Below are 72,089 nucleotides of genomic sequence, written 5' to 3'. Positions count from 1 at the left end.
TCATGCAGAGCATTTAAATGTTGTGTTATCGGTGTTGAAAGAGAGGAAGTTGTTTGCTAAACTCTCTAAATGCGAATTTTGGTTGAGTGAAGTAAGTTTTCTTGGACATGTGATTTCGAGCGGTGGGATTTCTGTGGATCCTACAAAGATCGAAGTTGTATCTCAGTGGGAAGCTCCTAAGTCTGTTGCTGAGATTGAAGAGAAAACGAATACATAGGGATTACAAGCTCTTACAACTTGGGCATAATATTCGAGATTACGACTGGATATTTCATCCAGGATAATCTTTTTCTTCAGACTTTATTGAGAAAAATACGTTTGAATACTTACAAGTGTTTTGGAGGGAAGACGAATACATAGGGCTTACAAGCTCTTACAACTTGGGCCTAATATTCAGGATTACGACTGAATATTCCATCCAGGGTAATCTTTTTCTTCAGATTTTATTGAGAAAAGATTTAAAAGAAAAGGTTAATATGAACGTTTGAGATTAAATGATCGAAGTATGGAAGTTTGAAATCAAAGGAAGTTGAATGGATACCCTCACAAAGACTTGACATAAAAGGACTCATAATAAGTCGATTATAAATAAATAAATAAATATATAAATAAATAAATAAGTTTCCCCTTTTTTTATGTATTTAAAAATCAAAATCAAAATAAACGAAAATAGAATAAAACATCAATATTTTTTAGATTAAATAGGGGATACGAAAAAAATTAATATAAATCAAATAGTTACGAAAAGAAAAGAAAATAAAGAATGACTATTCTAAAAAGTAAATTAATGAAGCCAAAAACTACCCAGACCAAGAATTGAACTAAGGACCTGGTGGGAAATAAAAGAAATATCAACCACCTCCCACCAGGCCAGGAGCAGTTAATTGTAAGATAAGTTCACCCAACGATATAAAATATGATTCAAATGGAATTTCTAAATAAAATAATAATAATTGGGTCCTGGATAGAAAAAAAAGGCCCAAAGGGGAGTCTCGGCTGGGCTTCAGACCCGGGTCAGAAGATTCGGGTCGAACCTCAACTGACCCGGCCGACCAAGATAATAAAATAAAAAAAGTTGTCACTTGGGACGAAACCCTAGCCTCCTTAACGCTTCTTCTTCTTCTGTCAAAGGAGACAAAAACCAAACACCATGGCCAAACCCATCTCTCTGTCCAATGATGAACCCTCTCCTGCCGTGACCGTTCAAACAAACTCGGTTCTACCCTAAGGATTTTGAAACGGCCACACTCTCACAATTTCGAAATGGCCAAACACTCACGATTTCGAAACGAATGGCCAAAACCTCCACGGCGTCCGACCCTAGCTCAACGGGATCAAGCTCCACCTTCCTCCAAACTTGGCCTTCCATTCATTTGTGGGTTATCCTTTTGCTCTCCATGTCAAAACCAAACTTGCATAAACACAAGTTTAAACCATCAACAACCCACGATAGAAACTTAACATCACAATACATTATAGCATGTGCAAACCATATGGCATACAACATTGCATCACAACAAAACAACAAGAAAATCAGCAGATAGCATATCAGAAGTGCAATGTATCAATACACACACAAACAATAGTTCAAAGCCATAACCTGTAAAAACATTCAACAAACTAGCCTCTTCACTTCCAACAGAAGCTTGTAACAGAAGATTCTCAACAACCTTTCAAGAACACAAACAAAATTTCAAAACAAACTCTCAAAAAAACTTCCAACCTTCTCTTCATTTTCACTCTAACACACCAACTGATAACCACCTTCTATCCCCCTCTCGCTACCAAAAAAAACTCAAGACTCCTCACATTTTTCATGACAAAACTCAAACCTCACTCCCTCTAACTGCACCCTTCAAGCACCCTCCATAAAACCTATAAGTCTTCAATCCACAAAACCCTTGAAAAAAAACTCATCACTGAACACCACCTTAGAACTTCAAACTTCCTCTAACAACCTTCAACAGAAATTCACCAAAAAAACTCTCTCAACCATAAAAAAAGCTCGAAGAAATAGAAGAAAGAAGAGAGGTGAAAATCAGAGAAAAACTTCACAACTTCAAGGAGATAACAGGAAACAGAAGCATAATAATAGAACAGAAAAATCAGGGGAAAATCAAGATTTGGAAAAGGATTCATCTTCAACACTTGGGACTCACCGGAGAGCTTCGAGAAATCAAGTCCAATGACCTTCATCATTCACCAGCTTCCAATTCAACTCACCACGCGTCAATAACATCTTCACTCTTCCTCTCGAATCAACAGCGAATACACAAACGAATTGAACAACAACGACGCAATGCTCATCATCATATTCAACAACAATCATCTCCATTCTTCGAAACAGAGACGCGAATTTTCTTCATTATCGACGCGTGATTCTTACACGAAGGGATTCAAGTTGCTCGCGAGGGGGATTCCGGGGCCGACGGTGAGAGCATTCAATTTTGGACATGAACGCGTTTTTTCTCTTTCTTGTTATGAACGTGAAGAGTGTTTCTTGGTACATTGCTGATATTAGGGGATTAACATAGTGGTTTTTCTCATGTGTGAGACTTGGTCTTGGGTTAAAAAATGGGCCTTCTTGGCCCAACAAAGTGTTTCTCTCCACACTCCCAATTCAACCCCCATGGCCCATAATTTGTTCTTGTTAACCTCCACTAATAACCTTTTGATCCTTATTTAATTTATGTTAATTTTGATTGTTTGATTAACTTCTGATTTTCTTCTCATTGTTAAAATTAAGACTTCTTAGATTTTGGTTATGTTAATTCATAGTTTTAGAAATATTAGGGTGATTAGGGTTAATTAAGAATTAATGTAAATTTGTTAGTTTGATTTAGGTTTAATCATGTTGATTAGATCTTTTGATTTTTGACTTTTCAGAAGTTAATTCAAATTGTAGTTTAATCATGTCATGAGTAGTATGATTTTCCATTAGGTTTGATTAACCCTATTTTTTCATTTTATTCATGATTGATTAATATGCTTAATTGTTGATTTTTATCATGATTCTCTATTAGGTTAATTCCTCATTCAATTTGTGATTACCATGTTCATGAGATTCAATCTTGATTTAGATTGTCAATTTCCCTTTTATTAATTTGATCCATAATTCATGTTTTGGTCGATTCTTGATCATTAGATTTAATGTCCGCTTAAATTGTCCATTTAATCGATTCTTTGGTTTGTGATCATCTCATGGATATCGAAAATGCCATTTCAATTTATATGATATATGGCTTGTGTATGTCATTCCATTTTCCATGATCATGTGATTAATCCACCTTTTAATTGTTCATGATTCATTTCCACATGAATTAACAAAGTGTCATTAAACATATTTCCATTTTGATGCATTGATTTCATTTACTTTATTTCATATTAACTCCATGTGTTTGTGTGATTACATGACTTTGAGACTTCAAGTTTGATCGAATTCACATTCCTATTATGACTATTGCTTATCATTAGCCTTGTATTGTTTGAGGACACCATGTCACTTGATTGTTTTAGGCATGATGCTTGGATCATAACTTGTATGTTTCTGTTACTTTACCTTTTGTATTGTATGGTTTCATCCCCCATTGTGGATCATATGTCCCCCCATCCCATCCAAGTGTAATAGTTTATGTTTACATTCTTTTATAGATTTCCATGCATGCTAACTAAAAAGATAAAACCAAATGATAAAAAACAAAACTTTTCAAAAGACAAAAAGTACACTTGATCCAACGTTAAGTGTTTTCCAAATAAACTCACTTCATAGCAACACAAGTGTTTGATCCAACGTCAAGTATCTCATTCCATTATCATTCTCCATTCTCTTATCAATCTATCTCATTCCATTTCTGCCTTCATTCTTCACACACACTTTTTTCACAATAAATTCCAAACACTTGATCCAATATCAAATGCCTTTTTCAAAATCATTTCTCTATAAACTGGAATGAGATAATGGGGTGTACATACTTGTACACAACATCCAAGTACTTGGGTTGTCAGTCGTACCTAGCTTGTGGCCCGATGCTTGACTTCCTCCTCAAAACATCTAACAATAAAACAAGTTCAATCTGGTGCATTAAGAGAGAAAAAGGGTGGTTATGATGCCATTGTGCTCTCAACTCCCGAGTATTCTGATTGTTGGTTGTACTTAGCCAAAGGTTAAATATTTGTCTCCCTCTAATAACCAATTATTAAACTTGCCAAATCCTTTCACAAATCAAATCTATTTTGGATGAAAAATAGTGGTTAGGATGCCACTGTCCTCTCAACTCCCAAGTATTTGGATTGTTAATCGTACCTAGCCAATGGCTTGATACTTGTCTTCATACTAAAATCAACCCTAAAAAATCAAATCATTTTTATGCCTTAGGGAATCCTTCAAAACCTTTTCAGAAAGGGCGTGTTACTTTCATTCTACCGTGAACAAAGCTTAAACCTCAATGCGTGAGCAAGTAATGTTTAACTACTAGAATATGATCCAATCGCATCCATTCTATCGTGAACAATCAAACACTTAATGCTCCCATTCTTAAGCATACAGGCAAGTTGATTATAGAATGCGGATATCAACACTATTCATAAAAACAACCATACAAATACTCTATTTTGTGAGCGGAACTACAGAGCTCTGACTTCCTTATTGCATAAATGAGGATACGTAGGCACAAGGGTTTGAAACCTTGGTGACCACACTAATTTAAAGCTTATTTTCTCTTCCCATCTTATTCTTATTATTCTCATTTCCCGATAGATAATAACATTTAAAAAACAAAATTCATACACATTGATACAGGCTAGTGGTTCCCATCGAGTACGATGGATGTGAAGGGTGCTAATACATTTCCCTTGCATAACCGACTTCCGGTGGAAAATAGCTATAAAACCCTAAATTCGATTATGCAAGGGGAAGGTATTATCACCGCTCACACTCATTGTACTCAACGAGAACCATTTTGATTGTTATTTGCGCGAATGAGTGTTATTATCTAAAGGTTACTTATGATTGATTTTAATAAAGGGGGGAAATAATTTATTAGTTAATGTGCTTGCCGAGGATTCGAACCCTCGTGCCTACGTGTTCTCATAATGCAATGAGAAAATCAGAGCTACATAGTTTGTGGTAGAAAATACATATTTGTTGGTTGATTTTAGGGAACAATTATAATCATATCCTAGAAGTGTGTAGACGTTAGTTGATTCTGATCTTTGTTCAGATGCTCTAAGCTTTTAGTCTGACTGCTAAGGAAAAAATTATAATAATTATTTAATAAAAAGAAATAAAAATGTTTTGAAAAAGCTTTGTCTGATAAAAAGAAAAGAAAGAGTTTCTTGAATTGAATTAAAAGGAAAAAGTTGTTTGAATTACAAAAGGGTTGTGAAATAAGGAAAATGTTGTTTAAGTTAAAAGAGTGTTATGGTGAAAGAATCGCTTAGACTAAGGTTGTGTTGTTTGAACCCATAGGACATGTGTGTCTGAACCAAAGAGTACAACATTTAACCAATAGATAATGATTAGCCAATGAAAAGTTGTATGGTTTTGCCTAGATCCGGGAGATCAAGTCCTATAAGAAAGGGTGTTGCCTAAGCACGGGGATTATAGGGAATAGATGATTTGTCTAAGCATGGAGCTTACAGGGAATGCATGAGTTGCCTAAGCATAAAGCTTACATGGCATGCATGTGTTTCCTAAGCATGGAGCTTACCGGGCATGAATGATTTGCCTAAGCATGGAGCTTACAGGGCAATGCATGAGGATTTCCAGAGTATGGAGCTCCACAGGGTAATGCATGGGGGTCTCTAGAGCATGGAGATCCACAAAGAAATGCATGAGAGTTGCTAGAGTATGGAGCTCTACAGGGAAATGCATGTGGGTTTCCAGAGCATGGAGCTCCACAGGGTAATGCATAAAAAAGGGTTTTAACCATAAAAGGTGATTTACCCAAAGAGCAGGGTTTGGTTCAGAGATGGGTGCTTAACCATGAGAAGGTTATTAACCCATGAAGTGTATGGATATCCAAAGAGAATTGTGTTTGGTCCAAAGAGAAAGTATTGTGAGTATTGAAGTATTGAGGTGTTGAGGTGTTGAGGTGTTGATGTGGGGAAGAAAGCTGGAAAGTTGTTTGATTTAAATTGCACTAAAGTCTATGAACGGAGGTAAATGCTTTGAATAGCTTGAGCATGCATCTTATATTCAAAGATACTCAGAACACGGATGGGAAAAATCCCTCCTATTCTTCACTATTGCTTAAGGCTCATGACACACATTTCTCATCATAACTGACAAGTGTCTAAAGGAATAGCAGAGTCTATTTGTTGTTTTACAAAGGGGTAAGGTGATGTACTTGAATGATGAAGCTCAATAGTTATCAAGGTCTTGATGTCCAGAATGAGTCTTGCATGTAGAGTATTGAACTCGAGATATCCAGTGTAATGAAAATAGAAAAGTCTAACCCTAGAGACTGATGATCACTTGACTGGACAATGTAAGCATACAATAGTTAGGACAAGTCTAAGACAAGGTCCAATATCAAGTGTAATCAATTGATCAAGCATGAACTTGATCAACTAATTAAGTGGCAAAGATCATGTTAAAGCCATTTTAATCACATGGATTTATTCAAAACCTAAAAACATTAAAAAAAAAGGAATTAACATGAATACCTTAATTTCTAATGAATTTAAAATGAAAATTCATTCTAAGAACAAAATATAATTAATTCCTAATTAAAATATAATACTAACATGTATTAAGCTATTTTAATTTAAAAGTGTATTAGTAGGTACTTTGTGTATTTCTTATGAATTAAAAGAATTAAAAAAAAGAAACACTTTAAAAACTAAAGAACAAGTCTGCAAGGTGTATTGGACAGAATGAGGGGGGGGGGGGGGGGGCATGAATGAATTGGTGTTGGGCCCAATCATAAAGCCCAATGTTGTTGTTGTGAGTCCATAAGGGTGAGTGCTAAGTAAAATGGATAGTGTATGTAGCAAGGCCTTGGGCTTGGGCGCCTTGAGGCCTAGGTGAGGAAATGCAAGGCCGAGAGGAGTCAGAGAGCAATGTTTATTTGTGCAAATGGGTGTTATTATCTAAAGGTTACTTGCAATTGATTTTAATAAATGTGGAAATAATTTATTAATTAATGTGCTTGCCAAGGATTCGAACCCTCGTGCCTACGTATTATCATAGTGCAATAAGAAAATCAGAGCTTCATTGTTCATGGTGGAAAATACAAATTTGTTGGTTGATTTTAGGGAACAATTATAATCTATCTTAGAAGTATATGGATGTTAGCTAATTTTGATCCTTGTTTAGATGCCCTAAGCTTTTAGTCTGACTGCTAAGGAACATATTATAACAATTCTTTAATGAAAAGAAAGAAAATTATTTTAAAAAAGCTTTTTGTGATAAAAAGAAAAAAAAAGTTGCTTGAATTGAATTAAAAGGAAAGAGTTGTTTGAATTGAATTAAAAACAAAGATTTGCTTGAATTACAAAAGGGTTGTGAAATAAGGAAAATGTTATTTGAATTGAAAGAGTGTTGTGTGAAAGCATTTTTTGGACTAAGGTTGTGTTATTTGAACCCATAAGACATGTGTGTCTGAAAAGAGTACGGCGTTTAACTAATAGATCTGGGAGATCAAGACCTACAAGAAAGGGTGTTCCCTAAGCACAGAGATTACAGGGCATGAATGATTTGCCTAAGCATATAACTTACAGGGCAAGCATGAGTTGCCTAAGTATAAAGTTTACATGGCATGCATGAGTTGCCTAAACATGGAGCTTACATGACATAAATGAGTTTCCTAAGCATGAAGCTTATAAGGCATGAATAATTTTCCTAAGAATGAAGCTTACAGTGCAATGCATGAGGGTTTCCAAAGCATGAAGCTGCACATGGTAGTGCATGAGGGTTGCAAGATCTCCTTCTTCAGATTCTGAGTCATCCAGGTAGCGATCAACCATTTCTTGACTTTAGAGAAGTTCTTCTTGGGCCTTCTGTCCTTCTTTAGTTTAGGATAGTCATTCTGGTAGTGGCCTGGCTCCTAGCACTCGAAACATATATCTTTTTTTCCAGAAGTTTACTTCTTTTGACCAGATGAGGATTTGAAGCGACCAACAGTCCTTCTGACTCCTCTGAATTTCCCTTGAACAATTTGCCTGTGTTTTCAGAGTCTGTTAAGTCTTCTTGAAATTAGAGACAACTCATCATTATCTTCTGAGTATTTATCAGATCCTTCTGATTCTTCCTCAGCTTGATATGCTTCAGTCTTCTCAGGCTTAGATTTTAGAGCTACATATGACCTCTCTTTTGAGGTTCATCTTCTTCTAGCTCAATCTCATGACTTCTTAAAGAACTAACAAGTTCTTCAAGACTGGTGCTGTTGAGATCCTTAGCCATCTTTTTTGCAGTTACCATAGGTCTCCATTTTTTTGGAATACTTATGATAGTTTTCTTGACATGATCCGCTATAGAATACCATTTGTACAGAACCTTAAGTCCTTCAACAAGCATTTGAAACCTTGAGAGCATGGTTTCAACATTTTCATCATCTTCCATTTTGAAAGCCTCATATTTCTAGATTAAGGCCAGATCCTTTGTCTCTTTTACTTGAGTGTTTCCCTCATGAGTCATTCTCAGAGAGTTAAAAATGGATTTGGTAGAATCTCTGTTTGTTATCTTCTCATACTCCGTATAAGAGGTATCATTAAGCAATATGGTTCTGGCCTTACAATGATTTTTGAATTCTTTCTTTTGTTGATCAAACATAACACTTCTTGACAAAATATTTCCTTCAACATTTACTGGGTCATCATGGCCATCAACTACGAGATCCCAGTGATCAACATCGTAACCAAGAAAGAAACTTTCTATTATGTCTTTCCAGTAGTCAAATTTTTCACCATAAAAAATATATGGTTTTGCATTGTAATGATCTCTATCATTATTATTAACAATGTTAGCAGCAGATATTGTTTCTCACACAACTGGATCGGTACTGAACACTGTGAGGTGTTGATAAAACTTTTTTATCACAATTATAACCGAAGCTCCGATGCCAATTGAAGGTGTGAAAAACACAAGAAATGGGGGTTTGAATTGGATTTTACAAGAAAAAGCTTTTTCCAAAACAAAAACACCATTGACAAGTTAAACAATAAAGAGATAAAAACATAAAGATTTTATCCTGGCTCGCTTGAAACTCAAAGCTAATCTAGTCCACCCGCCAAGGTGATTTTCCTTATACACAAGGACTTAATCCACTATAATCAACAAATTACAATAAACATAAAGAATAACCTTATTTGTCTTCTCAAGGATCCAACTAAACCTTAGTCTCCTCAAGGACTCACAAATAGCAACTTTATTTGTCTTCTCAAGGATAACCTCCTTAAGAATTCAAACAAATAGTTTGAAGAATATTTAATGTGTTACAAGATGCTTCTACAAAAGAATATTTACACAAATGAATAATAAATACTTAAAGAACACTATATACAAAAGATGATAGCTTTTCACAAAGAAAAATAGCTTGTCAGAATACTTGTGTAGATCAACATTTTCTTCAAGTCTCCAATGTATGCTTATATAGGTAAGCATGTGACTGTTGGAGGGAAAATGGGGAAAGCTCCTTGAGCAGTTGTCCACTGTTGGATGAGAAAGGAATGATACCACGTATTGTCCTTTCGCCCACATATTCAATGATATGTGTGATGAATAGTACATTCCTTGCCCATAAAATCAGGTAGTGGAAAGGTTGTTCGATTCGAACTATGTACTATTTGATCATATTCCCATTTGATCTTATATTCAGATTCATTGGCTTCTGATAAAATATGACTAAAGCATGAAGTGAAGAAGTAAAGAGCTGGATTCAAAAACTTCAAAACCTTGGGTCAGAACCTTGGCAGCGTCAGTAGTCTGACTTGAGTTCTTCAGTATCTTCAGAATCTTCAGAGTCTTCAGAATCTTCAGAGTTTTCAGAATCTTCAGAGTCTTCAGAATCCTCAGTCAGAACCTTGATAACTTCAATCGTCTGTCTCGAGATCTTCAGAATCTTCAGCTACATAACACAACTTCAGAAGTTTGCCATTCTTCAAAAGTTTGTTGATCAAAGTCACATCCAGAAGCAAAAACTGAGAGAATATTGCAACAGCAATATATAGTCTCTTCAGAAGCTTTTGATGGGTAAAATAACACAGAAGTAGAAAGAACATTGCAGCAATAATATTGACGTCTTTCAGAACTTCTAATTGCAGTGCAAAAGCGAATTTGGAACGTAAAGTTCAAAAAATAATGATATTGCACATCAGATGATCAGAATCAGAACTGGTTGTTAAAGCTACACAATTAGAAACCATTAGGGTATTGGTTTTTCCTTCGTTAGGATACATATCGAGCCTTAGAGTCGACGTTCAAATTGTGATAAGACACCCTCAAATCGATGTTGGGCATCTCATGAGGTGAGATGGCGAAAAGATCAATGTTTTCCCTCAAGCATTTGAGAAGTCATTTCCTCGCCTATGGTGGGAGATCGACACCTGTCTTCACTAACGGGGAAGGATATTTGTCGAGTTTGAAATTTTCAAATTCTCCGTCTATAAATAGTTTTTAAAGCCTTTATTATAAATCTAATGAGTGAAGAAAGTTAATCGTCTTGCAGAATCTCATCTTCTCGAACATCGAGGTTGGCTATGCTGACTTCTTCCAAGATAATCTCTGGTGTCACTAAGGTAGTGTTGAGGCTTTTGAGTATCAGTTTCTAGATATGACCTACTCTGATTTGGTCGAAAACGGTGATGACTAGCTTTCCTAAATCATTATGACATTTCATCTTTAGGTGGACCACAAAGGCTATTGCATCTAACGTTGCTAGGATTGTCCTCCCAAGGTTGCCTTGGTAGCTCCCATCATAAAATCCCTTATAAGTGTGCCACCTCCAAACTTCTTCTTAAAATTTGCATACAAATGTCTAAGGCATAACCTATGCTCAATTCTCTCAAACATTTCTTCAAACACAACCACCAATCCCAGTAAAAAAATAAACAAATTCAAACAAATTAAAATTGACAAACACATTGAAATTCAAACATAATCAAACACATTACTTATGTACATACCTTTTGCTGATCTGAAATGAAAACATATCTTCTATCTTATCCAATATCTTCCATTAATAACTGTAAAAACCACCTCCAACTTTCCTTTATTTCTGTTTCAATAAGACCAAAAACCAATGGGAAATATTGATCAATTGGGTCCCTACCCACAACTATTAGAAGTTGTCCACCATATTTTGTCTTTAGACGACAACCATCAACTCCAACAAATGGTCTACAACCATGTGAAGGAGAAGAGCGATCCAAAATGCAACAGAATTTTAAAAAAATTCTCCTTTAGTGATCCTTACGAATGGGCATGATCAGTGATAGAATCGTTACCTCTTGTGGCGATTGAAACCTTTGATGCAGATCTACGGAGCGATCACGAGCGTTGAATGGTGACAATGCCTCTACTCAGTCCACACGAACGAATTCCTTCAATCTCAGTGCTAACTACTACGAATGAAGGCTTTGAGTGAGAGAGAGAGAGAGAGAGAAACAAAATTGCAACTGCACAAATGCTTATGCACAAGGGTTCTATTTATAGAACCACTTGTGTGGGATGCAAGCTAAAAATCTCACTTAAGTGTATGTGGCCCATATCTTATAATATGCCAAAATCACTTAAGCGCGTGGTACCTTACCATATTTCGTATTCTACTTAAGTACATTGTACCTTACGATGTTCTACAATTCACTTAAGTGCACCGTACCTGTCGCATCGAAGAAAAACAACCGGCAGGAAAAGACACAGAGCCGCCACCGTGCATTATTTATCCCAAAGGAGGGAAAGGAAACGCTCGAAGTAAACCTGGAAAGGAAGGAAATGGTCTTACGACCAGAGATTGCAAGGTACGGGAGTCGGTTAAGCAAAGAGAAGGTATTAGCACCCCTCACGTCCATCGTACTCGACGGGATCCATGCTCAAAAGAATAGGAAAAGGTTGCTAATAAACTACTCAGAGGAATGCACACACTGGAATAATAAATAGGTGGAAGAAGACGGAGGAAGGGGACTCGGCAGGATATCGCATCCTGGGCCTACATAGTTTGTCAGAAACAAACATCAGAGTCGACGTAGTTCGGGGAAATGGGGGACATGCTCGCTAGGACATCGCATCCTATGCCTACGTATCTTCTCTATCCAGAGGAAGAATCAGAGCACTCGTAGCTCGGCTAACGCACGCCGAAACAAAACACCGAAAAGAGACGCTGAGACGTCAAAGGAAACACACAAACGGAAACAGAATGCCAATAGATGGTCTTACATCCGACTCCAAACAACAAATACAAACAAGGAAAAGGAATGCCAATAGATGGTCTTACATCCGACTCCAAACACACACAAAGAGGAAACAGAATGCCAATAGATGGTCTTACATCCGACTCCAAACACACACAAACAATCGCTAACCAGCGAATCACCAAAGAAAAAGGTTCTCCGTGCGAACCGAAACAAAGAGAGACGCTGAGACGTCAAAAGAAACCAAAAGGTTGAACAAACAGGCTAATAGGGAGTCTGGAACTCGAGCCTAATAGCTGTCATGCAAACACACATAAAAAGAAAAAAGGTTGCCCGGAAAGATCTCGCTCGATCTCCTGCCTACGTATCTCATCTGGTATGAGAATCAGGGTGACGTAGTTCCCCTTAACAGGGGAGAAACTCTCTCCTAACCAGAGACCAGGGAAACAACAAACTAAAAGGGAGACTGACTCGAGCCTAATAGTTGTCATGCAATCCACAATAGCCCTAGGTTGAGGTATCTAAACAGAACCCAACTCGCATAGGCAGCAAGTCAAACAAACAGCAAATAAACATGCCAAAAGCAAACACACAAGCAATCATCACACTCTATATACAAACAAGAGGTTCAGACACGGTTGGGCTTTAGTCAAGAGGTCATATCAACCTCGACAAACAAGCCAAAACTGTAGGGGTTCTGAAGCTCTTAACCACTGACATTGACCGTTAGGGTGAGCAGATGAAAGGTAATGAGGGTTAGACCTCATAGCTCTTAACCCTGGCCTGGGTGAGCTTAAATCAAAGAAAGCATGGGGGTCCAGAAAGAGGGACCCTATTCCACTTGACTGACATTGTACAAGATCTTGGGTTAGGTTCAAGAGCATCAGCACGTAGTGCGAGCATAATGAACGACTCAACGACTAACAAGGGACTGATTGCTAGTCCCTTCTATTTGTCAATTTCCTCTTCACTTAGGAGGACTTAACAAGTAACATGCCTCGACAAGGAGGTCTTTAGCACAAATATAAACAATCACAGTCATTGCCTCTTAAGGAGGACTTCAGCCAAAACGCCTGCCAAAAAAGTGGCAGGACTTCCAGACTACATGGAATTAGAAGGCTAAGCTACCTCAGTGGTGTATCAACCACACTCCAAAGCAAAGCTCAAGCAAGAGCTAAAAGCGGCTAATGTACCTGTACAAAAGCTAACCAGTCAGTATTGTATTCAGACAAATCAAACAGACAACAACAGTGAGACATTTCCAATATGTACACAATGCAAGTCATGAATGCAATCACTCAAGAGAGTCCATCACACCAATGGACCTACAACACAACAAGAGTTAGTGATTAAAGCAAAGGGCCTCTCAAGTAATGAGATCAAACCAAACATTAGTGCTAAGTGCTCAATACCTGAAATACAAAACACAAATGGTGAGTACAAACCACTAGTACAAAGACTAGGGTCAAAGGCAAAGCAAACAACCAAAACAGAAGTCAATACTTCACATGAAACACATTCAATCAAACAAGAACATGGCCTCAAAAGGACCAAAGCCAATTCAAAAGGCAAAGCCATCAAATGATCAAGATAAGGCAAAGGCAATCACAATGCACACAATTGGACATCCAAATGAGAAAATCCACATTAAAACAGAAATGAATCCAATGATCATGAAATTTTTTATGTGAATTCAACATGTTATGGACAAGCATCATACCAAAATTCAAGTCCAGAAGAGATCACATGACATATGAATGAAAATACATAAATGCAACATCAAATGTGTGACACAAATTGTCACACCATATGTTCATGTGTCTAAAACAATGGTATCAAATGATAAAAATGCCAAACAAAAGCCAAAAAATCATGTCATATGTTATGGTCAGGCATGCCAAATTTCAAGTCACATGGATTAAACATGAGCATTTTACAAGCAAAGGAATGCAACATATCATTTGAGCATCATGTTCAATCAACCAATCACAATTAAAAATCCAGCAGCACAAAAATCAGGAAATTAACATCAAAAAAATAAGGGTTAAATACACTTTTCCCCCCTGTGATGTTAGCGAGTTTAGGGTTACCCCCCTGTAAAAATATTTTTTGTAAACCCCCCCTTATGTCATGTAGATTCCTTCATAGAACCCCCTAATATCCAGGTGGCATGGAATCTAATAAGAGGTCCTACACCTGACATATTTTTAATTTTGTTAAAGTGATTATGTGTCATTTTACACTTTTTAATTTCAAATACCCCCTTAGAAAATTAGGGTTCTGAACATAGCAGGGAAGACAAAGACGAAATTTCCAGGGGAAGACGAAGACGAAGAAGAAGAATGCAGGGAACGAAGCAAACGAGAAAGACGACCGCAGTGAAGACGAAGATGAAGACAACCTCAGCGAATACGAAGAAGCGATCCAGCTCAGTGAAGTGTCCAAAGTCCGAGGTTAGTAAAAATTTGAAGTTCATCAATGTCGTAGGGTAAAATTTTGAAATCAACAATCTTTGACATGTGGGTATAATATATTGACAGGATTCACAACACTTTAGTGTTACACTCCACCATGGGGGTGAATTTTACAGGGTTTTTGAAGAAGAAATTATATACAGAGGGGGTACGGATACGACAGTTAATGGGATACATGTTTCAAATTGGAACATGGATAACATTGAGAAGTTGTTGAGTAGGTTAGGGTATAAGGCTGATTGTGTTAGGGTATGGACAAAAGTTTTAGAAATTCAAGATGGTTTTTTTCTGATTAGGAAAGATGATGATGCTGTTGATGATTTTGCTCTATACTTTAGTGCAACTGATATGCCTGTTCCAACTATTATGAGTCAAACAGGATCTAGTGTGGCTTCCTCAATCACAAAACAATCCAGAAAAAGGGTTGAAAAAAAACCTATCATCAAAAGAAGGCAAAGTGAGAGGATCAAGTTGAGTTGGTTTAAAAGACCCATAACAGGTGAAGGAATATCTAGTGACAAACCAATTACCCTACCAGAAAATGAAGACATACCCACTTCAAAATGAGGGACTGATTATTATGTTTCTGCTATGTATTTTGTAATCCTTTTGGAAAACTCTTTTGTAATGCCAACTGATCTTTGAAGACATGTATTTTGTAATCCTTTTGTAACAAACATATGCACTTACTGTGATGATCAATTCTAATGTATCAGTTTAACATTATTGGTGTGTATTGTCTATAAAACACAATGGCTAGTCTGTCACATTTTTTTCTTGTTTTTCATAAACCATGAATTCTGCAGAGAGCCATGGCTAGTCTGTGCACTAATCTTACAACAAAACCATGAATTCTGCAGGACCTAAAGAAAAAGCCAAAGTATTTAATTACATTCACCTTGAATTCTGCACTGAAAAAGTTTAAGAGATAGACTACATTAATATATTTCAATTTATTTATATGTTTACTATGTCATATTTTCTTTAGAATTACTGACTATAAAATTGTTCTGTAGTTTTCTGATGATTTTGCAATTTTGCTCTTTCATTATGATATAACTTTTTTCTGTCATTATTGGTAGATTGAATGCTGAAAGTTTAATCAAATAATGATGCTGCACTGACAGTTTAAGATTGATGAACAGATTACATTTCATTGATGAACACATTACAAGTTCAACATTACATTGCTGAAAAACACTAATGACATAACAATTACATGACAGACTCATTAGACTAACTTAACCATAGCTGCTATCAACATCCATGACAGACCAATTACAAACATTAACCATAAATTTTTCCTCTTTTCCATTGCAATCTTTTTCTTCAGTTTTTCTAACTTGTTAAGCTTTCCGACTCTGCAATCTATCTCCTCAACAATCTCTTTAGCAAATTCAATCAAATAAGCCTTGTTGACTTCACATTGGCGGCATCCGGACGGATTGGTTTCTTTCACTGCAAACTCACTGACCAAATCATCCCACAAAAATAAACCGCACCCATTCTGCAATTTGAGACAAACACCACCAACAATTAATTTCGAAATCAAACTCAAAATAATAAAATGCTTCAAAATTGCTCACCGTATAATTCCTGCATTTCCAAAATTTGCGACCGGGGTTTTCAATTGACTTGGAGACCAACAACTTCATGGTTTCATTGCATCCACATCTTGGTAAGCCGTTTCCAACTTCACTCGTGGAAGATGCCTTGCTGCCACCCATAACCCAGATGAAGGGGACACGGACGAAGATGAAGAGAGGGATGGATTTGGGGTAGGGATGGATTTCACGAAGAGAGAGAGGGATGGATTTGGGATAGGGATGGATTTCACGAAGAGAGAGAGGGATGGATTTGGAACCCTAATTTCTAGTTTATGCCATGCTGGAGACCTAATGAAGATTCACATGTGAAAATAAAAAAATTAAAAAGCCACGTCTGAAATAAAAAACCAAGATTCCATGCCACCTGGATATTAGGGGGTTCTATGAAGGAATCTACATAACATAAGGGGGGTATTGAAAAAATAACTTTACCAGGGGGGTAACCCTAAACTCGCTAACATTACAGGGGGGTAAAGTGTATTTAACCCAAAAAATAATAGACATCAACACAAGCATGTGGAAAAAAAATTGAATTAATTTGGACATGTTTTCTATTTTTTATGAATTTTAGAAAATGAACAAATAAAATGGAATAATGCATAAAGATAGGAGGGAAACAAATTTGAATGGAAATTCACAATGTGTAGCAGCCAGGGATTAAACTTACGTTCACAAGGTCAAAATGTGCGCTCAGAAATTAATTTCACAACATACATTGCCTGGATTCGAACCTAGGTACTTAGGGATCAAAGGCGCTCCATGGAAAAACAATAAAAAATGAAAAGATGCAAGCGCTCAGGTTCGAACACTGGTCTGTTAGGTCACAGGCGCTCAAATGAAAATTGAAAGAAATAATTGCCAAGCGAAGGATCGAACTGAGGACTACATGGTTACAAAGCACGCCTAAAGAAAATCAATTGGAATATTAAAAATGATACGCGCTGGATTCGAACGCAGGATACGAAGGTTACATGCGCGCTCATTCCCAAGCCCTAAACGCTGAACCAGATGGCCAGAATAGTAATTCCGGTCATCTTCTCCGGTTGAACGCCGGCGACATGCATCATTTTTTTCCAGAATTTAGCATAAGGCACATCATTGGAACCGTCTTGCTACAAGGAACACGAATCTCACACTCATTTCACCTAATTCTCACTGATACGCATGGATCGAACGAAAACATAATTGCAACCAAAACTTGAAATCAACATATCTTGTTCATTACTTAACCAAATCAAAAACTAAAACCATCAGCATCACCAGCATTGAGAGATCTACATGATCATGTGCCTAAAAAAAGCAAAACAAGAGATTTGAAATTCAAACTTACTTGATGTGCAGTGTCCAAATCCACTTGTTCAAGGCTCCAGCACTTCCAGATCTTCTTCCTCAACCTTCTACTGAAGCTTTATGCATGAATTGGCAATGGAAACAACCTAGATCCATCTCAAACTTCCAATTCCATCTTCATGTTCATGTGCTTGTGTAGCTTGATTCTTGCTCAAATTCTCCAATCCAAACCTTGATTCCTACTCAATCATGCATGATAAACCAGAATATGCAAGAATATTGATGAGTTGTGTGAAGAATTTTGAAGTTTGAAGTGAGAGAATTTTGAGAGGGAAAGATGAATTCTAGATCTAGAATTGTGATTGTGAGCAAATTCTGTTATGATTATCTATTTATATGGTTCACTAATCACAATGCTAATCCACATTAGGCTTGGTTAATTAAAATTAACGAGAATTGGAATGAAATGCAAAATTTGCAAAATGAGGGTGCATGGCTAATTCCTACGTGAACAGTAACATGTTAGGGCTTGAAATCACTTAAAATCATTCCATAAACACAATGGAAGTGGCATTTTGCACATATGATTCACCAATTTTGAATTATCACTTTTCCCTCCAAAATGTACAAGTATGAGCACATGGTTATTTGAGCTTTTTCCATGCAAGGCAATGACTTATTTGGAAAGTATTGGTCATGAGAAGTATTTTGCAAAAAGAGTGGCTCAATTTGGAGTTTTGAATCAAAAGTTATGCCATGTTGAACCTCCATGTACACTTTATGATCATTTGAGCATAACTCCTCAACCATTCATCATATGATCATGATCTTGGACTTTTTGAAAAGAGGAGAGAAAGATCTTCAACTTTCATGTTCACCAAAAATTCATTTGAAGCTTCTTTGATGTTGTAAAGTCAGGTTGAATATGAACCAAAAACTTGCCATTTTTGGAAACTTTCAATTACAGGTCACTTTCCATTTTTAGAAACTTTTGATTTGACTTCAAATTCTTCAAGATAGGTGTTTGAAATGACAAATGAACTTATTTTGAACATGAATGAGGTGTCTCAACTCATCTCCCCACCTCATAGCCCTCAGCTCTTGCACAGTTGATTGTATAGGTCCTCAAATGACCTTGACATGCTCTGATCAGCTTGAACCTCCACCACTTGATAAAATGGCTCAGAAATGAAACCCTAGCCCATGTAAGCTCAATATAATGATCATGTGATTTCCATCTCAACAGAATACCCCTTCTCCTTGAAAAACCCTGGCTGGAATAGAAGTCATTGATTAGGGTTGACCAGAGGTCAAAACCATAATCCAAAGGAACCTGAGCATGAACAATGAAACCATGGATGATGACATAACCATGATGATGGTAATATATCCTTGCAACCAAGATAGTGCTCAACCTTTTGAAGGATCAGGAAACCCTAATGCACTACAAACCTTCAGATGGTCGACCACCACTTCATAAAGACCCTCAGGCATGAATCACTTAACTTCTCCATCTTCTGCAAAGACTTTGGAGGATGACCTTCTTATTTTCATATGATATGCAAAATGCAAATGCCTAATGTCCTAAAAAATGAAATGCAATGTGCTGAACTAGTCCCAAGAAGAGGAGGGCAAATTTTTAGGTGTTACAGCTGCCCCTATTCAATCCACTGTGAACCTGTCGATATGAATAACCTCGGCTTTCAGATGATCAGAGTGAAGAGTGGTTGAATAAAAAGAACAGACGAACAATTTGCGCTCCGCTGGGAATCAAGTAACAATGCCTGTCAGTATCGGCAAATAGGTGATCTTAAAAGAAGAATCCGTCTGGTACGGAGAAAGTCGGCTTGAATACCGAAATAGAATGTTGACCTGGATACCAAAATAAATGGTAGCACAGGAATAACCATGGCCAGAATGCCGCTCGTCAGTTTGAATACTAGAAAGGACTTCGATCTGAGTATCGGAGGATATGAGATTATCAACATTGGTTTGAACACCGAGAGATTGGCCTGAACGCCACTTCAATCTGAATACTGGAAAGTAGACCTGAACGCCGCAAGTGCTTCGACCTGAACGTCGGAAACTTCTTCGATCTGAACATCGGAAAACTGGCCTGAGTTCCACAAGTGTTTCAACCTGAACGTCGGAAACTTCTTCGATCTGAACATCGGAAAAACTGGTCTGAATGCCACAAGTGCTTCAACCTGAACGTCGGAAACTTCTTCGATATGAACATCGGAAAACTGGCCTGAGTGCCACAAGTGCTTCAACCTGAACGTCGGAAACTTCTTCGATCTGAACACCGGAAAACTGGCCTGAGTGCCACAAGTGCTTCAACCTGAACGTCGGAAACTTCTTCGATCTGAACATCGGAAAACTGGCCTGAGTGCCACAAGTGCTTCAACCTGAACGTCGGAAACTTCTTCGATCTGAACATCGGAAAACTGGCCTGAGTGCCACAAGTGCTTCAACCTGAACGTCGGAAACTTCTTCGATCTGAACATCGGAAAACTGGCCTGAGTGCCACAAGTGCTTAAACCTGAACGTCGGAAACTTCTTCGATCTGAACATTGAGTGCCATAAGTGCTTCAACCTGAACGTCGGAAACTTCTTCGATCTGAACATCGGAAAACTGGCCTGAGTGCCACAAGTGCTTCAACCTGAACGTCGGAAACTTCTTCGATCTGAACATCGGAAAACTGGCCTGAGTGCCACAAGTGCTTCAACCTGAACGACGGAAACTTCTTCGATCTGAACATCGGAAAACTGGCCTGAGTGCCACAAGTGCTTCAACCTGAACGTCGGAAACTTCTTCGATCTAAACATCGGAAAACTAGCCTGAGTGCCACAAGTGCTTCGACTTGAACGTCGGAAACTTCTTCGATCTGAACATCGGAAAACTGGCCGGAATGCCACCTCGGTCTGAATACCGGAAAAACTTTCATGTATGTCAGCATCGGCAAAAATAGGGAAAATGATAAATGAGGCGGCACGCGGGCCAACGACCTATGCTGGGGATAATAAGTCATGGACATGCTATCCCTACTTAATCCACTGTGAACGAACAATTTGCGCTCAGCTGGGGATTTTTTTTTTTGAACCCCAAAACAAATATTTTCCTTTCGCGTGGATGATCCCTGATCACCGCATTTGAACCCCAACAACTTCATGTCACTCTTGCTGCCAAGCAATGAACCCCATTCTCCATTCTCTTGTGATAATTCCGCTGGCAACGTCGGAAATAACACCAAACACCACTCTGATGGCGACATATCAGAGGGTACACCTTCACGAAAGGAAGGTAACATGTGCATTTCTTCCTCCGAAGACACCCATAACGACTTCTCTTGGCCTCGCCAAAGTCTAAGGTGACACATGATCAGAAGACAATCCTGAGGACCTCATCCCAGATACCATCTTCAACTCCAATCTTCATTTGAACCCCGTTCTCCAGAAAATGCCCAGCACTTCCTTTTCTCCAGAAAATGCACAACACTTCCTTTTCTCCACTCTCCGATTTTCGCGCTGATCGCGTAACGTTCTCTGATCTTCATTTCCATCTCCGCCCGACGGAAAATTTTCCTCCAATATCGCGCTACTGGGGAACATTGTTGATTTAACAACACGATGCCAAACTCTTCAGAGTAACATCTTCACCAACCAGCTAAACCACTCCTCAAACGGTAACCACGGCTTGAGTCGCGCTGATCACATAACATTCTCCGATCTTTATTTCCATCTCCGCCCGACGGAAAATTTTCCTCCAATATCGCGCTACTGGGGAACATTGTTGATCTGACGTCATGATGCTAAACTCCTTCCAACTTCCATCTCCGCTCGACGGAATCTTCCTCCAATATCGCACTACTAGGGAATACTGTTGATCCAGAATCACGATGCCGAACTCCTCCGAGTAACATCTTCACCATCCGACGAAACCAACTCTCAAACGGTAACCACGACTTGAGTAACATCTTCACCAACCAGCTAAACCAATTCTCAAACGGTAACCACGGCTTGAGACTAGCTTATGCTTGCAATGCTGATGCATGATGATTTTTTTTACAGCGTAATGCTCCATAACCATGGAAATGCTACGCAACGAGTTATGCAATGCAATATGCTATGCTTCTCTAAATGATGAATGCATAAAAAGTATCCCCCTCAAGGGACTCTACTGGGGAGCTCGAGGAACTCGATATCGCTCCAATCTCCAACCCCGCTGGGGAAAAGCACTGCTGCTGAGGAAAGGATAATCTTCACTGGGGATGACCTCCACTGAACTCCGATCCGCTTGGGGACTTCGCTGGGGAAGAAACCACCAACGCACACATCCGCTGGGGAAACAGCAACCTTCAAACTTGCTGGGGAAATAACACTCTCAACCCTACTAGGGGAAACAACAAACTTCAGGCCTGGCTGCTGAGGAAACACTGATCTCGAACCCACTGGGGAGATAACAATCTCAAACCGCTTGGGAGGTACGAAATTTTGACATGGAACACCTGTCGACTCGTCGAACACTGGCATTCACCATCTAATCACAGTGTCAATTTTTCACTTTTGAGGGCTCCCCAGACTCATCTGGTCTCTTCTGATTCATCACCTTGTATTCTCGACTTTTCTCTACTTCGAGACAATCGATCTCCTCAGATCCGGGCCAACTCTCTAATCCTCAGACTTTGAAGAGTCTTCTTGATTAACCCTCTAGGATCGTCGCACGTCTTTCACCGTCTTTTCGCCATTCTTCAATCCCTTGTCCCTGATTGGACTCCACGGGGATCTTTTGTCAAAAGCTTCACATCACAACCTGCAAGTGAGTGAAAATATCTAACATCACCTGCAAAAGAGATCGTTAGATAAAAACGTGACCCATGCGTGCCAAAGTTTCAACACCTAGGTCACTTAACCTTCCGAATAAGATTTCAAGTTCTCAATCCTATAAACATGCATTGGAAGGGACCTCCATGTCTCAAAATGCAAAGATTCTTATCAAAATAAACGGATGTTTTTGCAATCAAAGCGGTAATGAAAACAAAAACAACATTATTTGACTGAATATGCATTTTATTGATTGAAAAATGTGGCCCATAACTGAGCAATACAGGAAGCAATCCCTGAAAAGAGGTAATTGCGCACAAAAGGAAAAATCTATCCTAATGGCAATGTGAAACCGTAATCTCATCGAGTTCCAACTCAGTTACACCCAATATGTCCTTAAGACTCTCCGCACTTTCTGCCTTCTGAACAAGACGCTTCCGACCGATCTCTGCCGAGAATTATCCAGGTGTCTTAACCAAAGTACAAACGATCATGCTGGACGCAGTTGTTCGTTTCATTCCCTCTTTTGCCTGGACCGCCCTTTCGGGTTTTCAGTCCACCGGGATACCCTTTTTTGCCCAAGCCGCCCTTGTGGGGTTTTCGACTTGCCGGGTGTATAGTTTTTTTCCTTTTATCCCTAATTTTTGCCCGAACCTTTTTCATTTTTTTTCTTGGTTCGCCGGGATGCCCATTTTTGCCTGGACTATTTTATTCTTTTCGTCCAGCGGGTCTCTTATACGAAGTATTTTTTAACTGCGTCCGCATTCACAGGGGATGGAAAATCCTCGCCATCCATGGTCGTCAACAACAAGGCTCCGTCAGAGAAAACCTTCTTGACCACGAATGGACCCTCATAATTGGGTGTCCACTTGCCCCTACGATCGTTCTGAGGAGGAAGGATCCTTTTCAACACCAGATCTCCCACATGGTACACACGAGGTCGCACCTTTCGGTCAAAAGCACGCTTCATTCGCTGCTGGTACAACTGCCCATGACAAATGGCCGCTAGCCTCTTTTCCTCAATCAAGCTCAACTCTTTATACCGAGTCCTTATCCATTCAACCTCTTCCAATTTCACATCCATCAGGACTCTCAATGATGGGATCTGGACCTCAACCGGTAGCATAACTTCCATCCCATACACCAGTGAGAAAAGCGGTGCCCCAGTAGATGTACGCACCGAGGTTCGATACCCAGGATACAAGCTTCATATTCAGCCACATTGTTGGTGCATTCAAATGTTAGCCGGGCAGCAAAAGGAATGTGGGATCCTTTCGGCATAACCAAAACAGCACCAACTCCACTACCATTCACGTTAACAGCCCCATCAAACATCAGAATCCATTCGGATTCAGGGTCAGGCCCCTCCTCCGGGATCGGTTCCTCACAATCTTTCGATCTGAGAAACATGATGTCCTCATCAGGGAATTCAAACTTCATCGGTTGATAATCCTCAATGGGTTGCTGGGTGAGGTAATCAGACAATACACTCCCCTTTATTGCTTTTTGAGAGGTGTACTGACTATCTCATTCAGTCAAAATCATTTTCCATCTCGCAACCCGTCCGGTCAATGCTAGCTTCTCAAATGTATACTTGATCGGATCCATCTTGGAAATCAACAAAGTGGTATGAACCAGCATATACTGTCTCAGTCGGCGAGCAGCCCATGCCAAAGCACAACAAGTTTTCTCGAGCAGTGAATATCTTGTTTCACAGTCGGTAAACTTTTTGCTAAGGTAGTAAATTGCATGCTCTTTTCGACCAGACTCGTCATGTTGCCCCAGTACACACCCCATAGACCCCTCGAGGACCGTCAAGTACAGAATTAACGGTCGTCCCTCCACAGGAGGCATCAGAATCGGAGGCTCCTGCAAATATTCTTTTATCTTTTCAAATGCCAATTGGCAATCATCATTCCACCTGAACGTTTGATCTTTTCTTAACAACTTGAATATGGGTTCACACGTGGCTCTTAGATGAGATATGAACCGTGAAATGCAGTTCAATCTACCTAAGAAACCACTAACCTCTTTTTCTGTTCTCGGTTCAGGCATTTCTTGTATTGCTTTTACTTTAGCAGGATCAACCTCGATTCCTTTTTCGCTCACAATAAACCCCAGCAACTTACCGAACCGCACTCCAAAAGTGCATTTATTCGGATTCAACCTCAGTCTGAATTGTCTCAACCGGTCAAACAACTTGGCCAAGTCTACCAAATGCCCCTCTTCTGTCTGGGACTTTGCTATCATGTCATCAACATAGCATTCGATTTCATGATGAATCATATCATGAAACAAAGTCACCATAGCCCTCTGATACGTGGCACCGACATTCTTGAGACCGAATGGCATCACCTTATAACAAAAAGAGCCCCACGGTGTGATGAACGTTGTTTTCTCCATACCATCTAGCGACATTTTAATTTGATTATAACCAGATAAGCCATCCATGAAGGAAAACACCGAGAATTGAGCTGTATTATCTACCAACACATCGATGTGAGGTAATGGGAAATCATCTTTCGGGCTAGCTCTGTTCAAATCCCGATAGTCCACACGCATCCTCACCTTTCCATCCTTCTTCGGCACCGGCACAATATTCGTGACCCAAGGCGGATAATTAGTGACAGTTAGGAAACCAGCATCCAACTGCTTTTGTACTTCCTCTTTGATTTTCATGGTCATCTCGGGTCGAGTTCTGCGTAACTTCTGCTTCACTGGACAGTCTTCTCTCAATGGCAACCTGTGCACAATAATGTTGGTATCCAACCCTGGCATACTTTGATAAGACCAGGCGAAGATATCAACATGTTCTTTCAACAGTCCTACCATTCTGCTCTTGACATTCACCTCCAAAGCGACCCTAACTTTCACTTCCTTTCTGACCTCCTCGGTGCCTGGATTAACAATCTCAACTCGCTCCTCGTGCGGTTGAATCACCTTCTCCTCTTGTTTTAACAACCTGGTTAATTCCTCCGGCAGTTCACAATCTTCTTCGCCTTCTTCTTCGGCATGATAGATCGGATTGTCGAAGTCATATAGGGGTGTAACAGGATTGTTATCAATGAGATCCGGAGCATGATCGCATCTGCATGAATGTTGATTCATGCATTGCTTTTGAGGTCGGAACGAAACAAATCAAAAGGAAGGAAAATGAAAACAAACATTACCATTTTTATTTTTTAAAACTGCAAAAATAAATGAAAGACGGGGAACACCGCTTTTAATGAAAAACATCCTTTTATTAATGATGCAAAATGTTGCAAAATGAAACACATGAGGTGACCCTTACAATGGACCATTACGTTTCGGACAAAACGTATGGCTTTCATGCAAACAGAATTGAAAAACAGAAATATTACTCTTCACGCAAAGTGACAATGATGATCTTTTAGGCCTTCCAGTTCTGGACTTCCATCCCTGGTACGCACGATTTTATCCACGATTCGAGCTCGCAGTCACTGTCAATCTCTTCACCCACCATACAGGCGTGATATGGATATAGCATTCCAGCACTGGTGAACGTGAACGGTTGACGACGTCCTCTGTTCTGCCCCGACGAGCCTTGGCCCGACTGATAGCAAACCCCAAATTTATCCTCCTTCACCGTCTGTTTTCCTTTTGCCCTGGCTAAAGCCTCGGCCTTATACACCTTTTCGGTGATCGCTTGCTGCCCCAGGGCAAACCTTTGCCTAGCGTTGATTAACTCACCCATCTTCTCTTTCAGCCCGAGAATGTCAGAGTTGGGTGGATCCATCAGCTTGGATTTGTTGCGCCTGGTAAGGTATCTGTGCGGACGAGCTATGTGTAGAGGAATGACTCGGCGTGCGCGAGCAATGATTCCTAGGCCAATCAAACAGGTGAGAAACTGACACCTACAAAACAGAAAACAGGTTAATATGACTCACACATGAATGCAATGTCTATCCGTATGAGGAACATTCTGCCCTTCGATCCTGGCTTCATCGAGACGGATAATAATTCGACAATAACATTCTGACATCAGGATGTCTCTCAACCAGAATCTCAATCGAGAATGTTCCCTGAGTATGGATAGACATGAATTAGATGTGGATGAATACAAAATGGGAATGATGCAAATGCATGAATACAGGTCATGGTGCCATCCTCCAAGTCATCTGAACATCAACGGTACTGGATTACGGTCTCTGAACTGATCACAACCATCTGAGGGACCAAGTAACCACAAATCCAACTCAGGGTTCCGAAATAAACGAAACGGAGGATATACCACCATCATCACAGGAACATCCACTGAACAGATGACAACAAGATCCTCTGAACAAGTACCCTCAAATTCAACCCGGGGATCCGAAATAAACGGAACCCGCTGATAAATACCGCGGACAGAACTCCGGCATCTCAGAAATAAATATCCATAAATCTGACTCATAAATAGGACCCAGATCAATAACTGAACCATTAGTCACCATCAGAAAGTCACCATCAGAACATGCATCTGTAGGAATCAAACCCTATCCTCACAGGTGAATTCTAATCAGGTCATCCTAAGGCGGACAATGGTCTCGACAATCGGGCAAGATACTCAACGGGTTTATCCTTTCGGGTGTGCTGTTGCAGCTCTCATAAAATCGTCTAAACCAAAGATCCGGGAAAGAACGGTCACCGAAGTCAACAACTCAAAAGAGGTAACCCAACCAAAGTGGAATACTCCACCCGGAAGAACTCTCTCAAAAGAACCTCGTCAGGCTGTGGTAGGTCACGTCTCCCCATCATGTCATGACAACATGTGAAGAAACATGAGACCACGCTAATCCTAGGTGTATACTCGGGCCTGGGTTTTAGCCCCACTCAGAACACCCACCCCAAATCAGAGGAACCAACCTGTACAGAATCCAGCACAATGATAACATGATGCATGCAAACATATATGCAAATATATACAATCACAATATAATAATCATAAATGCCATAAATAAAGCAGCAAAAGCAACCAAAATTATCCTAGAGAGCGCTAGGATTGACTCACTTAGGGAAGATGGACCAGCAAGAGGTCAACTTAGTCTCCAGCAGAGTCGCCAGCTGTCGCATCGCGAAAACAACCAGCGGGAAAAGACACAGAGCCGCCACCGTGCGTTATTTGTCCCAAAGAAGGGAAAGGAAACGCTCGAAGTAAACCTGGAAAGGAAGGAAATGGTCTTACGGCCAGAGATTGCAAGGTACGGGAGTCGGTTACGCAAGGGGAAGGTATTAGCACCCCTCACGTCCATCGTACTCGACGGGATCCACGCTCAAAAGAATAGGAAAAGGTTGCTAATAAACTGCTCAAAGGAATGCACACACTGGAATAATAAACAGGTGGAAGAAGACGGAGGAAGGGGACTCGGCAGGATATCGCATTCTGGGCCTACATAGTTTGTCAGAAACAAACATCAGAGTCGACATAGTTCGGGGAAATGGGGGACATGCTCGCTAGGACATCACATCCTATGCCTACGTATCTTCTCTATCCAGAGGAAGAATCAGAGCACTCGTAGCTCGGCTAACGCACGCCGAAACAAAACACCGAAAAGAGATGCTGAGACGTTAAAGGAAACACACAAACGGAAATAGAATGCCAATAGATGGTCTTACATCCGACTCCAAACAACAAATATAAACAAGGAAACGGAATGCCAATAGATGGTCTTACATCCGACTCCAAACACACACAAAGATGAAACAGAATGACAATAGATGGTCTTACATCCAACTCCAAACACACACAAACAATCGCTAACCAACGAATCACCAAAGAAAAAGGTTCTCTATGCGAACCGAAACAAAGAGAGACGCTGAGACGTCAAAAGAAACTAAAAGGTTGAACAAACAGGCTAATAGGGAGTCTGGAACTCGAGCCTAATAGCTGTCATGCAAACACACACAAAAAGAAAAAAGGTTGCCCGGAGAGATCTCGCTCGATCTCCTGCCTACGTATCTCATCTGGTATGAGAATCAGGGCGACGTAGTTCCCCTTAACAGGGGAGAAACTCTCTCCTAACCAGAGACCAGGGAAACAACAAACTAAAAGGGAGACTGACTCGAGCCTAATAGTTGTCATGGAATCCACAATAGCCCTAGGTTGAGGTATCTAAACAGAACCTAACTCGCACAAGCAGCAAGTCAAACAAACAGCAAATAAACATGCCAAAAGCAAACACACAAGCATTCATCACACTCTATATACAAACAAGAGGCTCAGACACGGCTGGGCTTTAGTCAAGGGGTCATATCAACCTCGACAAACAAGCCAAAACTGTAGGGGTTCTGAAGCTCTTAACCACTGACATTGACCGTCAGGGTGAGCAGATGAAAGGTAATGAGGGTTAGACCTCATAGCTCTTAACCCTGGCCTGGGTGAGCTTAAATCAAAGAAAGCGTGGGGGTCCAGAAAGAGGGACCCTATTCCACTTGACTGACACTGTACAAGATCTTGGGTTAGGTTCAAGAGCATCAGCACGTAGTGCGAGCATAATGAACGACTCAACGACTAACAGGGGACTGATTGCTAGTCCCTTCTATCTATCAATTGCCTCTTCACTTAGGAAGACTTAACAAGTAACATGCCTCGACAAGGAGGTCTTTAGCACAAATATAAACAATCACAGTCATTGCCTCTTAAGGAGAACTTCAGCCAAAACGCCTGCCAAAAAAGTGGCAGGACTTCCAGACTACATGGAGTTAGAAGGCTAAGCTACCTCAGTGGTGTATCAACCACACTCCAAAGCAAAGCTCAAGCAAGAGCTAAAAGCGGCTAATGTACCTGTACAAAAGCTAACCAGTCAGTATTGTATTCAGACAAATCAAACAGACAACAACAATAAGACATTTCCAATATGTACACAATGCAAGTCATGAATGCAATCACTCAAGAGAGTCCATCACACCAATGGACCTACAACACAACAAGAGTTAGTGATTAAAGCAAAGGGCCTCTCAAGTAATGAGATCAAACCAAACATTAGTGCTAAGTGCTCAATACCTGAAATACAAAACACAAATGGTGAGTACAAACCACTAGTACAAAGACTAGGGTCAAAGGCAAAGCAAACAACCAAAACAGAAGTCAATACTTCACATGAAGCACATTCAATCAAAAAAGAACATGGCCTCAAAAGGACCAAAGCCAATTCAAAAGGCAAAGCCATCAAATGATCAAGATAAGGCAAAGGCAATCACAATGCACACAATTGGACATCCAAATGAGAAAATCCACATTAAAACAGAAATGAATCCAATGATCATGAAATTTTTTATGTGAATTCAACATGTTATGGACAAGTATCATACTAAAATTCAAGTCCAGAAGAGATCACATGACATATGAATGAAAATACATAAATGCAACATCAAATGTGTGACACAAATTGTCACACCATATGTTCATGTGTCTAAAATAGTGGTATCAAATGATAAAAATGCCAAACAAAAGCCAAAAAATCATGTCATATGTTATGGTCAGGCATGCCAAATTTCAAGTCACATGGATTAAACATGAGCATTTTACAAGCAAAGGAATGCAACATATCATTTGAGCATCATGTTCAATCAACCAATCACAATTAAAAATCCAGCAGCACAAAAATCAGGAAATTAACATCAAAAAAATAATAGACATCAACACAAGCATGTGGAAAAAAAATTGAATTAATTTGGACATGTTTTCTATTTTTTATGAATTTTAGAAAATGAACAAATACAATGGAATAATGCATGAAGATAGGAGGGAAGCAAATTTGAATGGAAATTCACAATGTGTAGCAGCCAGGGATTGAACTCACGTTCACAAGGTCAAAATGTGCGCTCAGAAATTAATTTCACAACATACATTGCCTGGATTCGAACCTAGGTACTTAGGGATCAAAGGCGCTCCATGGAAAAACAATAAAAAATGAAAAGATGCAAGCGCTCAGGTTCGAACACTGGTCTGTTAGGTCACATGCGCTCAAATGAAAATTGAAAGAAATAATTGCCAAGCGAAGGATCAAACTGAGGACTACATGGTTACAAAGCGCGCCTAAAGAAAATCAATTGGAATATTAAAAATGATACGCGCTGGATTCGAACGCAGGATACGAAGGTTACATGCGCGCTCATTGCCAAGCCCTAAACGCTGAACCAGATGGCCAGAATAGTAATTCTGGTCATCTTCTCCGGTTGAACGCCGGCGACATGCATCATTTTTTTCCAGAATTTAGCATAAGGCACATCATTGGAACCGTCTTGCTACAAGGAACACGAATCTCACACTCATTTCACCTAATTCTCACTGATACGCATGGATCGAACGAAAACATAATTGCAACCAAAACTTGAAATCAACATATCTTGTTCATTACTTAGCCAAATCAAAAACTAAAACCATCAGCATCACCAGCATTGAGAGATCTACATGATCATGTGCATAAAAAAGCAAAACAAGAGATTCAAATTTCAAGCTTACTTGATGTGCAGTGTCCAAATCCAGGTGTTCAAGGCTCCAACACTTCCAGATCTTCTTCCTCAACCTTCTACTGAAGCTTTATGCACGAATTGGCAATGGAAACAACCTAGATCCAGCTCAAACTTCAAATTCCATCTTCATGTTCATGTGCTTGTGTAGCTTGATTCTTGCTCAAATTCTCCAATCCAAACCTTGATTCCTACTCAATCATGCATGATAAACCAGAATATGCAATAATATTGATGAGTTGTGTGAAGAATTTTGAAGTTTGAAGTGAGAGAATTTTGAGAGGGAAAGATGAATTCTAGATCTAGAATTGTGATTGTGAGCAAATTCTGTTATGATTATCTATTTATATGGTTCACTAATCACAATGCTAATCCACATTAGGCTTGGTTAATTAAAATTAACGAGAATTGGAATGAAATGCAAAATTTGAAAAATGAGGGTGCATGGCTAATTCCTACGTGAACAGTAACATGTTAGGGCTTGAAATCACTTAAAATCATTCCATAAACACAATGGAAGTGGTATTTTGCACATATGATTCACCAATTTTGAATGATCACTTTTCCCTCCAAAATGTACAAGTATGAGCACATGGTTATTTGAGCTTTTTCCATGCAAGGTAATGACTTATTTGGAAAGTATTGGTCATGAGAAGTATTTTGCAAAAAGAGTGGCTCAATTTGGAGTTTTGAATCAAAAGTTATGCCATGTTGAACCTCCATGTACACTTTATGATCATTTGAGCATAACTCCTCAACCATTCATCATATGATCATGATCTTGGACTTTTTGAAAAGAGGAGAGAAAGATCTTCAACTTTCATGTTCACCAAAAATTCATTTGAAGCTTATTTGGTGTTGGAAAGTCAGGTTGAATATGAACCAAAAACTTGCCATTTTTGGAAACTTTCAATTACAGGTCACTTTCCATTTTTAGAAACTTTTGATTTGACTTCAAATTCTTCAAGATAGGTGTTTGAAATGACAAATAAACTTATTTTGAACATGAATGAGGTGTCTCAACTCATCTCCCCACCTCATAGCCCTCAGCTCTTGCATAGTTGATTGTATAGGTCCTCAGATGACCTTGACATGCTCTGATCAGCTTGAACCTCCACCACTTGATAAAATGGCTCAGAAATGAAACCCTAGCCCATGTAAGCTCAATATAATGATCATGTGATTTCCATCTCAACAGAATACCCCTTCTCCTTGAAAAACCCTGGCTGGAATAGAAGTCATTGATTAGGGTTGACCAGAGGTCAAAACCATAATCCAAAGGAACCTGAGCATGAACAATGAAACCCTGGATGATGACATAACCATGATGATGGTAATATATCCTTGCAACCAAGATAGTGCTCAACCTTTTGAAGGATCAGGAAACCCTAATGCACTGCAAACCCTCAGATGGTCGACCACCATTTCATAAAGACCCTCAGGCATGAATCACTTAACTTCTCCATCTTCTGCAAAGACTTTGGAGGATGACCTTCTTATTTTCATATGATATGCAAAATGCAAATGCCTAATATCCTAAAAAATGAAATGCAATATGTTGAACTAGTCCCAAGAAGAGGAGGGCAAATTTTGAGGTGTTACAGTACCTTACGGTGTTCCTTAGTTACTCAATCTCTCATCAATATGTCCTTTTGTGTGTGACCCTGTAGGTTTTCGTGGCATTGGCAATTATATTAAATCACGTATTTAACATAATAAACAGTGAGCGGTATCTAGCAACACATCACTGCTACCCAAGACACGAAAATGTCATGTGATCTGACAAATCCTTTTGTGATAATACTTATGTGTATAATTACCCTTTTACCCTTATATCTATATTGAACACGAGGCATAAACCGCGTCATCCTTGTCCAGTTCAATATTGGGTCTGTAGACAATTATCCTGTTACGCAGGATGGGAAAATTCCATCTAGGTCACTCATGTCCCTCAGCATGCTTCATGGAGTACCCATCAACTGTCTTTATGGTCATCCAGTTACGGACAATGTTTGATCAGCAATAAGGCACTCGAGTCTACATCTAGGGTACATAGTGGTTTCAGGTCAAAGGGTGGTATACACCATTATCACCATGAGAATAACTTATGACACTTAGCATAACATTCTATATAGTATTCTCATAGCGGGTCAATCCAGTATAAATATTACTCTCAATATTCATACTTATGTTTAAGACTTGATAACTCCTTATCCATGATCCATGAGATATGATCATCAGTCTATATACATAATAGTCTTAATGCTTTAATGTTATCCCACTTCACAACAAAGCTCGACTACGAATACTTTAAGAATAATGTCCTTATGTTTAATGGGATCTCATGATTAAGTCACACTTGATATATTAAACGGACTAGCTATTCTAGGGACTTTATTAAACAAATATAATAAAGAAAAAGCCTTTTATTATTAATAAATAATTCGATACAAGTATCAAAAGTATTGGCCTCTAGGGCTTACACCAACACCATGTATGAAACCCTTCTTACAACCATCAAAATAAAGGTTGAATGATCTAAACTTGGTTGTATTGATGGGTTTGGTCTGTCAATATTGATCTTAACAGTATTCCCAACATTAACCATTGTTAACTAAATAATATACCTCTATAATTTTACATATTTCTTATCAACATCTCCTTCAATAACATTCTTTGCAATCAACTTTGCCTTCCACGCTCTAGCAATAGTAATTCCCGCATAATAGTTTTGTCTCATATCTTGCATAATATCATAAATTCTCACAGTCTCAGATGTTTGCATTTTGTTCTCTACTGCTTTGGCCACCCACATTAAGTTTACAGATCTATTGTTCAAAATCCTAGCACATGCGTGGGTACCCACCAATGTCTTTATAACATAGTGTGCTTGTGGCCCACTCTAGAGCATTGAACTAAAAAACCACAATTAACCTTGCATTCTACCCTTACCCTATAACTCTCATTTTTCACAAAGGTAATTTCCTTACTATTTTATACTAACCACTCACGAATCACATCTCTAAAACCAACTCCATAATTAAATCCATACCCCACTTAAACTGGTAGTCTTTATTAAGCTGTTATTTCCTAAACATTTTAAACTTAGGCCCTTTATCATTACCATCACCAGGTTCATCTAGGTCTGAGCTACCCAATTCATCCCTAACATATTCATCATCTTCAATGTTCTCTTGGGAACTACAAATTAGTCCAATTTGAGTAACTATGATAGGTTCATTTAGGGGTGGATTAACTTGAAATCCATCTATAGAAGCAGTAGTTCTCTCATCCTCACTATCATCAAAGCCTTTAACACCTTCATCCCCCTTTCCCTCCATATTTTTCATCTCATTAATGAATCGAGGTTCCCTTATTTCATTTTATATCATTCACTTGATGTTCTAGATAAATGTGACCATTAAGTTTGCTTACACAAGAATATACAGCAAAATCATATGCACCATCATCCTTACTTAACTTAATTTTTTTCATATATTTCAAAAAATTTAGTCCAAGCCCTATAACTCCTTCTTTATAACCTCAACCCTTCACCAAGTTATGAATTTCAAATACAATCCATTTCTCAATATTTTGCCCAAAACTATGGATTGAATCCCACCTATGTAGAACAATTTGTTGTTCTTGTCCCTTACAAATTCATCTTCATGGTGTAAAACAATATTAAAGAGATTCATTTTTTGTAAAAGGATTTTGCATCTTAGGTTAGACATGTGTCAACATTCCCATTTTTTAAACCCCACACATCAATACACAAATAAGGAAAAACTTCATAAACAATTCATCTTTTATTATTCATGCATGTGACTTAAAGTTTCTGGTCTAACCAGAAAATAGAGAATCTTGCATAACAACAAGGAATCTTCCATTCATTCAACAATACAATCACTAAAGAAACAGAGTTCTAAAAACCTAACCTGAGATATTGGAAAATGACGATTTCAACCCTTCTGCTTAAGTAAATGCTTCCATAGAAGCTCCTAATGACGTCTTCCTTCTATGTGCTTTTTATTCGTTATTCTTCTTCCTTCCTCCTATGTGCTTCACCAAAACTCGCCCAAGAATCGATGGACGATGAACTGATGGAATGGGGAAAAACAATGGAAACCCTAATTCAAATACATTTTTTAAGGGAAATCAAATACAAATATTTATTATCTTTTTATTTTAAATAATGACATGGAAATTATGAACTAACTAAATATTGACATGTCACAAATTAAATAAAGAAAAAAAAGTGACATAGTCAGACCTCATCAGCAAGACTGAAGATTCAGTGTCCAAATTGTCAACTAAGAGACTAAAACAAAATAATCTTTACATTACAAGGGAGAATATAAATATATTACGGAGGATAAACAAAAACTTACACACATTAAAAGGTAAATTATATTTAACCCTTTGAACACTTATTGGATATATACATAAAATAAATATTTATTATCTACCTACTACATTCCAATTCATATAATATAGATAATTCAAAAATTAAATCTAAAATTTAAGATTTTTTTTTTCGGAATCATTATTATTCATTTAAAAGCAAGTGAATTATATGTATAATATACTATAAAAATTATAATTTAGTATTCATTGGATAAAATATCATTTTACAATTTTTGTTATATATATATATATATATATATATATATATATATATATATATATATATATATATATATATATATATATATATATATATATATATATATATATATATATATATATATATATATATATATATATATATATATATATATATATATATATATATATATATATATATGTTCTTCATTACAACTATTTCATTTTTTTTAGGGTTTCAGTCTCCCCTAGCACCCGCCGCACGAGCTCATCAAATAGCTTTTCGTGGCATTGCACCATAGTTGACTACACACTTGTGTTGAAGCTTCATGTTTCTCGACCATAACATCACCAATCGATAGCTTGCAAATTATTATATCATATAATTTTGTGGGTCAATCGACGGTGTAAGTTTTCGAGTCTTCTCAGATCTGGTAATTCCTTATTTTCATTTAATAAGTTTTTGAATATCTTTAAATTTTAGATTATTTTGTTGTCTTCTACACTTTTGTTTGTTGTGTTGAGTAAAAATAATGATTTTTTCCATTTGAACTTTCGACTTGTTTTGAAATATTTTAGGGTTTCAGTCTCCTCTAACACCAGCCGCACGAGCTCATCAAATAGCTTTTCGTGGCATTGCACCATAATTGACTACACACTTGTGTTGAAGCTTCATATTTCTCGACCACAACGTCATCGATCGATAGCTTGCAGATTATTATATCATATAATTTTGTGGGTCAATCGATGGTTTAAGTTTTTGAGTCTTCTCAGATCTGGTAATTCCTTATTTTCATTTAATAAGTTTTTGAATATATTTAAATTTTAGATTATTTTGTTGTCTTCTACACTTTTGTTTGTTGTGTTGAGTAAAAATAATGATTTTTTTCATTTGAAGTTTCGACTTATTTTGAAATATTTTAGGGTTTCAGTCTCCCCTAACACCAGCCGCACGAGCTCATCAAATAGCTTTTTCGTGGCATTGCACCATAGTTGACTACACACTTGTGTTAAAGCTTCATGTTTCTCGACCACAACGTCATCGATCGATAGCTTGCAAATTATTATATCATATAATTTTGTGGGTCAATCGATGGTTTAAGTTTTTGAGTCTTCTCAGATCTGGTAATTCCTTATTTTCATTTAATAAGTTTTTGAATATCTTTAAATTTTAGATTATTTTGTTGTCTTCTACACTTTTGTTTGTTGTGTTGAGTAAAAATAATGATTTTTTCCATTCGAAATTTAGATTTGTTTTGAAATATTTTAGGGTTCCAGTCTCCCCTAACACCGGCCGCAGTAGTCGTGCACGAACCCATTGAATACCTTTTCGTGGCATTGCACCATAATTGGCTATACACTTGTGTCGAAGCTTCACGTTTTCAGACCAAAGCGTCATCGATCTATACCTCACTGATTATTATATCATATAATTTTGTGGGTTGATCGAAGATCTAAATTTTCGAGTCTTCTCAAATCTGGTAATTCCTTATTTTCATTTATTAATTTTTTTAAATGTATTTATACTTTAGATTATTTTTTTGTCTTCTATATTTTTGTTTGTTATGTTGAATAAAAACATTGATATTTTCCATTTAAAATTTCTTTTGTTTTGAAATTTGATAACCAAGGTTTAGTTACAATATTATAGCTCTCAATTACTCATAGATTTTTCAAAAGGAATAATTTATACAAATTAAATTTCAGAATCTTGATAGTTTTATTGTTAATATGCTAATATATGTTAGATATTGTTAACACGAGAATGAATTTGAATTATGTTATGTATTTGACTAGAATAGTTTTGATTGGGTCAAGATGACATTTTATAACTAAGTGGGTCCAAGAAACGTCATAAAGGAACACTTGATGTTAGGGCGGGCGCGACCCGATGAGTCATGGGTCGCCCGATCCAACCCATCACATCTATAGGAAGATCCGTCCAACCTATTTCCTTACTCATTATGGGACGATAAAATTATTATGTGTCAGACCATGTGTCCTTGAAATGGTCGTTGTTTTCCACTTTTCTAAGGAAAAAAATTACTTCTTCCTATTAACGTGGAAAACTGGTCTTCTCGTTCCTACTAGGGGGAGAACCAATCTCCCTACGCTCCAGCTAAGCACTTGGAAGAGAACCAATTTTCACCCAACAATTTCACCAAGATTTAAGCCTATAAATACCCCAACCATTAAGATTGAGAGATCATTCACTATTTTCACATATTGATTATACATAACTCTCTTGCATTCTCTCACGTAAGAGGGCTCACCATCTATATTTTACTTTCCATAATAAAGTAAGATAATTAATTGTTAATCCTTTATTTATAAGGCAAAATTCTAGGTCGAGTATGTATCATTGCCAAGTTGTAAGGATGTGCCTGCTAGTAGGTCGTAGGACATCTACATGCCAAATTAGACGCATGCATATAAATCAACAACCCACGGTGGTTGTGCTTTCCCAAGACAAAACTCATCATATCGAGACATTAAATTCTCCACGTGATTTCCACAAGTAACGCTTGTGGGACTCATCCCAAGTAACGTTTGAGAGACTTTTCTTCTAAGCTACGCCTGAAGGGCTCACCCCGGATAACACTCGGGGGACTCACTCTCTAATATGTGTTTGAGGGACCCATCCTTTAACCTACATTTGAGGGACTTACCTCAAGTAACGCTTAAGGGACTCGTCCTAAGTAAATCTTGAGGGACTCAACCTCTAAGTTATGCTTGAGGGACCCACTGCACTAAAAATATATCGTCATCTACTGAATTTAAATCACTTTGCTCTTCTCAGACCTCATGGTTAAGGTGGTGGACTGAGATATTTTTGATTAGGCATAGAAGAGAAAAATCCATAACCCAGTCGACCCAAGAAACATCATAAAGGGACACTGGACGTTCAGGTGGGCGTAACTTGACGGGTCATGGACCGCTTGATCCAACCCGTCACGCCCATGAGGCTAGCCGCCCGACCCATTTCCTTATCCATTAGGGAACAACTGAATTGTCACGTGCCATACTACATACCTTTGAAAGCGTCGGTATTTGTCACTCTCCCTAATAAGAAGTTGTTTCTTCCTACTAACGTGGAAAACCAGTCTTCATATTTATACTAGTGAGACCAATCTCCCTGCCCATATGCTCTTGTCAAATAATTGGGAGGAAACCAGTTCTTCACCCAACAATTTGCCGTTAGACCTATAAATATGCCAATCCTCGTAATTTAGAGATTATTAACTAATTTGATCACATTCAACATATATCATTCTCTTGCATTTTCTTATCTAAGAGGGTTCACAATCTCACTATCTCCATCTCTATTATATTTTTTACAAATACATGTATAATTGTGAAAATCTTCTATACATAGAATCATTTCAAACAATTATTTTTGTTGATTCTAAAAAAAGTCATTATGTTTAATACATGGAAATTATATAATAGTCATTTTTATAAATAATGTAATTGATTTTTGATTCTTAATGGTTGTGTTAGTGGAATGAGTTAATGAGTTACATTCCTATATGTTTGAATCATGTAATGTCTCAAAATAAAAAGTAGAGAAATCCTATAAGAAACAAAATTATTTTGACAAAACAAATCGATCATTTTTTCTAAAAAAGAGGGTGAAGGTGGAGAGAGGATCTTTATTCATAATTCTTCTAAATTCACTTTTTTTTACTTCATACTATCACTTTATTAGGTTTATCTCTGTACAAGCTCATAGTGTTGACTTCATTAACTTTTTAAGTCTCATCTTTAATTCCATTAATTTTTTTCCTTTACTACTTCTTAAGCATGTTTTTCCCATAAGCATGACTAATGTGTGATTCTAGTGAAATATGACTCATTCTTACCAACAAAATTACCATAACTTTTTATTGATTTGGCTCTAACAATATATATGTAATTTACATCTTGATTATTTTGCATTGATTTGATACCTAATATATCAATCAACTTAAACTATAGACGTAATGTCAATTGTCACATCACATACATTGCTCAAAATCAATGTTGCTAAAACATGATCTTGAAAACTGAATCAAACCAATTAAACTATAATCATTGAATAGACTTTGGTGATAGTGATAACTGATAGGTCCAATATAATCATGTAGGACAGGGGCTTACAAGTATTAGGAAAACCATAAAAACTAATCAAATACAGTATATTTTTTCATTAACCAAAAAAAATTATGAATAAATAAATATTTTTTTTAAACTAGTCTGTTGTCAAACTCACTTTTAAAATAAAAATTATAGAGTGAAATGTAACAAATTCATATGATATCACTAGATAGCTACTAAATAACCACCTTAAAATGATTTTAATTACAATAAGTGCATAGAAAAACTTGTAATAACACAATATTTAGTGCTAATAATGTTACATAAAAGTTTAGATATGTAATTTTGATAGGAAAGAGGGGTTAATCTGAATTGCTACTTTTGGTAAATCTTTAACCGTAGTTTTGTAGCTGATTTTCATGGCTAATTACATAAACGACACAGATCAGTGATGAAAATTTGAAGTAAGAGAAGAGAAAGCTTTTATATAAACACCATTTTTGTTCTAAACAAAATGGAAAACGAAAGTTGAAAAAAAGGGGAAAAAATTGCGCTTAGGGTTTGACTGTGAAATTGCGAAATCGCGTGTGGAATAATCGATTCCGTCAAGTTCGGTTTTATGCAGTGAAAGATCCTTTATCAATTGCGCACCGAAAGTCGCGGATTCTAGAGAGAGAAAAAGAGTTTGTGTCAGTATCAGCAGCTAGAGAGAGAAAATGGCGGTTGTTGTGATTTTTTGAACGTTGCGATCGGAGGGAAAATAATGTGTTTTTGTTGAAATTGAGAGGGATTCTTAAGGTTAATGCGTTTTTCTAGGTGTTTTTGTTTTGTTTGGAGTTTGTTGTCTTTTTTCAGTGGGAGTGACCTCAATTGTGTGGTAATGTAGGTGGTGAATTTTGGGTGACTGAATGCAATCTGGCGGCGCCGGCAGCAGTGGGCCCGGCCGGAATCCGGCAGGGCGGGCAGCGTCGACGTCGTCAGCGGCTGCATCGCCGTCTTCTTCGTCTTCGGCGGCCTCTCTCATGGGATTGGACTCATTGCAGCAGCAACAGCAGATAATAGGTTCTTCTAGACAGGTGTGTATTTTGAATTGTTTTAGCTGAATTTCGGTGATAATTTGGTACTAGTATATTGTGTATTATCTCATGGCAAGTTCTTGTTCTATTCTGATAATTCAGTTGTGTCAGATTTTTGAACACATGATTGGCTTTGGAAATGAGAATGCTTTGCATTTAAAACACTTGGTGATTGGTAATGGGATTTAAAAGAATGTCTTAAGCTAATTGGTTGGCAGGGTTTATGCTTTTCTTTTGAACTAATTGTTTTTCAGGCATTTCAAATAATAGTATAGAAACTGATGGAATCATTAGTCAATAATATGGAAACTGATAGAATCATTGTACCTGGAAATGATTGGTTTGTAATTTTTTACTGCTGATGTGTCAGTTCTGGTCTAGCTTCCTTTTAATCACACCTAACATCTTGCACCCTTCTGTTGACTTTGAATTTTTTATTAATTAATTGGTCTTTGAATTTAATTTTTGTTCATATATGATGTTCAAATATAGGCAAGTATGACTCTTTTGTTTATGATATTTTTTTCTCCTGCAGTTTTTAAGGAATTTCCTTTTATATGTCATGTTATTTTGTTTTTGTGTTAAATGAACTCCCTTCTTTTCTCTTTATTTTTCTTTCTCTGCAGGTGCTATTGTTGAAATTTTAATATTATTAATTTTAGATTTTGGATCCCCCTTGCCCTTTATTTATCTTTAAGTAAATAAGTTGGAAAGCATTTATTAGTTGTGGGTTGTAATCAAAGAAGATAAACTTGCAGCTTTCTAAAAAGTGTTATTTCGTCATCTTTTGTGAATTGTCAGCTTGTCTTAATTGTTCTTGCTGCTTCTCTCTTCTGTTATTTTAAGTAAAGACGTTTGAAGTTAATAATTAAGATCGTTTGTTTCTTATTTGATTTACAGTTTTCTATCAAATGCAGTCTTAATGGGAAGATTGTCATTATATCTACATCTATCTCAAAGTAGTGTGATCATTAAATATGACTGATTTCTTTATGTTATGTACTTGTCGTACTTAAGGAATATGCTTTCATGGTTGTATAATATAACTTCAGGAGAGGCCATAGTTTCTTTATTTCCTTTGTAGCCATGTATATAATAACATTAATAGCACCCTGCACAAAAGTCCTTCAAATTTTGGTAATTCTTTTTAAGACATGCAGTCAACAGTGGTGTTGTAGGTTTTGTGAACCAAATTAGCTAATGTTATACTTGACAAGTATTTGTCTACCCGTGTTTGTCTTGAAATGTATGAGATTTTCACTGTGATCTAAGTTACAATTTTTTTTTTGAAATTTTGAATCATAACATTTATGCCGTGGAATGATGACATTTCTCAACTAATATATATATGCAGTCATTTCAACAGCAACTGCGTAGAAAACCTGAAGGGAATGAAGCGGTGCTGGCATATCAAGCAGGGCTTCAAGGAGTATTTGGGAATAACAATTTCTCATCTTCTACGGCCATGCAACGGCCTCAGCAGCCTCGAAATTTTTTTGATTCAGCTCAACATGGACCCAACCAGGGTCAAGGCATTGAGCAGCAGATGCTAAGTCCTGTCCAACAAGCATATTATCAATATGCTCTCCAGAGTTCTCAACAAAAGTCTGCTTTGGCAATACAGTCACAACAGCAATCTAAAATGGAAATGTCAGGTCCCACATCTGTTAAGGATCAAGAAATGCGAATGGGAAATTTTAAATTGCAGGAGCTTATGGCAATGCAGGCACCGAATCATGGCCAAGGATCAACTTCTAGGAATTCATCTGAACATTTTTCTCATGATGAAAAGAGGATAGAGCATGGACATCAGCTAGCTCCTGATAAGAAGAATGAAGAAAAGCCTTCAGCTCATGGACCAGCCATTGGGCATTTGATGCCTGGGAATATTATAAGGCCTGTGCAAGCACTATCAACTCAGCAGAGCATGCCAAGTGCTATGAACAACCAGATTGCTATGTCTGCTCAACTCCGAGCTATGCAGGAATGGGCACATGAACGGAATATTGATCTATCACAACCTGCAAATGCTAACTTAGTGGCTCAGCTCTTTCCCTTGATGCAATCAAGGATGATTCAACAACCAAAGGAAAACATTACTAGCATTGTTGCTCAGTCATCCTCTGTCCCCGTTTCAAACCAGCAGGTTACTTCTCCGGAAGTTGCAAGCGAGGGATCTGCTCGTGCTAATTCATCTAGTGGTGTGTCTGAACAGGTAGTTTCTGCAAAAGCCAGGCAGACAGCTCCACCCAGCCATTTGGGCTTACCCATCAATGCTGGTGTGGCTGGAAACTCCAGTGACATGGCAGTGCAGCAGTTCAGTCTTCATAGTAGAGATGCTCGAGGATCTTCGAAGCAATCTGTTGTAGCTGGTAATGGAATGCCTTATATGCATCCACATCAATCTTCTGCAAACATGAGCTTAGGTGCTGATAGTTCTTTGAATGCAAAAGCTTCATCATGTGGATCTGGTTCGGAACATGCAAAAATGCAGTACAACCAACAATTAACCCAACATGCTTCCCAGGCTGGAGGGCTGACAAAGGAAGGAGGCTCCGGAAATTATACCAAACCTCAAGGGGGACCGTCTCATACGGCTCAAAAACGAGTTAGTTTTACCAAACATCAGCTCCATGTTCTTAAAGCACAGATACTAGCATTTAGGCGGCTGAAGGTTAGCATCTGCCTCAATTGAGTTTTCTTTGGTGCCCATTTCATTTGTGATCATATCCCTTTTTTCTCATTGTCTATGGCTGTCTGCTTCTGCTTGCCTACTCTTTGTGTTTATATAAGCCCTATGAAGATTTACTATATCATATCTGATTCTTTGCAAAAAAAAAACTATATAATTTCTAATGAAGATTGTGCTCACTAATATTCTTTTTCTGTTGGTTGATAGAAAGGTGAAAGTACACTTCCCCAAGAACTTCTTCAGGCCATTACTCCACCACCTCTTCATTTGCAAGTGAAGCAGCCAATTCACTCTGCAGGAGGCCAGAATCAGGATAAATCTGCGGGAAATACTGTGGTAGAACAAATAAGGAGGAATGATTCCAATACCAAGGATTCACAGCCAATCACATCTCTTGATGGAAATTCTTCAAAGCAGGAAACTTTCGCAAGAGATCAGAAATCCACTGGAGCAGCAGTTCATAGGCAAGCTATGCCTTCTGTGACAACGGTCTCTGTTGGAAAGGAAGAGCAGCAATCCTTTGGATGCTCTGCTAAGTCAGACCAGGAAACTGAACGTGGGATTAACAGAGCTCCTGTTAGAACTGAGTTAGCATTAGATAAAGGAAAGGCTGTCGCCTCCCAGGCTACCATAACTGACACTGCACAAATTAATAAACCTGCACAGTCAAGCACTGTTGGCCAGCCAAAGGATACAGGACCCACCAAAAAATATCATGGGCCCCTATTTGATTTTCCTTTCTTCACTAGGAAACATGATTCCTTTGGGTCATCAATGATGGTAAACAACAACAACAATAATTTGTCACTGGCATATGATGTAAAAGAGCTTCTTTACGAGGAAGGCATGGAAGTTTTTAACAAGAGAAGGACAGAGAATTTAAAGAAGATTGAAGGATTACTTGCGGTAAACTTAGAGAGGAAAAGAATTAGGCCAGATCTTGTATTGAGGTTGCAAATTGAAGAGAAAAAGCTTCGCCTTATAGATCTTCAGGCACGTTTAAGAGATGAGATTGATCAACAGCAACAAGAGATAATGGCAATGCCAGATAGGCCATATCGCAAGTTTGTTCGGCTGTGCGAACGTCAGCGTGTGGAACTCGCTAGACAAGTACAGTCATCTCAGAAAGCTGTAAGGGAGAAGCAACTGAAATCTATATTCCAATGGCGCAAGAAGCTTCTTGAAGTTCACTGGGCCATTCGTGATGCCCGAACTGCCCGCAATAGAGGGGTGGCCAAATATCACGAAAAGATGTTGAAAGAGTTCTCAAAACATAAGGATGATGACAGGAACAAGAGGATGGAGGCCTTAAAAAACAATGATGTTGACAGATATAGGGAGATGTTGCTGGAGCAACAGACTAGCCTTCCAGGTGATGCTGCGGAGAGATACACTGTACTTTCAACTTTCTTAACTCAAACTGAAGAGTATCTCCAAAAATTAGGAAGTAAGATAACTTCTGCCAAAAATCATCAGGAAGTGGAGGAGGCAGCAAAAGCTGCAGCAGCTGCCGCACGATTACAGGCATGATTCATTATTTTCCCCTCTCCCTAAATTTAAAAAAAAAGAAAAGGAAAACTCTAATGGCCCGAGGGAAAAGTTTTACATTTTGTGTGCCTTTTGATTTTGTTTTCCATATAATTCATTTTTGAAGTTTTGGTTTTAGATGTTTTCTAATGTAACACTTATAACTTCTTTTTGAAATCATGTACTTATCATTGATAATTGTTTTATGATTAAAGGGTCTTTCTGAAGAAGAAGTCAGAGCTGCAGCAGCTTGTGCTGGAGAAGAAGTGATGATTAGAAATCGTTTTACAGAGATGAATGCTCCAAATGATGGCTCATCTTCTGTCAGCAAGTGAGTTTTGTTCAACTTTTGTGTATCTCTAGTTTTGGGCTTTTGGCACAAGAATGTATTGTAGTACTGGCTTTTGGCATGAAATTTACCAAAATACCTTCATAAAACTTTTTTAATGACGCACTATTGTTTACCTAAATTAACCTTTTAAACATTTTATTGGTTATATAATATTTCTGATGCCTTCTGATTACCTTCATTGGCCACATACCAGGTATTACAACCTTGCTCATGCTGTGAATGAAAAAGTTTTAAGGCAGCCATCAATGTTGCGGGCTGGAACACTGAGAGAGTATCAGCTTGTAGGTTTCTACAGTTAGTGAAATTGTTCGCAATTTCTTCTTATCATCTTTGAGTAAATTTTCAAGTATTTGTCATGTTATTTATGAAGGTTGGATTGCAATGGATGCTTTCTTTGTATAACAACAAATTAAATGGAATTTTGGCTGATGAGATGGGTCTTGGCAAAACAGTCCAGGTTAGTATAATGCTCTGCAGTGTCCTCCCTTAAAATGGGTGTGACCTCGATTGTGTGTTTTTACCATCAAGTGTTTATACACTAAATATTGAAATTCATTATGTCATAGGTGGGAGATGTAAGTAAGAGGATTATTCTTATGTTTTTAAATGTTATCTGAAGTGTATATATAATTAATTACTTGTTAGCTGTGTGCACCTCTTGTCAACTAAAATATTTCTTCCTTGTCCAGGTTATGGCGTTAATTGCATACTTAATGGAATTTAAAGGAAACTATGGCCCACATCTTATAATAGTTCCAAACGCCGTTTTGGTTAACTGGAAGGTGTGCTTCAACTTATTCATTTCAATGATATACCTTTTCTCTGTGATTTAGTGTGCCTAAACCCAAAAATATGCATCGACTCTGCAGAGTGAATTGCATACTTGGTTACCATCTGTGTCATGCATTTTTTATGTTGGAATGAAGGATCACCGGTCAAAATTATTTTCTCAAGTAAGTGTGCCACAGCTATTAATATATACTGTTAGGAGTAATTCAATCAGCCCTAAGTATTTTATATTTGCAGGAGGTTATGGCTATGAAATTTAATGTCCTTGTGACTACTTATGAGTTCATCATGTATGACCGAGCAAAGCTTTCAAAAATTGATTGGAGGTATATCGTAATTGATGAAGCTCAGAGAATGAAGGATAGAGAGTCAGTTTTAGCTCGTGATCTTGATAGATATCGGTGTCACAGACGCCTGCTTCTGACAGGAACACCTTTACAGGTTTGTTCTGTTCTGGTTTGATATGAAATGCATTATTGCTGTGGTTTCCTACAAACATAGAATATTTTATGCCCCAATTGAACCAAACATTAGCATATCTTAAAACTTCCAGATTTCTGTAATGTTGTCAGCTTGTTATTCCCTTGCTAACTAATAGCAATAGTAAATAGCAATATTTAAACCATTTATATGTATTTACTCTTCACCATATAGCTACTTAAATCGTTCACATGTTTTCACCATATAGCTTTAGCTTTTTGGAGAATCAGTTCTTCTGACACATGGTATCGAATCTTCTATTGCCAAGGGGTCATAAGCTTCACGCATTGCTAATCTTGTTCTTCTAAATAAAGTTAAATTTCAGCACAAAATTGAATGGGCCTGTGTAGTGTCCATATGTCATGCCCAAAAAGCTCTTCTATGAGGGGGTGTATTAGATATTTAAAAACCATTCATAAGCTTTCCACCTAGCAGCTTAAACTTTTCAGCATCTTGCTTGATGTTATTGGAATTTTCTTTGTTCGACTTTAAAAATATTTGCGAAGACATTACTGAGAGGGGGTACTATGAACTGATACTTATAGGAAATTTTACTTGTTGAGCTATAAATTAAAAATTATATCCGACCATGTACAAATCACAACTTTTTTCAGAAGCTGGAGAAATATATTATTCATTTATATGAGTAGTTTTAGTTTGCTGGTTCTTTTTTGAGTGTGAGTAAAAACATAAAATATCCGCACAAGGCTAGACTCAGCTTTTGCCAAGCTCAAGTTCTAGTCTTGACATGCTTGCGTAAATGCTGATGCTAAGATGTGGTTTGAGGCTTTTAGCATTATGGTTCATTTAGTTTACAGTCCAAAATTACCTCAATGAATGCTATTAATAAGGCCTTTTATTGAAGTTTAATTATAAATAATCTCAAAATAGGTCTCTTTTTGCCACCGAAACTTTGGGGTCAAATATGCATATCATATTTTGGCAACGGCAGTTGTGGATGTTCAGTGGATACTTTAATGTGGCAAAGTTCTCTGTCCAGTGATTCATAATTTTGACGAGTGTTTCTTTATAAAATATGTAAGCTAATGTTTAGACTATTATGTTTTTTCCTACATGTTAATTTCATGTAGATGTCATTTTGCCAAGCGATAGATCTGAGGTTCCTTGTGCAATGCATATCTTGTTGATGAAATTGTTAATGATTTAATTTTCTCTGCAGAATGATTTGAAGGAACTTTGGTCACTCTTAAATTTACTTCTTCCTGAGGTTTTTGACAATAAGAAAGCCTTTAATGATTGGTTCTCAAAACCATTTCAAAAGGAAGATCCCACCCAAAATGCAGAGGATGATTGGCTTGAGACAGAGAAGAAAGTTATCATTATCCATCGGCTTCATCAGATTCTTGAGCCTTTCATGCTCAGGCGCCGTGTTGAAGAGGTTGAAGGCTCGCTACCACCAAAGGTTTGACTACTACAACTCTTAACCGTTTACTGTACTTTGTGACATAATCCTGATACCAATGCTGCACTGCAGGTATCCATGGTTTTACGATGTAGAATGTCAGCCTTCCAGAGTGCCATTTATGACTGGATCAAATCAACCGGAACCCTTCGTCTTAATCCTGAGGAAGAGAAACTCCGGATGCAAAAAAGCCCGTTATACCAGGCAAAGCAGTATAAAACTTTAAATAATAGATGCATGGAGCTACGGAAAACTTGCAATCATCCATTGCTTAATTACCCATTTTTTAATGATTTATCCAAAGAGTTTATAGTAAAAAGTTGTGGGAAATTGTGGATGCTAGATAGGATTCTCGTAAAACTTCAAAGAACCGGACATCGAGTTTTGCTGTTTAGTACCATGACAAAACTCCTAGACATATTGGAAGAGTACTTGCAATGGCGAAGGCTTGTGTACAGAAGAATTGATGGGACAACAACTTTGGATGACCGTGAATCAGCTATAGTAGACTTCAATAGCCCTAATTCTGACTGTTTCATCTTCTTGCTTAGTATCCGGGCTGCTGGGAGAGGCCTTAACCTTCAGTCTGCTGACACAGTAGTCATATATGATCCTGACCCAAACCCTAAAAATGAAGAGCAGGCTGTGGCTAGAGCTCATCGCATTGGACAAAAAAGAGAAGTCAAAGTTATCTACATGGAAGCTGTTGTTGACAAAATCTCTAGCCATCAGAAGGAGGATGAACGGAGAAGCAGAGGCACTATTGATATGGAGGATGAGCTTGCAGGTAAGGATCGTTATATAGGATCCATCGAGAGCCTCATAAGGAGCAATATTCAACAATATAAGATTGATATGGCTGATGAGGTTATTAATGCTGGACGTTTTGATCAAAGGACAACACATGAAGAGAGGCGTTTGACTTTAGAGACATTATTGCATGATGAAGAACGGTGTCAAGAAACTGTCCACGATGTTCCTTCATTGCAGGAGGTAAATCGCATGATTGCTAGGAATGAAGAGGAAGTTGAATTGTTTGATCAAATGGATGAAGAAGAGGAATGGCTTGAGGAGATGACTCGGTATGATCAGGTGCCTAAGTGGCTTCGAGCCAATACAAGAGAAGTGAGTGCTGCTATTGCCGCTTCATCAAAAAGACCATCAAAGAAGAACACTTTATCGGGTGGTAATGTTGCCTTGGAATCCAGTGAAATGGGTTCTGAACGGAGAAGGGGGCGACCAAAGGGAAAAAAGAATCCTAATTATAAAGAGTTGGAAGATGAAATTGAAGAATCCTCTGAAGAAATCTATGAAGACAGAAATGAAGATTCTGCACATGATGAAGATGATGGGTATTGTGGGGCTGATGGAGCTCAACCCGGGGATAAACATAAGTTGGAAAATGTTACTCCTTCTGATGCTGAATATGAATTTCCTAGGTCTTCAGAAGGTGCTAGAAATATTCACGTGGTTAAAGAAATCGGTTCCCCAGCATCGTCTGCAGACGGTCAAAGACCAACACAAACAGTGTCACCATCAGTTTCTTCTCAGAAATTTGCTTCCCTGTCTGCGCTGGATGCCAAGCCAAGTTCAGTCTCGAAAAGGATGGTACACACTTTATTTTGTGTTTTGAATATTTTACTATTTGCCAGGTGGTTGTTTTTGTTCTATTACATTCTTATTAATATCTTCTGATAACTTTTACCAGGGACATGAGTTAGAGGAAGGGGAAATTGCAGTATCTGGTGAATCTCACATGTATCATCAACAGTCGGGAAGTTGGATTCATGATCGTGATGAAGGTGAGGAAGAACAGGTTTTGCAGAAACCCAAGATTAAGCGTAAACGTAGTCTTCGTGTTCGGCCTCGTCACACCATGGAAAGGCCCGGGGAAAAGTCTGGCAGTGAGATGGCATCTCTTCAACGTGGAGAATCATCTCTTTTGCTAAACAATAAATATCAATTGCAAACAAGGGTTGGCCCAGAATCAAAATCACTTGGAGATTCCAGTAAGCATGATAAGAAAGAACCTTTATTTAAAAATAAGCGAAATTTACCTTCAAGGAAAGTACCCAATGCATCCAAATTACATGGCCCACCTAAGTCCAGTCGTTTGAACTGCACATCTTCTCCTTCAGAAGATAGTGGTGAACACTCTAGAGAAAGTTGGAAGGGGAAGCCTATCAATTTAAGTGGATCTGCAGCTCATGGCACTAAAATGGCTGAAATCATCCAGAGAGGGGTATGTGTCATTAAGTAATCAATGTTCTGTCTACTTTTCTGCATCTATCTTATTTTTTCCTTACTGCATTTTGTAAGGACTTTCTGTTGGAATTTCCGCCTTCATTGCGATCCGCCCCTAGTCGCCTAAATTGAGGCGTTTGGCTTGCCTTCATTGCAGCCTTCACTGTGTTGTGTTTATAAGTGAGGGCAATCCTCACCTTACAAGCCGGTTTTGTAGGGATGAGTTAGGTCTACCCCGAAGTCTTGAGACTTCCAATAGTAACTCTTACTAATCTTACACAATTTTAATAAGCTAGTAATATATTGCAAATGAATTTTTGGGTGTCTGATCATAGGTTTCTTTACCAAATGTAAACCCTGAAAGTGTTCTTATTTTGTTCTGTTTTCACCATAACTTTCTGTTGGATATGCAAATTGTAATCTTACCTCCTTTATGTTAACATTTATGTTAAATAATCTATTTGGATGTTTCCTGTCATTGTTTTGTTTGCTTGCTCACTTAGTGGAAGTATACGAATTCATACAACTTGTGTACTTGCAGTGTAAAAATGTAATTAGCAAACTTCAAAGGAGAATAGACAAGGAAGGCCATCAAATTGTACCTTTGCTGACAGATTTATGGAAGAGGATTGAGAATTCTGGGTTCTCCGGTGGTTCTGGGAACAAACTCTTGGATTTAAGAAAGATTGACCAGCGAATTGATAGACTGGAGTACAATGGAGTAATGGAGCTTGTGTTTGATGTGCAATTCATGCTGAAGAGTGCAATGCATTTCTATGGGTACTCATATGAGGTAAGATTTCTTATCATTGTTCAAAATCGCTTTAGCAAATTAAAAACATAAACTGATTAATTGTATTTTGCATGATTGAGATGGCTGTCAAATAATAAGTTGATAATGACACAAGGATTGTTTATATATGATCTATATTTTTGCAAAGGTTAAAAGTTCCAAGTGATCATTATTCACAGGTAAGATCTGAAGCAAGGAAGGTTCATGATCTCTTTTTTGACATAATAAAAGTCGCATTTTCTGATATTGACTTCGGAGAAGCAAGAAGTGCACTTTCTTTTTCTAGTCAAGTTTCTGCCAGCGCAGTAGCATCCCCAAGGCAAGTGACTGCTGGTCCAAGTAGTAAGAGAAAGAGAGGGAAGAATGATATGGTGACTGATCCATTCCCTACTCAAAAGTCGCCACAACGTGGATCCACTTCCAACGGCGAAAGTGGCAGGATCAAAGTCCAATTGCCGCAGAAGGTATCAAAAACTGGAAGTGGCAGTTCCAGTGCCAGGGAGCAACTTCAGCATGATAGTCCTTCACTGCTTGTTCACCCAGGTGAACTGGTTGTATGCAAGAAGAAAAGAAATGAGAGAGAAAAGCCATGGGGGAAGTCTAGGATTGGAGCAACTGGTCCTATTTCACCACCTAGCCTGGTTCTTGCCATGAGAAGTCCAACTTCAGGTTCAGGTTCTACCCCTAGGGCCGACCGTGGTCAGAAACCAAATGGGTCTGGTGGGTCAGTTGGATGGGCAAATCCCGTGAAGCGGATGAGGACAGATTCTGGGAAGAGAAGACCAAGCCATATGTAGATTTTTTTCGTGATACAAAGGATGGTATATAATTGGAGACATTGATGTTAGTTTCAGGAAAGAATTTTAGTTGCTGCCCTTATTATCCATTGATAGAGTTGTTCAGCATAAACTGTTAATAATATAGAGTTAGGTCCTCTTTTGTATTTTAGAGCTACCTTCAATGGGGTTATATTACAGGCGATTAAATTTTTTTATTGGGGTATATGCTGCTTTTACCATAGATATATATGCTGAATCTCTTGTGTATGTATATTAACTTGCTGGTTCATATTAGTCCATTCAATAATTAATTAGGTAGTTTCTACATGGTCCCGTTTTCCCCATTGACAACAAAACCCTTCCAGATTATTATTATTATATGTACTAATAAACCTATGAACTTTTGATTTGAACCAGGCTAAAGTTTATTTTACTGTGGATAGAGCTGTTCATGGAACAGTTTAGAAAGAAAAAAAAACTGACACACTTGAATAGAGTCAAATTTTTTTAATTTGATCCGTATCAAATTGAACCAAATTCCTAGTTTCGCACATGGGTTTTTAATTTTGATATTTTATAGTTTTTTTTTATCCAAAACCATTTGTTAAGGTAAATTTAACCGGAATACTTTTAAAAATTTTTTATAGCAAACATTATTTTAGACTTTTCAATTTAATATATTTTTTGATAAATGTTTTTACATAACTTTTTTTTATCACTATTATGTAATATTAAGATATTTAAATTTAAATTGATCCAAACTAAAATTATAAATCCTTTAAAAATTAAAAAATATAAAAAAATTTTTTTAACAAAAGTTATATGTTTCAAACACATGTTTAAATTAGTTGTGTGGAATCAAATTTGATTGCGCCTAATTTATCTTGATATTAGGTGATTTTTATTTTAAATGACCAATTATTTTTCTTTGTTACTTTTACTACATTTACATTTTGGAGTTTTAATATTTAAAAAGTTATTTGAGTATTAAGTCATATACAAATTAGGGTGTACATGTGTTGAGTTGAATCGAGTTTATCTGAATCCGTTATCCAATCTATTTAAAATTCAACGGGTTAGGTCAATCGTCCAAATCCGCAATTTCATTATCAAAACCGACCCGAACCGACCCATTCATTAATGAATTTTTGGTTGGGTTGAGTTCGCGAGTTGTGTTTCAAATAAAAAATATATTTTTTATGTTTCTTTTTGTCGGTTTTAAAAAAAATGTAACACAACTCAATACAATCATACTTATTTATAACACTCAAATTGAATAAAACACATCATATAGTATTTAATAAAATTTATCAACTCAACATAACACTTTATAATTGTATAAAATTCAACAAGACGCGATATTTTCATAAAATATATAAGTGGAAATGATACAAAAGAAAATGAGAAACAACATTTAATCTTAAAATATTGCGTAAATTCATTGGTTTAGTTGGAGAATAATTTTTTTTTTAAAAATTATGGTTATTAATGAGATATTAATTTTATATTTTTATTTAAAATAATAATAAAAAATAATAAAAAATTATTAAAGTCTCATCAATGAATTGGGTCAACAGGTTCGCGGGTTACAAAACTCAAATCCAATACCCGAATCAAAATTATACGGATTGTTATGGGTTGAGTTGAGTATACCCGTAAATGAACGGGTTATTATGAGTTGGTTTGGTCAGCGGATTCGTGGACCGACGAGCACCCATGAACAATTCTAATATGAATCAATAAAACTATTAATTAAAAATTCTAAAATATTGAATTGAATTCTAGATGACTATAGAGTTTAGAGATGAAAGGTAATGCACTCACGCTATAAACTAGTTTTACATCATCATTTAATAGAATTATAAGATTCTTCCATGTCATACCATTATTTTAAAATTAAACGTGTGATTTTATGAGATAGACGTCCGTGATTGGTTGACAGTATAAAAATATTTTACATGTGCATGTGTCTTTTTCTCTATGATTTATTCGTTGAATTGATAAAAAAAACTAATATGAACAATAGTTAAACAAATTTTAAATATTGACTATAAAATTATATACTAATGTAGTAATTAAATATTAATTAAAATGGTTAATTAATTTTTAAAATACTTTTTTCAAAAATATTTTATACACAACATATAATTAAACTATTAAAATTATCATTGTTTTTAAAAACGTGAAACAAACCATACTTAAATTAAAATAAGTAATTTATATTTTATATTTTAAATTTAATTAACGACTTTTACGTAAAATTTAAAAAATTTATTTACTTTATTAGCAGTTAATAAAAGTTAGTTTTTTTATAAAATAAACTCTTACTATTTAAAATACACTTCAAATTATGTTTATCATAAAAACTAAAAACGTAGTAATCTTTGGAAGGAAAATTCTAGTATAACATACAAATGGATATACCACATGCAGATTATATATATATATATATATATATATATATATATATATATATATATATATATATATATATATATATATATATATATATATATATATATATATATATTATTCAAGTACCATGTAAAAAAATATTAAAATAATTTTTTTAATTTTCGAAGATATATTTTCGAACGCATTCAATACTTATTTAATATAAGTTATTATGAGTGATATCCTATAAATTGAATTTTTTTAATATCTGAGATGTATTTCCGATATGTATCTTCACTGAAAATACATTTTCGATATCAGTTTGTCTTTATTTTTCAGCTATATTTACCGTAGTAGCGCTTATTTACTGTTATGTGGTAATTATTTTCATTAGATATGGTACATCCTATGTTTTGTGTCTCTGAATGTCCAAAGTGTTATTGTGAAAGCGGTAGATGCTGACAACCAATTTAAAAATGAGAAATAGTTTGAATGTCGTGATCAAATACTTCAATGGATTCCTATGGTTCGGAAGGTCCGATAATGGTTCGGATAAAAAGACGTGTTTTTGTGACAATGACATGCAAAAGAAGCCGTAAATATAAACCTCATCTCCAGAATTTTAAACGAGATTACACCCGTTCAAGAAAATGTGAGTGTTCCTTTAAAGTCCGTGGTTATGTTGACAAACATTAGCTGCTGAAGATTTAATGTCATATGTGGTTTGCATAACCATGATTGGTGTGAAAAGTTAGTCAATCATCCAATTGCGTGTCGACTCATGCCGGAAGAGAAGGAATGCGTTGCTGACATGACTTTGAATTTTGTTCAACCGAAAAATATAACTTACAACTTTGAAATGTAAATGACCCTAAAATATCTCAAATATCAAACAAGTGTACAATATTTGATACCAAACTAACAAGTCGCTTAGGGGGATAGAACTAAAATGCAACAACCCTTGAAACTGTTGGATGATAACAGTTATGTGTCTAGGTACTTATAACACGTTTCATACTGTGCTCATACTTAATTCAACGTACAAGACCAACAAATATAGACTTCTATTATTGGAGATGGTTGATGTTACCTCAATTGAAAAGACATATTCTATCATGTTTGCATTTCTAGAGAGCGAGAAAGAGGAGAATGTTACTTAAGACTTAGAGGTGTGTTGGGAAATATTGAAGGACCAAGATGAAATGTCTAAAGTGATTGTTATCGACCACGATATTTGCCTTGATGAATTTGGTTGCAAAAGTATTTCCTATTTCTTATGTATTACTTTGTAGATATCATATAACAAAGAATGTGAGAAGTTAGGTTAAACACGCAATTGAGACGAAACAGATAGAGTCCGGAGATGGAAAAATGGCGAAAACAGGTGTGGTTGTGGAAAAAATAATGGATGCATGAAATCATATAGCAAATTCTTCCATAAAATAATTATATGCCAATTTCGCTATGCATTTCAGAAAAGTGTGCAAAAAATGTCCTGATTTATTGAAATATGTTTGCAGCACATTCTTGACCAGGTGAAGGAGAAGATTGTTTGTGCTTGGACCGATCAGGTTTGACACCTTGAAAATACAAAAACTAACCGAGTTGAATTTTCCCATGCTACATTGAAGAATTGGTTGGAAAATAATAAGGGCAATACGTGGAAAGATCGGACTCCGAGGATTCTAGTCCTCTTTGTAGAGCCGCTTTCGGAATCCTGTGTCTCACGGCGAAGCAATGGTGGAACGGCGGGTTCAAGACGAATTCGATCTCCAATCACGAAAACACGAACGCGTGCATAGTTGGAATAGAAACTGGAAGCAGATGGTGAATACTCACCGAAACAAAATCAGTATTGATTGCTTCTTCTTCTTCCGTGTGTGCAAACGCTGATTGTGAAACTGCGTGCGTATGAATTCATGATTGTTGATGCGATTTTCCGCTTGCGTGAGGTTCTTCTTGTTCTGTTGAATGGTTCCCGTTCATGAACATGGCCGAAAATGGATCTCGTTTTTGTCTCGAACACCAAAGGCCAACCGAATATGAAATCGCCGTTACTCAGATTCCTCTTCGGTTTCGACAAATTGATATCCTCCTCAACCTCGACCTCCCTAACCAAGTTAAACACAATCTTTGCGTAAGTATGAAAATCTTGTTTCCTTTCCGCTTCCTGTTATACTTCTTCTGACTTCCACGTTTGTTAGGTGGAAAGCGATATCGTGTTGTGGTGTCAAGATTCAAACTGCGGAACTGAAACTGCCAGCTACAGAATGGAAAACTTGCCCTGCAGAGCAAAGCTTCTTGGTTGCAGAAAGAACAATTTCAGGTGCAGGAGGAAGGTTCAGTTGCAGAGTCGTCACATAAGGATTGTGGAAGATGAAATGATGAAAATGAGACTAGGAGAGGATGAAGAATGCGGAATCGGTCTGGAATTTTCAAGGTTGAAAACAGAATCAAGAGTGAAGAATCGAAGAAAGGAAGAATGAAGATTGAAGTGAAGAATGAAGATTTTTTCTTCTGAATTACAATCAGGTTAATTTATATATTCTGCAGAGTTTGTTACAAATGCTAATGAGATTCAGGTGAAATGAAAAAGTTAGTATCAGAAATCATTTGGTTAGTTGAGAATTGGTTAGTGAGGAGTTTCAAATTCTGTTAGTGAATCATTTTATTAGTTGCCTTAAAATGCTAGTTAATTCTATTGTGAACTTGTTTTGATGTTGTGTTAAGTGAATCTTTGCAGATGTGTGCATGTTGGTTTTTGTTATGCGTTTTCCATCTATGTTCTGAGGTGAATGGAACTTGTGACATAGCTCTCTAATCCGTTTATGAAATTCCCATGAAACTTAAGTTCAATTTCAATAGTTAGTTGCAGATTCAACTTAGTTAACATTAGTTAGCGATCTGAATTCAGTTGGTGAAATAAACTAGTGAAATTCAAATGGATGAATTGGATTTTATTCTTGTTTTGCAAATGAAATTTACATTGTTGTTAGTCTTTTTTTCATTGAAATTAATCCGGTATTAAAACAGAGTTATGATAGTTAACTTGCTCTTTCACTTGGTACCCTATTGAGAAAAGTGTAGGGTAATGTTAAATCTATTGGAGCAGATATACAAGTTGTAGGTGCTTTGAACTTTCTACTGAAATTTGGATGTGTTATGATACTTTTACTGTCATGATGCAGGATGCAGGGAATACTAGAGAGGAATCGTGCAGATTTATGCAGAGAGAGATGCGCCAAGCCTTGTTTAATGTTGCAGCTGACCTTGATTAGGAATTGTTTTATAGAAAAGTTATGAGATAAATTGTATTGAATTACTGAGAGGTTTTGGGAATTGGCTAATAATGGAAATAATGGATTTCCTAGTCACGAATTTAAAATGGATTTGAAGACTATTTTGAAATGGTTTTATAAAATGCTCTTGAAGGTTAATGGATTTGAAATCGATTTAGATGGTTTTGAGAAGTTAGTGACAAGATTTAAAGAGAAGGTTGAGACGGATCAAAAGTTATGTTGCAATTAGTTTCCTAATATTAACTTGGAACAATTTTTGGAAGACCATTAAGATGGGTTGAAAATTAATTTAATTCTAAAAAAAGATTTAAAAGACTAGTTCACCATTGAGTGGTTTAATGAAACACAAGATGAAATGAAAAATGAATGCAAGTTAGATCCAAAAGTTAGCAACAAAAATGGGATGACTCGGCTTGTTAAACCATGAAATGACGTGGACAAAATCAAATGAGCATGAGATTGGAGATAATTTATGGATAATGGTTGACTTTGGTCAACTTGTTGATCACAAAAGTCAACAATGGATCGAGAAATATGGTTTTCACTTGATTGCAAGCAAGACAAGAAACACCTACTGTTGTAAAATCCACAATGAAATAGGACATTTAGGTCAGTGCTTCTGCCAATACCAAGAGACTTAAATCAAAGGCATGTGTCATGTTTGAATCAAATGGAATATCGAACATATGGGCATACATACAAAGGATGAATCAAGGTTCCTACCAAGCCTAGGATGATAACTTAAATCGCCTGGCGCCACATGATAATCCCTTGCCTGATTAGGGTTTCAGGTGCAAAAAGAAAGCCCGTGAGGTCAAAGGATGGTAAAGTCAGGAATTAGGGTTTCTAATACACGAATGAATGTCAAGATTATGACTTTCCTGAACTAAGGTCTGAAAGAGCATGAAATCAATGTTTCCCCTTACATGATGAGCCAAGCTTCGATACTCAGGCAAAACCCTAGTTTAGTTGACCACAAGCTTTGAATATGTGAGATTGTATTAACCTGAATGCATGATGCATATGAATGCAAATGAATCTTAAGTCATGGATTAGATAAAAAGTGAAAAGGGGAGGGAAAATTTTGGGATACAACAATGTTGTTAGTAATAATCTTGCTAGGAACACCTTAGTGACATATTATTTCTTTCTTTATGAATCGTGTAACCACTTGTCTTATAACATTTTCATAGGAAGCAACTTCAACTCACTTTGTGAAGTAGTCAATGGCAACTAGGATGAAACGATGATCGTTTGAAGCTTTCGGTTCGATCATACAATTCATGTCAATACTCCACATGGAGAAAGGCCAAGGACAAGTCAAAACATTCAATGGAGTCGGAGGAACACGAATCTTGTCACCAAATATCTGACATTTTGTGACATCTTTTAATGAAGTTGTAACAATCGACCTCCATGGTTGTCCAGTAATAACCATCCTGAAGGATCTTTTTGGCCATGGCGGGCCTTTTTGCATGTACACCTTCATAACCCTCATGGATGGACCTTATGATCGTGCTTGCTTCGTGTTTATCCACGCATATGAGAAACATGAAATCATAATTCCTCTTGTATAACACATCCCCATCCAGGAAGAACTTAGAAGAAAATCTTCTCAAAACCTTATTATCAGTGACTGATGCTTTCTCAGGATACTCTTTCTTTTCTAGATATCTCTTGATGTCATAAAACCAAGGCTTATTGTCATATTCGGCCTCCATTTCTAGAGAGAGTGCTGGTTCACCAAGTGGTCAATATGGATGGCAAGTGATTCATTCTTCCATTTGACTTTTAAACATGGATGCCAAAGTAGCTAGAGCATCGGCTAACTGATTCTCTTCTTTTGGGATATAATGAAAAGTGATTTCATCAAAATAGGGAATCAATTTCACCACGTGTTCTCTGTACGGAATTAGCTTCTTATCCCGAGTTTCCCAATCTCCTCGAACTTGATTGATCACTAAAGCATAATCCTCGTACACCTTAAGAATCTTAATTCTCAAATCGATGGTTGCTTTAATACCGCAGATACATGCCTCATATTCTTCCATGTTGTTGGTGCAGTCAAAGCATAATTTAGAGGTGAATAGAATATGGAAACCAGACGGATATGTCATAATTGCCCCTATCCCATGATCTTTTGTATTAGAGGCATCGTCGAACATGAGTGTCCATTGTGATCCTGGTTTGGGTCCTTCGTCAGGGCCTGGAATATTGCAATCTCGAATGAACATGATTGATAAACTTCCACGGGTTGATCGGCAACGTAGTCAGACAAGACGCTTCCCTTGATAGCTTTATGGGTTACATATTGGATGTCGTACTCGGTTAGTAGCATTTGCCAACGGGAAATTCTTCCACTGATAACAGGCTTTTCAAAAATGTACTTTATTGGATCCATTTTGGATATCAATAAAGTTGCATGACAAATCATACATTGTCTTAAGCGTCGAGTTGACCAAGCTAAAGCACAACAAGTTTCTCCAATAGTGAGATATGGTATCACACTCGGTGAAATTCTTGCTCAAGTAGTAGATTGCATACTCTTTTTGGTCTGTGTCATTATGTTGACCCAATACACAACCCATTGATTCATCTAACATGGTAAGATACATGATTAGTGGTCTACCATGAACAAGTGGTTTCAAGATCGGTAGTTTTTGCAAGTACTTTTTATTTTGTCAAATGCTTCTTGACAATCATTATTCCACATGATCACTTGATTTTTTCTTAGCAGCTAGAAAATCGGTTCACAAGCAGTCGTCAAATGAGACAAGAACCTTGAAATGTAGTTAAGTCGTCCAAGGAATCCTCAGACTTCTTTTTCTGTTTTGGGAGCGGGCATGTCTTGAATCGCTATGACCTTATTGAGATCAACTTCAATACCCTTCTAACTCACAATGAAACCCAACAGTTTGTCGGATCGAACCCCAAAGGTGCATTTTGCAGGATTTAACCTTAGTTTGAATTTCCGAAGTCTTGAAAATAGCTTCCTCAAATGGTCCAAGTGGTCGTCTTCGGTCTTGGATTTGGTAGTCATATCGTCTACATAAACTTCAATATCTTTGTGAATCATATCATGAAAGAGAGCTATCATAGCACGCTGATATGCTGCCCCTGCATTCTTCAAACCAAATGGCATGACTTTGCAGCAGCAGGTTCCCCAAGGTGTAATGAAAGTTGTCTTCTCCATATCATCTAGAGCCATCTTTATTTGGTTGTACCTTGAAAACCCATCCATGAATGAAAATATTGAATGTTGAGTAGTGTTGTCTACCAGAACATCAATATGAGGCAAAGGAAAGTCATCCTTCAAACTCGCTTTGTTAATATCTCAGTAATCCACATACATTCTAACCTTCCCATCTTTCTTCGAAACCGGGATGATGTTAGCCACCCACCGAGGATATTCAACAATGGATAAGAAGCCAAAATCAAACTGCTTTTTAACCTCTTATTTAATCTTCAGTTCCATGCCGGGTCTGGTTTTGTGAAGCTTTTGTTTAACCCGGGGACATTCAGGCTTGAGTGGTAAGCGATGTTCAATAATATTGGTATCCAACCCAAGCATATCTTTATAAAGTAGCTTGACTAACTCGTTGTGTACATGCTCTACAAGGGATGCACATATCTTGACTTCTCTTCTGACTTCATTGGAACCCAAATTGATCACTTCTATCGGCTCTTTGTATGGATGAATCTCTTTTTCTTCGTGCTCAAGAAGCTTTGCAAGTTCAGTCGGTACTTCATAATCTTCCTCCCCGTCGTCTTCGACTTGGTTGATAGGAAACCCATATTTACATCGAATTTCAGCCAAGTTGTTTTCAGTGGAATTATTTGCTCTGCATGTGTATGAGCTTATTTTAGAATGAGCTTTTGAAAAAGGTGTAACAAAGAAGAAAAAAAACTTTTGCCATTTTATTTTAGTGAAAAGGGTAAAAATAACAGAAAGAAAAGGATCTTGATTTTGAATGTAAAAAATTGCCTTTCATTGATTTCATAATGTGTTTAAAATAATGGAAATCCTTACAAGCTATCCACATGCCTCGGGCAAGGGCAAGGGATGAGAAAAACAAAATGCATTACACCTTTTATGAAAAGACCACATGGATTATAGTAGTTATCCAGTTGTCTAGCTTGAATCCCGGAGGACACTTGTGGATGAAACCAAAGACTGTTTGCTTGCTAGAGCTTGCACCATCCACCACTGCCACAAAAAGATCATACTGGTAGCATGTGTTGCTAAATCGAACTGGATTGAACTTCTTATACCCCCTTGCACCTGGATGATGGGAAGTAGGATGGTAACCAAGACCAAAGCGGTCGTGCTTTTCAGCTACTTTCACAATTTGTCCCCAACTAGAGAGATGGTCCTTCTCAAGAGTCTTCATAGCACTTCTTGCTGAAGATAACACCACAGTTGCTGACTGGCTTTGATTAACGTAACCAGAGCTGACATCCTCAAAATCCAAACAGTGGAAAGGGATCTCAGTTATCCCTTCCTCTGTTTCAATGTATAAAAAAGATGACAACTCACTAATCATAAAGTCCTACTCACCACAGACAATTACGAGCTTGTCTCCAAACATAAACTTCAATTTCTGATGTAAAATGGATGTTACTGCACCGACAACATGAATCCACGACCTCCTCAATAGGAAGCTGTAAGTGGGATGGATGTCCATAACTTGAAAAGTGATAGCAAATTGGCGAGGACCCACACATACTGGCAAATCCACCTCTTAAATGGCTTCCCTCCTTGATCCATCAAAAGCTCGCACAATCAGTGCACTAGCCCGCATCTATGGTCCTTCAAATTGCAATTGACGCAATGTGCTCTTTGGTAACACATTGAGTGAAGAGCCTGTACCAACCAGAACCCTAGAGACCAAGGTATTTGCATAAGTAACAGAGATGTGTAAAGCCTTGTTATGGTTGCTCCCTTTAGCATAGCCTTGTGGCGAGCCTCCAAACTGAGTAGTAATGATAAGATTGAAATCTTGGAAGGAGTTTGACCCAACTGGTCAAAATTCTTGAAATCACTCTTCTTAATCAACTTAAGAAACTTTTGTCCTTCTTCTGCAGTAATAAGTTTTTCAATCTGCCCGTGTTCTTTGACTACTTCTTTACCTTTAGAATTGGCTGCTTCAGCTGTGCTAGTGGAAATACCTTTTGACATGAAGGAACTAGGTGTCCTAACGGGAATAGCGGGAACAAATACAGACATCCTTGCCTGAGGAGAAGGAGTAGGAACCACCACTGGTGCTTGTGTAACTTTAGGATTATACTTTGGCGCAAACACATGACCGCTTCGAGTCATCCCACATGTACCTGCTATGTTAACAATTTTGGTATCAGAAAACTGGATTTCTTTTCCATCAACAGAGATAGTTGTATCATATTTCCAGGGCACCGCCTTGGAATCTTGGTAAGGAAAAGGAGTGGGAACACAGATGTTGATGGGTTGGATTTTCTTCATTGGAACCTCAATCTTCTTCTTTCGATACACAATCTCGATTGGCTTAATGACAAAAACTTATATGGCTCTAGATCTTACAAATTGTAAGACCCTCTGTTTCATCAACTCTTGGACACACCCTTTGAGTTCTTCACACTTATTTGGCTCGGTCTTGCATATATCATAGTTGTCATAATACCGGCCAAAACACCATGCTTCTGTAAATTTGCTGAGATAACTGATAACGGAGACTTCAAATCATCCACTAGACTAACCACTTTTGTTTCTTCTTCTTCAAGAACTGCATTAACTGTCAGACTATTATGATTGGGCAATGGATTGGTCTTTACATTTGGCTTTTCCTCAGTGAAAGACAAAATATCTTGATCAATAAGTTCTTGCACTCTGTTCCTGAACACAATGCAGTCTTCGGTTGAATGCATAATATAACCTGCATGGAAAGCACATGAGACATTAGGGTTGTGTTTTGGGTGTTAAGGAAACACTTCCAGTGGAATCTCTTTTGGAACAACGGCCCCCACATGCACCAGGTAGAGCAATAACTTAGTGTACGTCACAAAGATCTTTGTATATTGTAGACGCCATTGGTTTTGATTCTGATTCTAATCCTGATTACGTCGATTCTGATTCTTATTTTTGTTGTTTTGATATTGTCTTTGTGGAGCCTTCCCCTGATGAGGTTGTTGTTGTTGCGGAGCCTGGGGAGGCTGTTGGAACTGTGGTTGATATTGGAAAGGTTATTGTTGGAACTGAGTGACAGCTACATATGGATAAGGAAAGTACGACGTAAGGACCATAAGAGCTTGGTAGTGAGGAACACTTGTCGTTACAACATTTGACTATACTTCTTTCTTCTTTGCATAACCACTCAGAGGCTTCTTGGTTGTAGATTATTGATTACTATAACTGTCGGTGATCTTTCCTGATTTGACCCCACTTTTTATTCTTTCATCAATCACGACTATATCAACAAAGTTGGAAGATGAACTACCAACCATCTTTTCATACTACAAACCCTGGAGAGTTCCCATAAAGATATCTACCAACTCAATATCAGACAAAAAAGGTCTAACTCTTGAAGCCATCTCGCGCCACCTCTGTGTGTACTCTTTGAACGTCTCATTAGACCTTTGTAACTGATTTTGTAGCTGCAATATTATAGGAGCCATATCTAGATTATACTTGTATTGGTTCAAGAATGCCTCAGACAAATCTTTCCATGTCCTTATCTTCCATGGTTCCAAATTCATGTATCAATCCAATGATGCCCCATATAGGCTATTTTGGAAGCAATGGATCAATAACTCATCATTATCAATATAAGAAGCCATCCTTCTGCAGTGCATAGTGATGTGACTACGAGGACAACTCAAACCTTTGTACTTGGGCAAGTTAAGTACCTTCAATTTCTGCGGGAGCACAACATTCGGCACTAAGCACAACTCTCTAGCATTCAACCCATGGGCAGAGAAACCTTCAATAGCACGGATCCTTTCCTCTAAATTTCGGTAATCTGCGGGCCTGGGTTGATTGAACTCGTGGACCATTTAAGTGGCAACCCTTGGAGGAGGCTGGGCAACATTTTGAGTAGGCGGTGGTTGTGGCATGAACTGCAGATACATCTGATACAACAAAGCATGGTTCAAAGTCTGAGCAGTTTGAGTGCCCTCTCGAACAAACTTCCCCCCAAGTTGCACATTATGAGCAAATGGTGCCCTAGAGTGAGCATACTGGAGCACAACATTGTTCAGAAGCGGTTGAACCATAGCAGAGACACATAAGGATTCGGCTGAGCTGGTTGGGCAAGAATCCGGAAATTGGTAGAAGGGCCCCTATACTCGGGCTCTTAGTCCTCAGCATTGTTAACATTCACAGCAGGTTGATGAGCCTCATCAGTTTCAACCCCTTAAGCTGAGAAATGATATGGAACTCCCCATGGGACAAAAATAGAATTCATATTGGAAGAGGAAGCAGCGAAGGGTTGGTACAACACGAAAGGATTCCCACTAGAAAACTGTGGAGTGTAGTTATGAGGCATTCCTCATGGGTAGGATGCAACAAACCTACTGGGATCCACCACAACAAGAGCGGTGCCAACAGAAGTAGTTACAACAGTAGCATCGGTTAAATTAACAACAATAGCAATGTCCCTCTGAGATTTGTGATATTCCAAGATGGTACCCATATGACCTTGCAGTTGCGCTAAGGCCTCCCTAGTTGCAAAATTTTCTTGTTCATATTTAGACACAATTCTTTGTTTGTTGGGTCTGGTGAAGCACCGGTGTCGAGTTGTCATCTTTCTGTAAACAATTTGGATCAAATTGAATTAAAATTGAGTGAGAAATTAAATGGAAAAGAAAAGAAAAGAAATAAAATAAAAAGAAAAAAGAATTAGCGCGCCTCAAGAGATTTAAAAAATGCAGTGGCACAATATGATTGGTTGAATTTGAATCTTGGTACCAAAACACGCGCAGTTTAACTTCGTCTTCAACCTTCAATTAGATTTTTGCAAATCATGAACTCGTGTTTTTAGCAACACCCAAGCATGGAGTTAGCTTTGCAACACCTTATCATTCATGTATCCCTGTATCAGAGCCATTGATTGGCTTTGAGCAGGGAGAATTTTTCTCAAAAACACGAAGAATCCTAAGTGTTCAAAGTAAAATTAAATGCTTAATACAAAAGATAAATGAATGGTAATTGAGGGTTTTTGATCAGTGGAACAATGTGAAGAGACTGGTAACTTGTTTTCTCAAGGATTTAACTCGTAAATACCTTTCTAGTTGAAGCTTCAAAGGTCAACAATGGCAGAAACGGGAAGCACGATGCAAGAGGTTTCAAGGTAAAGTGATAATGCAGTTAGCTTCAGATGATGCTGATGAAGCTTTCTAAGCAAATATTTGAGGTTGAAAGAGCTTGAATGAAGAAACCACAAACTATTTTTGGAGTGTTATTGGGTTCAAGTGAGGCAGGGTTTTTCTAGCTGTTCAAGGTTGCAAATTAGGTCAACCAAACTTGTGCCAACTTGGAGTTTTCTAGCATCCCAAGACAAAATGATGATGGAATGAGCATCCCTTGAATAGAACTTGATTAAGGTTTGAATGATCTTGAGGATGGCTTGGGGATTGGATGAAATGGCATGGAAATAAACACATGAACAACTCTTGAATTAATGAACCACACTTGCATCTTTCTTGACCAAATTGACTTTTTTTTTGTCTTGAATTGAGGCTGATCACCTACATGAACAAGGTAATAAACAAGAACCATCTATTATTAATGCTTTGGTTAGTTTATAAGCAAAACAAAGTGAAACCCCTAATGTTAAGATCAAACCAAAGAATGTGTCCATGCTTGTGAACCAATGACCAAATGCAATGTACATGCTAATGTTATGGTGATGCATGATATGATTCCATGTATTCAAAGGAAACTTAAACAAAAGCTAGAAAAATGGAGGCTAAATTTTGGGGTATGACTGAAGGATGAGTATTGTTCTCATCCATGTCCTCTAAAGAGTTATCTAGCCTTCATGGTAGATCCCTGGCCACACTGTTGTAGAACTCTATGAGGTTAGCCAACTTTGTATGGTATGTAACAACAATTGGTTGCAAAAGGCTGATGGTGCATTCAGATGTGTCTAATACCCCATTCAAGTGTTTCCTCTCATTTAGCCAACCCATGCTTTGGCTCTTCAAAGACTCATATTGTTCTTTCCAATGACAAGCTAGCTTCTTGTTAATCTTCAGTTCATCACACTTCTCTTTCCATGCCCTAGGACAAATTTGAGAGACTTTATGTGCTTTTTCCTTAAGGTGACGCTCACGTTCCACTTTGGCTTAAGAGTCTCGGAGTTGCTCCTCAAGTTCTCATATTTGGGCCGTAAGTTCCTCCCTTTCCTCCTTCTTTTACTTGATGGCTAGGTTTCACAATGCTTCCACTCTTTTCCATCTCTCTTAGCTTTATTAAATTGATTATGGAGTGATCTTAACCCATTTTCGGCTTGATCTGGGCATTCTAAGACTCTTTCCTTAAGATCTTGCTTAACCTTGTTCTTTTTCCGGATTTTGGCTAGCATTTCCTTCCTTTGGTCATTTTTTCTCTTGAGAACCATTTTCTCTTTGGTTTCCTTATAGAGGTTAGACTATAATTCTTCCTTTTATTTTTCAAGCCTAGCCACTGTGGCTCTAAGCTCTTCCACTTATTCAAGAGAAACAGGTATTAGTTCTGGCGAAGCGGACCTTAGAGGAACTTCTATAGATGAAAGAAGTTTCACAATTTTGACTATTTCTATAACCCATTGTTGGTAAGGCACCCTAGACACATCATTCGTCTTTCCTGATTCTATCCATTGGGTGCGAACTTTCCCACAAGTCAGATGATTTTATGGAGTAGGGTTGGATCACTAGTTCCCATGTTATTCAGAATCATCTCCTTCAATTTCCTATCATCAGGTTTCCCACGCATAGGGTATCCAAACTATCGTAAATCCAACATAAGATTGTGACTTATACACCCTTTGGACCCTATTAAAGGTACATTGAGAAAACTTCCATAACTGACGATGATTTCTTCTACATTTAGTTTGTTGCGGTACCAAGTGACATCCTTGCTGGATAAAGACACCAAAGTTCTGGCCCAATCCCCATCAGCTATTGTACCAATATGAGCATTGAGTTTGAACACGTGTGAGACAAGCCAATTGTAAAGTAATGGGAGACAACAGATCAACGTGCCACTCTTTTTCTAGTGGAGAGTATTCAAGGTGTGAAAAGTGTTTGCGAGAAGCGAAGGTACTAGACTTTGTTTTTCCTTCCAAATGGTCCAAAAGATGCTGATGGCTGCTGAATCTATAAAGCCTTCAAAAGTTGGGAACAAAACTATCCCATATATGAGAAGAGCTAGTACATTTTCCAATACGTCCTAATGAAGTGCCATAAACAACTTTTCAGCTTCTCCTTCCAAGTAAGCTCTCCAAAAACCAGAGAGTTTCTCCCTTTTCTTCCAATTAGCCATTGCATCAGAGATAGGAATTTGGAGTGTAAGAGCTAGTTTCTCTACTTCAGGTATCTGGCCAATTCTAGTGTATGGGTTCCTTCTCTTCATGGAGAATCTCAAGAGCCCTTCAAACTCCTCCAAGGTTGAAGTCAATTGAAAGTCTTGAAACAAGAAACTTCAAAGTGGGGGCTAATAAAATTGGGCTAAGGCAGTGATGGCCGATGTCTGAACATTAACTGAGAGGATACCTAAAATCTTGCTAAGTTCCCTTCTAGAGTGCCCCTGAAGCATGGAGGAAGCTCACTTAGAAGCCTTAATATGTTGACAATGTCTGGCATCTTAGCCTTGAGTTGCAATGTTTTTCTTCTAACTGAACCTATTACAAGCTTTGAATGCTAACAATTATGCGTACAAAGATTCCCTGAAAACAAAATTTGCATGAGCGTCATGATGCTTATGCAAATGATTATGAATGCATGGTTTGGGGCTTGGGATATCATAAGTAAACTCAAAACTTCTTACTTGGTAGGTTTCTTAACAGATAGTTCTAGGTTGGATACCCATAAACCCACTCACATGATAATTTCTATGTTGATGGATAAGGTTCTCAGAGTCACGGACTCTAATCATATCAACGTCATGCAACAGGCTAGCCGCTTTATCACATGAGTGACGAAAAGGTCTATTCTAAGTGGGGGTTTCATGTTGAGCGCATAAGGAGTGGCCATTAGAGACTAACACTACACAACCACCAAAGCAAAAAATGGTCCTAAGAGGGGTCCTAAAGGCATCGACCCTTCACGAATCAATGTTATGTGACAGACTAGTTGTCTTATAACAGTATCTACGAATATGTCTACTCTATGGGGAAATCTTCATGCTAGGCACGCAAGGAAAGGCCCTTGGGGACTAACACTACAAAACTTCCAATTCTAAACTATATGTTCTCTCTTATTTTTTCCAAAGCTCGGGTGTAGAGCTTTACTCATGATATCATCCCAAATCCCACAGATAAACAAGATGAACACATATAATGAAATAAGAGAAAGCATAAAAGAAAGCAAATAAGCAAACAAGCATAAAGGACACAATTAAAAAAAAGCCAATGTTTTATCGCAAAGTTAACTAAATTAGGCTTGACTCTCTCTTGCATGGAGCATCATATCCCCAGCAGAGTCTCCATCTGTCGTGCATCGAAAAATACGATCCTTCGCAAAATGCATCACATGCTCGCGGAAAAAATGTTCGAACAGAGTCGCCACCGAACTTTATTTATCTCAATGAAGGAATAGTAAAGTATCGATAAAACCTTTTGAAAAGAACATGGTCTTCTCAACCATATTTGGGTTCGGGAGTCCATTACACAAGGGGAAAGTATTAGCACCCCTCACGTCCGTTGTACTCAGCGGGAACCTTTTAGTTAAACTTGAGATTGAATGTTAGCTTATACTAATTATTTTCTTTGAGTAGTAAAAGATTAAAGAGAAAAGAAAATGATCACAAAAAGTTTTTATTAGAGTGCCTGACGAGATTGCGGGCCTCGCTCCTATTTATCTTCGGGTGCGATGGAGAACTCAAGGAATACGTAGTTCTGGATAGAAAATATTTATTTGTTGGTCGATTTTAGTGAAAGTTAGTTTGTATCAATCGATGGGAAATATTGTTTTACCCAAAACAAATGAGGAGCGGGCGTTTGCATCGCATTGAATAGATTTTTACATATCAGTGTTCACGGGAAAATGTCACTTACTTCAACTCAACGGTTGTGGCTGAAGCATTGCTTTGCATTATCTAGAGACGAAAGATCTTTCATTTTGAAAAAGATTTTTAAGATTAATTGCACTGCGGCTAGAAAAGAGTTTGATGGGTTGAACGTTTTAAGTGAATGACAGATGTTTGATGAGAAAAGACATAAGCTTCTGAATCAATCATTCCGGATTCCACCGGAATTCTAGACTCTAATGGTCCTTTTTCATTCGAATTATTTTTAAAAATTGTTTGATGGACTGCGAACGCTTGATAAGAACAAGACCCATGCGTTGGAATCAATCGTTTCATGGTTACATCAAAATGCTAGATTCCAATGGTCCTTTTTAGTCCAAAGTTTTAAGAGTGAAAGAAAAGAATGAACGACTATCTCAAAACATGTGCTTTAAGACCAATCATTCGAGGGTTCTTGTTGCCATGCTAGATTCCAACAATCCTCCTTTTTCTAGTTTATTAAGAAAAAGGTTTAATCATTAAAATTTGAGAAAAAAGGTTTGAATTGGGATAAAAATGATTTAGTCGGATTAAAAAGAAGTATATAGTGTTGAACCAAAATCACTTATTCTATTTATTTAATCGTTACCATCATATAGTTATCTACTTGATTTTGCAACAAATAAATAAATAAATATACAATCAATAATAGAATGAATAAAAAGAATTAATTATTTAGAAATTATAACTAGTTTTATTATCCAATTATTAATGGTAGCAATTATTTAATTAATCAATAAATACCAAATAAATAAATGACTTTAAAAAACAATTAAATAAAATCGGGAAAAAACATTTTTATAGTTATATTATTATTATTATTATTATTATTATTATTATTATTAATTAACCAGTAACTAAAATGCTAAATAGAGTAAAAAAATAAAAGAACAACATGTTAAAAGATGCAAAACAAATCCCAATGGCCCAACACAAGCAAAAAACATAGTAAACCAGGAGGTGTAGGGAGCGAAATCAGTCCAACCCAAGAAAAAAGGAGAGTCCACTACCATGAGTCAACAAAGTTGACTCCATCTTGGCCATTGATCAAACACATTGGAGCATCAGATTGTCAGGGGCACCCGTGTACATAGAGTTAGGGTGGAGGGATCCACGTGGATCCCCCAATTGACTTTAGGTCAACCACACATGGCAATATAAGGAAGCTGTAATACCCCAAAATTTACCCTTCATTTTTCCTGGAAGCATGGGATTATGTTTTACACTTCATTAGCATCATATTAGGTCATACTCATTGCATACTGCATTAGTGACATGGAGATCAGGTTTTGATCGATCACTCCTTAACAGAAGGAACCCGCACAAAGCAGGATTGAGAATTGGACTTCATTCTCTAAGTACACAAGTCTCAAGGGTCTCAAGGGGGTCCAGGTATCTTATTATGGTCCTTAGTTCATCAGTGAAGGATTCAAAGCTATCAGAGTGTTCATCTGGATTTAATCAGAAATTAGGGTTTCATGGCTACCTGCAACAGGAAATGTTTGGTTGGAAGTAAAGGATCTCATACATGTCATTATTAGAGAGGCATCTTGGCCTAGGAAGATTCACAATTATCTCAGAAAGATCCATTGGCAATCAGTGCAATCAGTTCTTGATCATTTTGCCCTAAAACTAGGGTTTGGTATAAAATCAGTTTATTTTTGATTCTTTGGGTGAAACTCTTTTCCATGGCCCTCCATATGTCCACAAGGGTCTACATACAAAAAATCAGCTCTTTATTTGAGCTAGAAGTGCTTCAATTGATCAATGGAATCGGGAATCAGACAGTTTGGGAAAAGTCAACTGTGGGGCCAGAAAAGTCAACTCCTGACATTTTGATAGTGGAATCTCAAAATCCATGCCTAGGGGATCCTACATGTGAAATTTGGTCAAGGTTGGATCATGGATTCATCATTTAATCAGGAATTGGAAAAGTTACTTAATTTGGAAATGGTTGACTTTCCATTTATGGCAAGTTTTCATGATCATTGCACTCACTTTAAGCCCATTTTGCATCAAGATAAAAGCTCAATTTGAAAAGTTTTCCAACATGAAAGTTGTTCCTCTTGTTTAAATATTTCTATAGATATAAAGTTTGCTCCATTTGGATTAGAATTGAGAAAGTTATGCTTAGTCAAAGTGAGCCATTTTTTTAGGACACTTAGAAAAATTTCTAAGTCTAAAATCTTCAAAATTTGTAAAGACTTCTTGGCCAGTTTTCTTGCACTTCAAGGCATTATTTGAAAATACTTTCTTCACAACAATTGTACCTTGCCATGTCCTCTTTCACATCCTTTTGGAATCAT

General features: G+C 37.6%; 1 protein-coding gene and 1 long non-coding RNA gene across 3 annotated transcripts; both read left to right on the top strand.

Moving 5' to 3' along the window:
- The first annotated feature begins 35,894 nt into the window (after positions 1–35,894).
- Positions 35,895–52,179, top strand: LOC127127068 (ATP-dependent helicase BRM). 2 transcript variants are annotated; one of them, XM_051056164.1, is made up of 18 exons: positions 35,895–36,054; positions 36,200–36,399; positions 36,545–36,745; positions 36,891–37,101; positions 40,584–40,773; positions 42,128–43,447; positions 43,673–44,989; positions 45,208–45,323; positions 45,538–45,625; positions 45,715–45,801; positions 46,034–46,126; positions 46,214–46,297; positions 46,371–46,574; positions 47,794–48,036; positions 48,109–49,644; positions 49,745–50,278; positions 50,822–51,073; positions 51,253–52,179. In XM_051056164.1, the coding sequence occupies exons 5-18, from the start codon at positions 40,606–40,608 to the stop codon at positions 51,868–51,870; spliced, it is 6,660 nt and encodes a 2,219-aa protein (XP_050912121.1). In that variant the 5' UTR covers positions 35,895–36,054; positions 36,200–36,399; positions 36,545–36,745; positions 36,891–37,101; positions 40,584–40,605; the 3' UTR covers positions 51,871–52,179. The 2 variants fall into 2 exon arrangements, with proteins under 2 accessions (XP_050912121.1, XP_050912120.1); XM_051056163.1 differs by lacking the exons at positions 35,895–36,054; positions 36,200–36,399; positions 36,545–36,745; positions 36,891–37,101 and adding an exon at positions 40,036–40,495.
- A 3,468-nt stretch (positions 52,180–55,647) lies between these two features.
- Positions 55,648–57,702, top strand: LOC127127067 (uncharacterized). The gene is made up of 3 exons (XR_007805206.1): positions 55,648–56,383; positions 56,451–56,778; positions 57,435–57,702. It is a non-coding gene; the product is annotated as an uncharacterized LOC127127067 (long non-coding RNA).
- Positions 57,703–72,089: the final 14,387 nt, after the last annotated feature.

Source organism: Lathyrus oleraceus, chromosome 3 (assembly GCF_024323335.1).
Source record: "Lathyrus oleraceus cultivar Zhongwan6 chromosome 3, CAAS_Psat_ZW6_1.0, whole genome shotgun sequence".
Classification (NCBI taxonomy): domain Eukaryota; kingdom Viridiplantae; phylum Streptophyta; class Magnoliopsida; order Fabales; family Fabaceae; genus Lathyrus; species Lathyrus oleraceus.
Note: the sequence above shows the minus strand (reverse complement) of the source record. Positions and strands in the feature narration are given on the sequence as shown.

What these genes read in the sequence shown, in the direction of transcription:
- LOC127127068 (XM_051056164.1), top strand. Translation starts at nt 40,606, where the DNA reads ATGCAATCTGGCGGCGCCGGCAGCAGTGGGCCCGGCCGGAATCCGGCA. An exon ending in CCGTTTTGGTTAACTGGAAG is followed by an intron (nt 46,127 to 46,213) that starts GTGTGCTTCAAC and finishes TCGACTCTGCAG; the next exon opens with AGTGAATTGCATACTTGGTT. An exon ending in TCTATGGGTACTCATATGAG is followed by an intron (nt 51,074 to 51,252) that starts GTAAGATTTCTT and finishes CATTATTCACAG; the next exon opens with GTAAGATCTGAAGCAAGGAA.